General features: G+C 38.0%; 8 protein-coding genes across 27 annotated transcripts; 3 read left to right on the top strand and 5 right to left on the bottom strand.

The window, feature by feature from the left end:
- Positions 1-634: 634 nt before the first annotated feature.
- si:ch211-161c3.5 (uncharacterized protein C3orf18 homolog) lies at positions 635-6,301 on the bottom strand. 3 transcript variants are annotated; one of them, XM_042406606.1, is made up of 6 exons: positions 5,944-6,301; positions 4,528-4,928; positions 4,291-4,316; positions 3,949-4,078; positions 3,379-3,413; positions 2,177-2,235 (listed from the first exon to the last, which is right to left on the bottom strand). In XM_042406606.1, exons 2-5 carry the CDS (start codon positions 4,786-4,788, stop codon positions 3,408-3,410), a joined length of 423 nt encoding a protein of 140 aa, XP_042262540.1. In that variant the 5' UTR covers positions 4,789-4,928; positions 5,944-6,301; the 3' UTR covers positions 2,177-2,235; positions 3,379-3,407. The 3 variants fall into 3 exon arrangements, with proteins under 3 accessions (XP_042262538.1, XP_042262539.1, XP_042262540.1); XM_042406604.1 differs by lacking the exon at positions 3,379-3,413 and having other exon boundaries at positions 635-2,235; XM_042406605.1 differs by having other exon boundaries at positions 2,143-3,413.
- Positions 6,302-6,647: 346 nt separating this feature from the next.
- On the bottom strand, positions 6,648-23,614 carry LOC121894244 (calglandulin-like). 2 transcript variants are annotated; one of them, XM_042406711.1, is made up of 6 exons: positions 23,571-23,614; positions 13,826-13,875; positions 9,944-10,118; positions 7,765-7,909; positions 7,476-7,576; positions 6,648-6,877 (listed from the first exon to the last, which is right to left on the bottom strand). In XM_042406711.1, exons 1-6 carry the CDS (start codon positions 23,575-23,577, stop codon positions 6,834-6,836), a joined length of 522 nt encoding a protein of 173 aa, XP_042262645.1. In that variant the 5' UTR covers positions 23,578-23,614; the 3' UTR covers positions 6,648-6,833. The 2 variants fall into 2 exon arrangements, with proteins under 2 accessions (XP_042262645.1, XP_042262646.1); XM_042406712.1 differs by lacking the exons at positions 13,826-13,875; positions 23,571-23,614 and adding an exon at positions 10,280-11,041.
- Positions 14,750-27,492, top strand: gnb1b (guanine nucleotide binding protein (G protein), beta polypeptide 1b). Of its 7 annotated transcripts, none has more exons than XM_042406707.1 (12): positions 14,750-14,921; positions 18,541-18,646; positions 20,273-20,381; positions 20,478-20,516; positions 21,352-21,458; positions 21,773-21,836; positions 23,111-23,273; positions 23,896-23,962; positions 24,085-24,286; positions 24,412-24,628; positions 24,825-24,940; positions 25,761-27,492. In XM_042406707.1, the coding sequence occupies exons 3-11, from the start codon at positions 20,325-20,327 to the stop codon at positions 24,929-24,931; spliced, it is 1,023 nt and encodes a 340-aa protein (XP_042262641.1). In that variant the 5' UTR covers positions 14,750-14,921; positions 18,541-18,646; positions 20,273-20,324; the 3' UTR covers positions 24,932-24,940; positions 25,761-27,492. The 7 variants fall into 7 exon arrangements, with proteins under 7 accessions (XP_042262641.1, XP_042262639.1, XP_042262644.1 ...); XM_042406708.1 differs by lacking the exon at positions 14,750-14,921 and adding an exon at positions 15,965-17,799; XM_042406705.1 differs by lacking the exon at positions 18,541-18,646 and having other exon boundaries at positions 14,751-14,921.
- A 1,491-nt stretch (positions 27,493-28,983) lies between these two features.
- tardbpb (TAR DNA binding protein b) lies at positions 28,984-34,114 on the top strand. Of its 6 annotated transcripts, none has more exons than XR_006095506.1 (6): positions 28,984-29,796; positions 31,026-31,189; positions 31,296-31,445; positions 31,540-31,710; positions 31,797-32,862; positions 33,512-34,114. XR_006095506.1 is itself a non-coding variant. In XM_042406699.1 (6 exons), the coding sequence occupies exons 1-5, from the start codon at positions 29,556-29,558 to the stop codon at positions 32,286-32,288; spliced, it is 1,218 nt and encodes a 405-aa protein (XP_042262633.1). In that variant the 5' UTR covers positions 28,984-29,555; the 3' UTR covers positions 32,289-32,304; positions 32,723-33,450. The 6 variants fall into 6 exon arrangements, 5 of the variants coding, with proteins under 5 accessions (XP_042262633.1, XP_042262634.1, XP_042262632.1 ...); XM_042406699.1 differs by lacking the exon at positions 33,512-34,114 and having other exon boundaries at positions 31,797-32,304; positions 32,723-33,450; XM_042406700.1 differs by lacking the exon at positions 33,512-34,114 and having other exon boundaries at positions 31,543-31,710; positions 31,797-33,450.
- Positions 34,115-34,206: 92 nt separating this feature from the next.
- On the bottom strand, positions 34,207-38,127 carry cenps (centromere protein S). Its single transcript, XM_042406718.1, has 5 exons — positions 37,934-38,127; positions 37,576-37,699; positions 34,839-34,872; positions 34,606-34,672; positions 34,207-34,395 (listed from the first exon to the last, which is right to left on the bottom strand). The coding sequence occupies exons 1-5, from the start codon at positions 37,961-37,963 to the stop codon at positions 34,282-34,284; spliced, it is 369 nt and encodes a 122-aa protein (XP_042262652.1). The 5' UTR covers positions 37,964-38,127; the 3' UTR covers positions 34,207-34,281.
- On the top strand, positions 37,706-41,775 carry LOC121894245. Of its 3 annotated transcripts, none has more exons than XM_042406715.1 (7): positions 37,706-37,884; positions 40,074-40,170; positions 40,320-40,382; positions 40,474-40,553; positions 40,685-40,815; positions 40,902-40,968; positions 41,067-41,775. In XM_042406715.1, exons 2-7 carry the CDS (start codon positions 40,097-40,099, stop codon positions 41,132-41,134), a joined length of 483 nt encoding a protein of 160 aa, XP_042262649.1. In that variant the 5' UTR covers positions 37,706-37,884; positions 40,074-40,096; the 3' UTR covers positions 41,135-41,775. The 3 variants fall into 3 exon arrangements, with proteins under 3 accessions (XP_042262649.1, XP_042262650.1, XP_042262648.1); XM_042406716.1 differs by lacking the exon at positions 37,706-37,884 and adding an exon at positions 39,182-39,346 and having other exon boundaries at positions 40,135-40,170; XM_042406714.1 differs by lacking the exon at positions 37,706-37,884 and adding an exon at positions 39,182-39,346.
- On the bottom strand, positions 38,077-40,084 carry rbp7b (retinol binding protein 7b, cellular). The gene is made up of 4 exons (XM_042406717.1): positions 39,527-40,084; positions 38,996-39,174; positions 38,693-38,794; positions 38,077-38,466 (listed from the first exon to the last, which is right to left on the bottom strand). The coding sequence occupies exons 1-4, from the start codon at positions 39,597-39,599 to the stop codon at positions 38,413-38,415; spliced, it is 408 nt and encodes a 135-aa protein (XP_042262651.1). The 5' UTR covers positions 39,600-40,084; the 3' UTR covers positions 38,077-38,412.
- Positions 41,776-42,278: 503 nt separating the features above from the next.
- h6pd (hexose-6-phosphate dehydrogenase (glucose 1-dehydrogenase)) lies at positions 42,279-53,931 on the bottom strand. Of its 4 annotated transcripts, none has more exons than XM_042406697.1 (5): positions 53,911-53,931; positions 46,364-47,031; positions 46,152-46,269; positions 45,153-45,422; positions 42,279-45,021 (listed from the first exon to the last, which is right to left on the bottom strand). In XM_042406697.1, exons 2-5 carry the CDS (start codon positions 47,003-47,005, stop codon positions 43,679-43,681), a joined length of 2,373 nt encoding a protein of 790 aa, XP_042262631.1. In that variant the 5' UTR covers positions 47,006-47,031; positions 53,911-53,931; the 3' UTR covers positions 42,279-43,678. The 4 variants fall into 4 exon arrangements, with proteins under 4 accessions (XP_042262631.1, XP_042262627.1, XP_042262630.1 ...); XM_042406693.1 differs by lacking the exon at positions 53,911-53,931 and adding an exon at positions 51,922-51,993; XM_042406696.1 differs by lacking the exon at positions 53,911-53,931 and adding an exon at positions 51,642-51,914.
- Between the last annotated feature and the right edge of the window lie 2,957 nt (positions 53,932-56,888).

Genomic DNA, 56,888 nt, shown 5'->3' with positions numbered 1-56,888 from the left:
CATCATAACCATATAGAATATTAGTATTTTGGAGATCTTTTCTTTATGGAGATATTTCTCCCATAGTAGACCAAATTAAACATCAGAAGTAAAGAAGCTTCCAGCCCCCAATCTGTTTTTACAAAAACGTTTTTGAGACCTTGTTAGTCAGGATTTTTGCACTTAAAGATCCCCTCCAGACATGTTTTAAGATGTATATGAAATACACTGCTTTGAATAATAATTTGTGTCTGATATGGTTTCCCCCTCCCCAAAAATTTAAATGATCTCATTAAAATCCTTAAAATTACACCCTCTCCTTCTCCCTTATTAAAAATTTCAGAATCTATAATTATGAAAGTATATTTCATTTCAGAGGTTGTTTCACAGTGAAGTAGGAAACATCTTCTGTAATGCCCAAGTCTCACCGTATGTGAACTGGAGGCCTCAAGTTTCCACATCACTCTTGTGTTAGTTGAATATTGGACTATGATTGGCTTCCAAACTAGTTGTGATGTCATTAATCATGGTCGCAGGCCCGCCCCTTAAAACTGAATTTTCAGTGAGCACAGAGGAACTTTCCACTTTCAGCAGATGAAAGTGAAAACAGCCTTCAAGTTTCAAACTCTACACGTACATCATTCTGCACAGTGAAGTTCAAACATCCAACTATAGGAACAAGAAGAAAAACATATTTTTGAGTGGAGGAGGACTTTAAACTGACCAACGACCTCAAGCTTTTATTGCAAATGCTTCAAAGATTCGGTCCCACTGTCATCATCATGCGTGATAGGCATGAAGTTATCCAACATGAACTACACATCACTTATGACTTAAATATATATCACGGATGATATGCTGTGTCTCAATACTTTCATGTATATCAGCATTGTTGACTAAATTGCTGCCAGAAGATCTTAATTCATTCACAGGAAGGTATGTTTTCTTGTTTAACTGCATTGACTTTACGTTTTTTTTTGCCCTCTGGACTACCTCTGAAAACAAACAAGCCTGGGTCACCTCTGAGGAAATGTTTGGTTCGTTGTACCTAACCTCCTCAGACCTGCAGGCGATCTGGATCTGGCCCGTGTAATGTAGAAGGCTTGCAGGGGTCACGTTCCTTAAGAAATCTTGAAATAACTGTCAAACTAGTACTGTTGTAGTCCACTCATCTCATCTCACTACATCCATATCACCATAGTGAATGGTAGTCAGCCTGAAGGGTGCCTCCTAATTTAACTACATCTGAGTCAATGTTTGTTCTTTTACATGAGCTGTGTCTGGATATTTACTCTCTATATGGGGACGACGTTGTTCTGTGATCTTACTGATAGTGATGTAGTTACATGCAGTACTTGATCCATTTTCAACTATTGAAAAGTTGAAGTGTAACTTGAGAATCATCTTTTATGCCTTAACACCATTTTGTAGTTATGTTATTGATGTGTCCTCATCCACTTCATTAATACAACTCACCAACCTGTGATATATATTTTGTTATGATTCTTTACCATGTGATTTGTGTTATTCTGCTTCTTTATCGCTTATCAATAAAATATCACACCTATCAACTCTCTTCTGCAGATTTGTACAACAAAACACCACTTTTTTTTCCAAATTGGTTTAAATAGTTTTAATGTATACAGACAGAAACAATCCTTCATTGCTCAATAAAGAAGAAACAAGATGGAGGGGGAAAGTTCACCTAAGGATGGTAATACATCCAGTGTTCACGCTGGTCGGAGACGTAAGATCACACAAGTAGTATAACACAAATTTACACTTCTCTCTTATCAAACATGAAAGTAGATAATGAAGCTCTCAAGAAACTTCACTGACAAATTATCAGACGTTTAAACAGCAATGACAGAACATGATTTTAAGAAAAGTGCATCACACTGTATTTGTGCGACAAATGATAACAGTGCAAGATCATACATAATGCTTCCCGTTATTTTCCCTTATCATACATGCACCCCAACTCTTTTTTCATAATTTGAAAACCACTGTCATTTCACATACTATGTCGTAATAATGAAAATAATAACCAAAGCTCCAGTTGTTCCCAAAAACAGTCCTTTTTTTTCTCTTTGTGTTCCTTCCTGAGCGACATACTGTATCTTAATGGAGGCAGTGGCCCCCCACAAACTGAAATCAACTAATGGAAGAGCGCTGTTAAGCATTGAGAGCTTTGGCTACATCTGTGAAGACCAGACGACTGGGCCTCTGCGTGGTCCCCTGGGAGGTTGTGAGAGTCTGCGGAGGAGATGAGCAGCAGGACAGAGAAGAGATGAAACTGTTAGTGACATGAAGATCACGTGCCTTGAATTGTAATAACCACAGTAATAACAGCTAGTCGTCCCAGTGTAACATGACTGCATGTGCAACTTTCTGTTTTGTTAATTTCTAGACCATCTAAACAGCTAAATCAATGCTTAATATTTCAGAATTTAGAATATGATTGATTACTTAAACCAGAGAAGATGTGTTAGTACCAGAGGTTAATGTGTACAGCCGTAGAGAACAGTTGAAGGTATGTAGTAAGTTCACAAATGCCAACATATATTGATGGACACACATCGTCCCACAATGCAGTGCAAAAATGGAAATAGGGGTTTGACAAATAAATCTTGACTCAAGCTCTACTTTTGATAGATAGATATTGCCGGAGCTTTCAAACACATCTCAAGGTCTTCATCAACAAATAAGTGGAGTTCTTTCACTTGTAATAAGTATGGTTCACTTGTCATAATGTGTGAGGTGCAGTTGAGAGCTCCGGAAAAAGTAAGAAAGTGGACCTTGAGCTGAATTACTTGAAGTCCCAAAGTCAAGAATGAATTTCCACACTCAATAAAATCGGGATGTTTTCCAGCCACAGCCCAAGTTCATGTTTTGAAACTTTTGGCTGCTGAACATAAAACACATGAATAATGTATAAAACAGCAGTTATTTATTATTTTTCTTTGGCAGTACTTGTCACCATATTCCCTCATATACCCACTGGAGGTTTCTTATGGTGTAATGGTGTGTGTTGTACACACATCATATTGCATTTTATTTTTTTAAACAAAAGGTGGTATTATGCATACTTTTTGTGATCATGTATTATTTATATAAATGGCCCCTAGAATATGCTGTATGATGTGAAAAGATGAAGTTGAAGGAGTACGAAGGAAAGGATGATAAAGATATGACAGTGTAGGTTCAAAGGTGCTTATACTTTGGTAAAGATTGTTTAATATAAAAAAATATGGTTTTTAGTGTCCAAAATCAATTACAAACATCTAATCTACTGCTTTTTTGTTTGAGATATGATAATACTGATGATGTGAAAAAATAAGGATAGTGTGGAAAAAAGAGGTTTAGAACAGTTCAAAAGACACACAGGTGATACTTTACCATGTTTGCCTTTTACCATTATGCCATTGTCAAAACTTAAAAGAAATAAAAGAAAATAAAAGTAAATTATGACAGGAAAAAAAACTTTGCAGATAATAATGGAACAAGATAAACTTTGACAGTGTAGATTATTTAATCAGTAGCCTAAAATAAAGCACCCATATACAGTAATATGACAAAAATAAAGAACTCATCAAAATAACAAAGTAAAAATGGACAGACATATTTAAATCTACAGCAAACACATCAAAATAGCAAGACTAACACAAGCCATGATAACTTTTGCTATGCAAGCAACAGGGGCAACACACTTTTACAATAAATGCTTGTTAATGGTGATGGAAAACATTGTTCAAGCCACTCTCAAAAATTTATATTTCAAGTGTCGAAATGGGAATATGAAAGAATACAGAATATGTTCATCATGACTTTTGTGGTCATCAAACCATGTACTGGAGCCCTTTCATTCCAGATAAGAAAGTTGTCAAAGAGATAAATAGTTTAATAACTGAGGATATAGAAAAAAAAAACCCTTTCTGTACATTTTCTACTGGACAATCTCCGGCCTACCTTGGCATTGGGACCTGTGAGGGTGCCATCCCGACCGTGGTCCAGTAGTTCCTGTTCCAGCAGGTCATCTTGTTCTTCGGCCGGGTCAAAGTTATACATAGGCATGAGCTGGTGCCTCAGCTTCTCCAACCTGCACAACAAGAGATTTAGCAGTGAGGGGAAACTGTTGTGATAAAGGGGGATGATTAATCAGTCAAAGCCCCACGAATACTGTATTTTCTGCTAAACTGAGGAAAATGGCCTGAACAGAAACAATGAAGTAGAGTCCCATCAACAGTATAGTAAAAAAGAGGAATTTACACCTTGTTGTGAGATCACCAAATAAATTCTAAACAAACGTACCGCTTCCGTTTCCGAATATACAGCATCTAGGTTAGAGAAAGACAGATATGGGAAATTATCAATAGAAAGAACTGCTCTAAACTTTAATTTACAAAAAGGTAGAGGGGATATAATGTCTGGGATGTGTTAAGGCAAAACATAAATATATAATATAACAATATAAAATAGGGTGCAGGGAAAATGAATTTCTACTGAATCAAATGCAATTTTAGAGAGAATACTAAAATGATTCCTTACTATTGCCACTGCCAAGCCAATGACAGTGATGATGCCAAAGGGTACGAGCACCATTCCCATTCCCGAGCCCTCCATCATCACCTCTGGAAACGTGGTGGCATTGAAGCTGGTCTCGTTTGTCGTTATAGTAACAGTCATTAATGTTGTCCTCGAGGTGACATTGTCTCTTGCGTCGGTGCCCGTCGGGAGGAAGGGGATTGTGGTGGTTGTGGCAGTTGTGGAGAGAAAACTTGCAGTTGTCTTCGCTGCAGTTACAGCCATGGTCAGGCGTAACTGTATTTTGAATCTTTGTAAAGATGCTGCTATGTGTCTTAGTTTCTAGTGTGTCTCATAGTTGACACAGGTGTCTTCCCTCTGGTCTGGGGTCTGCTGAGGCATTGATCATGTTTTGGCCATGTGATCTTAAGAATAAAATGAAAGAAAGCAAAAATATTACATGATTGATAAAGAGTTATTTTGCTGATTTTTAACCATATGATGTTATAGAACAAAACATTGTAGAGAGTATGATTTTTTTTTTAAAAAAAGGTGAGGGGATTCTTTAACTCCAGCAAAAATGCTTTATTCGTCTTATACTGATGATTTGCTAAAATCTTTTGTTAAAAAAAAAATCAAACATTTCAGTGTTTGCACACCCTCGATTTCATTCAAACCCTGGCTGATCGTGCCAGCGGGGTTGTGGTAGGTGTTTTGGGCAGGATGTGGGTAGAAAAGGCACAGAAGGAAAGTGGCATAACAAACTTGATAAAATAGAGAGGAATACTAACCACTCCAACTGTAACATGCAATGTGAGGAAATGTGTTGGCAGTGTGTTCAAACATCAAAATCAAACTTACACCCCCGCACACACACACACACAGGTTCCATAAATACCCACTGCATCCAAGTCTTGTAGCTCCCACCCACACATAAACTGTACACATCCCATGAGAGTGAAGAGCAATTTATCCTGATGATTTACATATAATAGGAGTTCTAAAACATGAATATAACATGGATTCCTCTCATGTTTGCTTTGAGGTTATATGGTTGACACAGGAGGGCGGTGAAAATAGACATATGATCCATTCCTCTCTCCTTAGTGCATCCTGTCTGCTTGTGCTTTTAATGAGGAACATGTGCAGCTGAAGCAAACAACCAATGAAAACCAAAGGCTGGATTCAGTCAATGCTGTTGTCCAGTTAACAATCCCTGCACTGCACAAAGGTAGAGCATCTAACGTTTTAAAAGGGTCATCTTTGCTTGAATCATTTTATGGACTTATTAGCACTGTGTGTTACTCATACATAACATGTTATTTTTAGTCAAGATGCACTGTATCTCAGCTGTCCTGTGCAAACAGCTGAGCTACTAATCCTGCCAACGTGACCACGTCCTACTGCATGTGTCCTCTCAGATTAGAGATGCATACGTACCTTAACATATAACATGCATGAGTTCAGAGGTGAGCTGCGGCAGGCCGGGGCTAGCTAGAGAGGGGAAAATTTCATTGGAAGAGGCAACATTTCCTCCAATGTCTGCCCCTCCTCCTCCTCCTCCTCCTTCTCCTCCTCCTCTGCTTCTCCCTTTAGCAATGCAGGTACTGCACACGCTGTTTACATTGAAAAAACAGCCATGTTCTCTGAAGATGGACTCCACACACCAAAGTAACCCTATCCAAGCAGGCAGCCTCCAAGAGATCCCCTTCCCGTTCTCCGATTGCCTCCCAGGATTTACTCCCCCCGTCTTGCCCTTTCTTGTATTTCACACAACAGAGGGTGCTCTAGGGATGCTGCAAACAGAGATCAGTGCGGCAAGCTCCCTCCCCCTTCACCCTGCAATTGGTCTAATGGCTTCAAGATGATAGATGCAGTTGGCTCCCTCAGCTGTCCATTTGGCTTTGCAGAGATGAGAATGGGATTTAATGGCTCTGCACACACCAGATGCTGTCAGGCCCATGTGAATGACTGCATCCGGGTGGCAGGGCTGAGGAAATTAACCCTATGATGTCTTTTCTCTAAGTCACAATGACCTGAATTCACTGCTCGTGTGTTTTTTAAACAAACATACAAAGAGAAAAAAAAAATCTCTGGCGAATCACTTTTATGATTTTTCACTTTAATGTGAATGATTTGTACACTTATTCATAAGACACACAGATGTGTGGTTGCACACATTCATTAGTTCAACCAGAAATATGCTGAAAACTAAAATGACGGTTTTCCTGTTTTATAATCATGTATCATTGGATCACATTCACTATTTTCACAATGGCAGCAAAATGTCCACGAGGTTTGAAGGGAGAGCAGTTTCTTTCATTGAGTCTTCAGCTCATTTTGAACAAGTCCCCGGTCATCATGGCCACAAATTCTGAAAGAGTTCAAATAAAAATAATATCACGTTTTTGTCTTTTATCTCATATCTTGATATCTGAGGATTTTTTTTTTTTTTTTTTTTTGTAACAGAACTCTTCAAAACTCTGTAACTGAAATACAATCCTTGTTACAAGGAGCAAAAAAATAAAACCCCAAAACAACAACAACAACAACAACAACAACAAATAAACCAAAGAGAAAAGAAAAACAACAACAACAAAACAACAAAACACAGGTGTTTTCTGGATTTCCAATAAATGTTAATGTGTGACAGGTTAAATGAGTTATGGAGTCATGGAATCTGAAAAGTGACTTTTCAAGCTTTTTTAACTATAATGAATGTTGCATTTATTCTTAAGAAGAATATCAAATTTGTAGAAACATAATGGATTATCTTTATTTATTTATATGGACACTTTTCACAGAAAGAAAACAACCAGAAAGATTAAAAAGTAAGAATTTCTACAAAAAAAAAGTTATGCTGTAATATTAAAATGTACACCATGACATCTGTCTTCCAACAATAAATATATATTTTCAACCAAAGAAAAGTAGTTTTCGAGTGGTTATGGCCTATAATTTAGAACAGATACCTTCATAATCGATGGTTCCATCTCCATCTTTATCTGCCTCCTTCATCATCTGCTCTGCCTCAATCTCATTAAGCGGTTCCCCTGCGTTCATTAGTACATATCTGGAAATGAATATTAAATATAAAGGAAACATTAAAGTGTTACTAGTATAAAAAGTTTTAATGGTGTAAATAATTTATTATATATCAGTTTGTTAATGGTGCAATGGGTCAACATAAAGCTAATAAAGAATTTACTCATTCATAGAGGAAAAGTTTGTTTGACTTTTTCTTGGAAATATTATTCTTACTTGAGTGTGTTCCAGTCAATATATCCTTTGGCCTCTTTATCAAATACTTTAAAAGCAGCTCTGAGCTCAGCATCCTGGTTCTTGGTTCTTTCGTGGTACAGCGCCATTAGACCCAGAAAGCTGTCACAGTTAAATATCCCTTTACCTGAAATGTCACAAAAATAACCAATACAAACAAAACAACATTGTGAGTGTGCAGCACAGTAACTTTTGTTAATCAGATTTGTTGGATAGACAGATACAAACAGTAAATATAGACATACTGTACACAGAGAAGAAAAGTAGTACATTCAAGGGGATGTGATCTTTATATGCAGTGAAATGAAAGATAATCTAGGACAACACATCGCTCTTTAATGATAATTATCTAACAATAATTATCTACAATTATCTGCATCCTACCGTAGTGTATCTCTGAAGTCTTTATTTCCAGAATTGTCCTGGAAAAAGGTTTCTTTTAGACAGACAAATTGTTTAGTGATGTTACAGCATCTTCCATTTTCCATTTTGCAGGAAGGTGCTTTACAAATATGCAAAACAAAAACATTTCAGCTTAATTTTTAAAGCACCTAGATTGTTGTATTTGGGTGAAAACATTTATGTATATACAGCTGAGACCCAGAGATTTTAAAATGTAACTATGTTTTACAGCTAGAACAAACTCAGCATTAATCACAATTTGCTCTAAAGCAAACATTCTCAAATTTCTGCAATATGACTTTGATGCCAAAATAGAATTCATAAAAATGGCAGCATTATATTTGTTCTCTCAGTTCAGAGAGAGAGTATAGAGAAGGTTAATAGGAATAGGAAACAAGAAGGAAAATGGCAAATTATAACATAACAGATGACACAAATAGTTAAAATCTGTCAGCTATGAAACTTGACTTGATGTGAAATGAAGATTTATATCAGAGAAAGTCCATTGAAAAGAAGTCCACCTTAAATCAGCAGAAGGCAGAAAAGCGTGGTGCAGAAGATCAGTACTTTGATGGGAGATACAGTCCTCCATTTCTGTTCTGTTATGACTTTCCTGCATGATTAATAATTGCTATTTAAATATGAATTCACAGTGATGGCAGGAAATTATTATTAGGGCACTAAATATTTGGATTTTGCTAAAATTCAGGAAAAAAAATAGCAAATTTGAATTAGAGAAGAATAAATATCAATAACATCTCTGGTAAACAAATAACTAAATAAAGTAAGTTAAACTGGTCACAGAAACTGTGTCCATCAGTCCAGTTTCAGGATGTTTCATTTCTTTCATGGTAAATTCCAATCATGTCTTTGGATGACTGTTTGTGTGCGTGTTCGTGTACAACCATGAGTGCATCATCATCAGTCTTTTTATAGAATGAAGGCCACTTTACACAAATCACACATAGTGAAACACTGCCACCCAGTGATAAAGGTGGATACCTGCAGTAAACAGAGCAGAATACTGCAGTGTTAGATAATGTTTTTTTTTTTTTTACAGTATAATGAAATTTGGAAGATGTTATTCCCTTAAAAAGTTGCACATGAGTCTGCTTTATGAATCCTAAATCTGACTGGATTTGCACTTAAAACCTGGACTTGATCAGCGGCAAAGACTACTTACAAAGACATTAAGATTAATTTGATTTTATAGACATCTATTTCATCCATCTACCAGCACTTAAGCTAATGGTGATTGCCAACTCTGGCTAATGTGAATGGCCAGGCTATCATTACAGAACCTAAGTCAGCACTTTAATTGCTTACTTGGCTTGGGCTGAACTTGTGACAGATAAAGCTTCTACTTTATCATCACTTCCACATGCAGCCCAGAATACATGCAAAGCATTGCTTAAAAGCATTTTAAAGGTGTTGCTCATGTATGTAAGTAGAACCATTTTACATTATAACACGGTCAAATGCACCATCACCCCTGTGGCTGTATAACAGTCAATACACTGTCAATACCATTCACAAAGGTAGAATTTATAGCAGAACCGTACACTTGATTTTACGGGTATACATACTGAAGTTGTAATTCAAGTTTTATGCTGTTTATAATTGTAATTATATTATCTAAAACTTGATCAACGATAAGAATAACCATTGTTATGATTTTAGTTAAATGATTTTAAGAGAATTTGTTTATTTGCTTCCATAGTGTTGGGTGTTTACAGCTACACAGCAAGCTTATATTCACCATCTTTGTCCACATCTTTGGCCATCTGGCTGAGCTCTCTCTTTGTAGGATTGATTCCCATTAAACTCATCAGCCTCTCCAGCTCCTGCGTCTTCACATCTCCATTCCCGTCTTCGTCGAACATCTCAAAAACTCCTTTATACTCTGTGATCTGCTCTTGTGTTAACTTGCTGACCTGGAAGAAATGAGGGTGGTTGTTCAGGAAGCTGCAGTGTTTGATATTAGAAGTTAGCAGGAATTATTAAAGCTTCTGGAATTACTTTATGTTGAGCTTAATAGTGGTAATTAGATATATTATGTGAGGTTATTTCCTAGGTCAAGTTAAAAGGTACTCACCATTTTTTTCTGGTAATACAAACACGACTGAGGACAAGCACTGTGTGCACTGACAAGAGTTATAAAATGAGAGGATGTCTTAGCCTCATCGTAACTACACTTCTGATGCTCTTTCCCCAGAGTTTAGGGGTGCTTGCTTCAAGACCTTTTATGGCACTTAAAGGATGGACTAACTTAACACCCATGAGGGATATTTGGATACTGATCTCAAGCAAGAAATTTTATACACCATATTGGAAAATAACTAGTTTGGTAAACTTGCAATTAGTTTGAAAAAACACACATTATCATTATCAGTAATGATGCAGAAAGTGCTGAAGATAAGATGTCGAAATATGTAAGCAATAAAATGTATTTTCTGTGACCTCAACATCACATGTTCCACTTTTGGGAACTGCAATTAGCTTTCTGTGAACCATTAGCAGGTGTTTGTGCAGCCCCCAGTGGCTCTTATGAGAGCAGGCAGCCAAATAAGGAGGCACTTATCTACAAGAAGTTATTTCCAACATTGCAATGGGAACATTAAGAATTTCACATTTGTCAGCCGAAGGGAAGAGCTATGAATCTCTGTATGCCACATGGCTCCAATGATCCTGATGATGTGTACTCATCGAGTTTGAATGGAGATATGTAGAAAACCAAAAATAAAAAATTTAACATTTTAACTGGAAGTATTGGGACTTAATATTTACATTAGCTGATTGTTGACAATTACATAAATATATTCAAAAAATTTTAATTAAAATGTCATTTTTTCAATCCCATATTCTATTCTTGCACAATCATGATGGAACCTTACGTACTATTCATATTCTGATCCTTCATAGTATGGGATGGGTAATTTTTGACTCAGCTCAAGTTTCCCTTTATAATAAGTTACTATACCAGATTTTGAACCTCAAATGTATTTGACATCCATATATATCTTATCAGTCATTGATAAATGGGTGATTTATCCTTCATTAATGTTTCAGAGAGCAGAGAGTGTTTTCTTACACTATTTGTTTATAGAGAAAATACTTTAATAATCAAACTATATTATGATCGATTGTTATCTAAAACAGGAGAACAAAACAGCCATAATTATTTCTAGGAATTTTATTGAAAGTGAAGGATGCAGCAACATTATTGAATGGTATTATGGTATAATGGTCATTATAACCATTAAAACCATCAATCAGCACTGTCCATGAACCACATGCCCTCCTTTTCTGTCAGTTGTACACAATCAACTCTGCATTGAGTGTATTAGTCATAAAGCAAAACAACAAACTGGTTCAAATTTCAGATATTTCAAACTAACAAAACTGCAAAAAAAAACAAAACCAAAACCAAAACAACCCATTGCTTTTACAGCCCTTTTTTGTAGTGCAGAAGTTGCATCTCGCTCTCTTTTGTCCCCTTGTGACAATTGATTGTGGTACTGCAGACTGATCAGGGCTAGATTCAGACTACTGTGCTGCTGTGGCTGGTTTGTGGGGAAGGTGGCGTTGCCTTTGCATGACAGAAGTCACAAGGACTTTTCCTCCATTTTCTCTATGTTGTTGTTGTTTTCCTCTTTTACCACTTTCTCTTCCACTCACTGTCTCCAATTTCACATCGGAATAACACATCCAACAAATCACTCCTTCCACTCCACCAAATCAGTGAAATAGGGGCTCGAGTACTTAAGGTCCTATGAAAGCTGCCTTCCACCTCAGAGAGGACTATGTTGGGCAACCACTGTGTTGGTTGTGTGGTAAATGATGGGTTTGATTTGTTACTTTGTATAGGCTTGTTTGAAGGTGCAGATGCCCACCTGGGTGGGAACCCTGGCAAATGTAGCAACATGGTGGGAACACGGGCAGTTCTAGTGACAGTGTCACCGTCCCAATTGAGCTCTGTCCCCACTGTCCCAATAATAGAAATACACAGACATGCCAATTTATAGTTTCACTATTTCCAGATCCCCATATAATTTAACATAACATAATCTTTACCTTGATTTGATCCCCTCTAGTGACTCCTTTCAATAAATACGGGTCAAATTTGACCCAGAAGACCCTCATTGTGCAAATATTTCTACCAAAAATAAATAATTTTGAAATATTTCCATGTTTGTATATTCTGTGCCACATCAGGAAAAGTCATAAAACTTCAGGCTTAAAGAATGTCATTAGTGGTGTTTTTACTGATTTCAATTGTCAAAATGGGTCAAATTTATCCCAAACAGTATATAAGGATTAAGGCCATTGTTTGACTGAACCTCAACTGAAGTCAACCTCATCAAGTCAGTTACAAAACATAGTTCCTTTTAGATACAGTAACGTTTGGATCAACCTTGTGAAAGAAAGAATGAATAAATTATTATGCTGGTCAGTTTCACTGGCTGAAATTATCAGAATACATTAATTAGGTTCTTCTGGACCTACAAAACTCAGTGGAAAAGACACTTAACATGATGTATGAAAAGGTTTAATGTGTTTTTCAGTGATGGTGGTGGTACATTTGTCTGCAATTTACATACAGCTGCATTGAGAATTTGTGTCTACAAAGCAATATTGTTTATGACCACGCAACGCAATGCAGGAAAATGTTTTTCTTCCTGCTTCTGCATCTTTACAACCCAATTGATTTGCATGTCGTGGTTGAATGGTAATATCAAAATTCTGTTGACAAGCCATGATAAAGATAGTGTGATTATCAGACTCCACTGCCTTTTCATTTCACTTCATGTGGATGGCCTTCATTTTACCGACACTGTGAAGAACATAGATCAACGTTGTAGAAGAGGGTGGTCAAAAAATTGACAGAACTTTAAAAAGTAGCCAAATTACAGTTGAAATTGGCCAGAATCTATTCTTGGACTTGTATAAAACCAATTAAGGAAACTCAAGGAAATGAAGTTTGGAGTAAATTCACTATAAACCAATACATGCATCCAGAGATACTTCATTTAAAGGCTGGATAAATGACTCAAAATTATTAATGTCTTATGCCTTCTAATACTCTGTGCCTTGTTATTAATTTAACCTTGAGAATTGTTAGTTAACTACTGTTTAAATGGTCAAAAATACATTTTCAATCTCAATTTTATACCTTCACAAGTAAGAACATGCCAAAACAATGTTTGAATGAAAGCTTTAGTGATGTAAGATAATATTGAATGGTGAGGATATGGATGTAAGAAAGGGGATGAAATTAGGATTAGGAGGAAGTTATCAAGTACACTGGTCTGGGATAGATGAGCAGGAGGCCAGGAAGACAGAGACTGGGGGGATATGTCTCAGGTGTTGTGTCACTCAAGCCCCAGACAGTATCTAAACAACAGAGAGATGGTAAAGATGTGCACAGGACTGAGAGAAAGAGGGGAGATGGAAGAGATGCCAGGAGGGATGAGGGGACGAATAGGTGTGGGGAAGAACAGGGATGAATGAAGGAGTGGAAGTTTAATCAATGTAGGTAAGGGATGGGAGAATTGTTCGGGAAAACTGTGACAAACAGGAGAGGATGAGTTAACCAGGCAAAGGTGGGCTTGACACAGATTAGAGGTGTGGTTGAAGTTACCTTTTGTTCTTGAGCATGGAGGCCCATTCTTGACCTTGGAGAGTTTTCTTCTTTTGATCAACACAAATTCAGATTTAGTGGAAAATGTATCAGTCCCTTTTCACATCACTCACCTGTAAGCATTTATTTTTTTTAGTTCCAACCATGTGGATATTGCCTGCATTAGCATCTTTATTTGTTTGAGGTACAGACTGTGACAACATATTTTCACTTTAAGGATAATTGCGTTTGTCTATCCAGCAAACTATATGCTAAATAATAGTTAGTGTGTAGCACATAGATAATTATTTTTGTGCATTTCAGGTAAAGGGATGTTTAACTGTGACAGTTTACCAGCATTGTGTCACAGAAGAACCAATAACTAAATGCAGACGTCTCTCTTTATATTTACACTTTGGAGCATTTAAAAGAAGAGGTTGGAGCAATAATTTTAATCACATCAGAAGACAACCAGGTGTAAAATATTGTGCACATTTGTAACAACCATCTTTCTCTCTGTGCCTCTTTATGTTTGTCTTTTAACATCTTTGAACCATGGAAATAAGTGCTTTCACTTTAACATGTTATCCCTTGGATTTTTGTTTTTTGTCTGATAATCCATTAATAAAACAAATCAATCACTATTTCCTAGTCAGCCAGGGCCAGAAAAATGTTGTTGACAATGTTATTATTAGATGGAGCTCTGCTGAAATCACCACTTCCTACTTTAGAAGCTGAGTCGCGGCCTGACTGACGACTCAGCCTTTCAGTTAGGCTGGGGTTGCATTTAAACAGACCGAAAAACATGTTCTCCAGACTTTCAATCCACTCTTATATATATAATGCATTTGTAGCAAATGTGAAGTGCTAAACATTGCTCAAAGTGATTGATAGCAGAGGCAGCAGCCGCAGCAGCAGGAGCATCTCCAGCTGTAGATAAAAAGACACCAATCGACGGTTGTCTTCCCATCGCTGCTGCAGCGTGGGGTTTCCCAGCGCCGACTGCAGGGTTACCGCGCCCATCTCGTCGTTCGATGGCCGGGCGAGAGTGTTACTACGGAAAGGGCAGATGTTAAGCTTGGCAAAAGGGAGACAGTAGGCCGTCTTGTTGAATGAGGTATAGTGACTTTATAGATTAGCCTTTTAGTCTGCCTGGGCAGTGTCTTCAGTACAAGGCTGGTGGGTGTGATCCCCCCCCCACCTCCTCCTCCTCCTCCTCCTCCTCCTCCTCTTCCTCCCCTCCCCTCCCCTCTCCGGTTGGTTGACTGAGCTCCGTAGCTTGTAGCCTGCGTTCGGGAAGGGCTGCTCCTCGGAAAACTAACGCTAGCTGGCTAGCTAGTTAGTGAGCTAGCGCTGTGGTGCTCGTTGATGCGTGGATCGGAGGTATACGCCGTCTTGTTGTTTTCCAGTCAATGCCAAAACGCAAAAACAAACGCAAATTAAACCAGGTAAGGTGAAATAAAGCGACGATTATGCTGCTTTCACATCTTTTCACAGTCACCGTTAATACCATTAGCTGATGAATTGTTGGCGGAATTGAACTGCCCGGGGGTGGGGTAGCGATAGCTGCTGTTAGCTAACGTTAAGTTGGCTATTTTTTTTTTTTTAAATCATAAGCAAAGATTAATAGCTACAAGAGTGTCCGCAACGGCGGATAAGCAGATTTGCCACAAAACTTATATCCGCGGGACTGACTCATGTATTCAGTCAGTTGAGTTAACTACTGCTAATGTTACGAAAGCTTGTGGCTGCCGTTGAAGTAACGTTAATGTTGGCCGGTGAGGCTGGATGTCAGTGACGGCCCAGCGGAGGTGTTTCTCGGCCTAAAAACACGGCACTTGGGAGTGCTGGGCAGTTAATAGCCAGAAGGTAATTGGACAACTGTGGTGATAATGTTTCAAAGCTCATTTCAAGCTTCATAGCATTTGGTTTGCCTTGTAACGTTACTCGCTGTGTTAGATTTAAAGATGTTGCTGTCAGTTGATGATGACAGACTGGGTTGGGCTGGAACAATAAACGTCCCGTAAACAAATTAACCGCAAATATTGGTTATTGGCGGTAGCAGACCAGTCAGCATCACCAGTTAACTTGAAAATTCCCTACTGTGTATATATAACAGCTACACTTTATTAAGGTGAGTGGTAGCCGCGTTAACACCCTTTTTTACAAACCGAACTAATAAGTTAGCATATTACTGCCTCTGCAACGAAACGGCCGCGCCGGTGCACCGCCTTTGGTTGGTAACGTTAAGATACTGTCCACAGTTAGCTAACCGACAGTTCGGCGATGGATCGTACATTTTCTTCTACTTTGTGAAAAATAACCAGCATCTGTATTTGCATTTGTTGCTCACTGAAGTCAAACAGGCCATCGCCGCCCGACCTTGCAGTTTTTACAGGCTCGGGTCCACTGCTGGATTAGAGATCCAAATAAATATACCGGTACGCCGTAATTAAATCAACCGGGCACTGTCTGTTTTAACGAGATTGTTAGTATGCGAGTAAGTGGATTTCTGGAGGCCGAGCAAGCAGCGAGTTTCTCGGTTTACCCCACTCTGTTGGCTTAAAAGCTAAATACATAGCACTCCATGTAATTGCGGAAGAGCAGCTGAGTGTACCCTGAAGTGGCTGTGGTTACGTTATTTTGCATTAGATGCTATTAGCTATTTGTTTAATCTGTTATGAAATTCAGCGGGTCTGAGGTCGGATCGTTTTCGCTTGTCTACCGGACATTTCTTAAATCATAAGTGTAATCGTTACAAATAAAGTGACTGAGTACATTGCTTTCTGGAGTATTAGCTCTGCCCTGCCTGCAGGCCTACACTTAAAAGCCTGCTAGCAAGCTAACTAGCGGACAGAAGTCTGCAAGATGGCGTTTAGCTGCATCTTCTCAGATTTCCATCAGTGCAAGTCATATTGTCATTACATTGTGCAGCGGACAGTAAATGTAGGAATTTGATTAGATTAGTCCGATACTAATTGTTTAATACTTACTGCAACATCAGGGGGCAAATTTTATCATGTAAAATGTGTAGAGTCTCTGTAGACCAGCCTTCTAAACAAATTAGAGAAACAAACTGAGTGAAACAGCTATCCGGCAGCCATTCGAATACAATGCAAACTATGCTACTGTTGTAGGCAAATCACAGAACTGCACTAAGTCAACTATCAGTACACTGCACACAGAGCAAGGTAAACCTGAGCATACAAATCACTTAGGAAACGTATGTAATGTATGTATTGCGATGTAGTCTTAAATATTTATGCCATACAGTAGCTCAGTCATTTCTGTTATTGTTACTTTTAATTGTCCCAATTGTATGAAAAAAAATATTTTCCGAAAATGCAATTTAATCCCAGTTTATTAAAGCAAGAGTGGTATTAATTGTACCACTCCAATTAATACATACTGGACACATGGAAAAGATGGACTGTATTAGACTTTTGATATCAGTGGCAATGTGTAAATCCAGGCACTTGCTATAATCATGTTGTGTGTAAAAGAATTAAGATTAAACTCATCCTTTTATGATTGGGAAAACATATTTCTAATGCCTGGGTTGGCTTTGCCAGCTGTTTATGTTAGTGGACATGGATAGGATTAGAGCCTCGTTGACTGAGGATTTTAGCTTTTAGGATTATAGAGTTGCTCAGTGATATTGCTGGTTATGGTCTTTTTCTATGATCCAGCTTAAGACTGTGAAACATTGCATTATCATCTTTTAACAGTACAGATCGACTGTCGTGTTCTTTTAAGAACAGATGTATAGCTACCTATTGCAGAGAGAGATACATTTGTAAACTTTAACTAGAAATTTAGGAGACACGTTTGACTTCAGAGAGTAGCAGGCACAGACTGCCCTTAAGGGACCTGAGAACAGCTAGCGAGCTACAACTCCAGGCTGTTTGCCACTGCTCATTGTTTATCAAGCAGTCAGCTGACCCTGATCAGGCGCTTGGAAAGGAGAAGTGATGAGGCAGAGGAACTCCTTAACTGTAAGCATCCATAGAGGTCAATAGGAAATAATATTTCTTAATGTGGAATATTTAAAACTCAGATGTGTAATATTACTCCTGGCTATCTTATTTCCTGATTTAATGCTGCCGTTTTAGACTTTCCTATAAAAACAGTCAAATGACAAGAAATTGCATCTTGTATTCATTTGATTTTGAACAGTTTGTGAATTTTGCCGTTTATCATTGAAGAGCGTTTTCACATGAACCTTTCAGTTTTAACTCAAAAGCCTTTATTTTCATCAATCATAACCGCAACTAAAAGTAAAGTATTGACTTATTATAAGTAGCATCATTTTGTTGTATATGAGTCAATTAATCATTATTGAAACATTATGTGCAAAAAATTGCACATAACTGCCTAAACCCAAATGAAAAGACATTTTATACATCAATGTTTAATACATTTATTATGTTAAACGTAAAGAGAAAATGCACAAGACACTAATCATACGTTATTGTGGGCATTGGTAAACCTTCTTATCTGAAAATATAATTCAGCACAACTGATATAACTTGATTTTCATTGTCTCGTGCAAAAACAATTTACATCAGTTTGAGAAAAGTAAAGAATATAGTTTTAAAATAGCAACTATATTTTCCGAGGTTTTCAAGGTGAGAACAGCATTTTGCTGTCCCTTGATGATACCGCATAATAATTGCATTCCATGACACGTTTATTATAAGATTAATGAGTGTAAGAGGATAACCTGTGTTAAAAAGGTCGGCCAATCAGAGGGCCTAAAGGATACCGTAGTCAGGTACAGAAGATTTTCACTCTTGTCCTGAAACCTCCAGTGACATAGGCCTACTGACTGAAATACACCAGGTAAGGTGACTAAGAAGGCAAGGTTGGTTAAAGTGAATTAATTTCTATCTGTAATCTGTGTTAAATTTTCATTGAATTTTAGTTTTCTTTAGTGTAATTTTTTCGTATCGTGATGTTGAACTGTTACACGCGTAATGCGAATTTCTGTCATAGCAGGCTTTTATGAAGATAAAAGGGCCCATTAGTTACTGATAGATGGCAGCTTGCATAGATTGTAGTTTTTATAAGTGATGCAAGTGACTGTGTACTTAAACCATGTATTTTCTTGGTTGTAATTTTCCAGTGTCATGTTACATATCCTTAGACAGTTGCCTTTTGAAAGGAAGTTTGTCCTTTTTTTTGTTAAAGTTGATTCAACAGCGTTTTTACTGTAACTTAAACAATCCTAACTGATGTTGCATTTGGTCAAAATTGCATGCATACTATTTTTTTGGTTTGTTAACCAGTTTTCTGGGTGTTGTCAGAAATGGCGTTGTGTCTGATTCAGTATCATAGAAAAAAAAAAACTTGAGTATCATTTGAAACATTCACATTTGAACGTTATTATTACTAGAAATGTGTTTTGTAATGTACTTCCGTTCAACACGCTTGAATAATTAATTAGTTGGATCTGAGCACAGGGTTATCCATTTTCCAGGATAACTAGAGTTGGTAAGGGATCAGTGACCATGTTCACAAACTAAACCCAACTACTGACCTTATTCAAAATAAGACACTATATTGATTATTAGATGTTGATTATAGGTTGCTTGCGGTCATGTTGCCACCATGTTGTCACTTTGCAAAAACTGCTTTTTATTGCCAAAAATGATCAGACTTAGACTGCGCATATGTCATCAAGCAGTCGGATGCGTCACAGTATGCTGCAAAGTTGCTTGCTTTTACCATTTTTTTCTTCTGTTTTGTTTTCGTCAATTCAAAAATGCTGAATATACGGAGTATTGTTTTATAGAGTAATTGTCTAAATCAGTCTTTACAGTCCTCGCAAATGAAGCCAGTGTCTTGCTGAGGAGGAACTGTCCCGTCGTCGTCTTATCTGCTGTGATTTTTCTGGCTTCCCTAAAATGACTGTCTCGAAATGACTTTGAAAGAATATATCAGTTTGCTTTGATTAACGAGGTCGGGTGTAGTTCAAGGTATGTTTATTATATTTGGAGCATGCCGCTCGATCACGACTTTGAGTTTTTAAAAAGTGTTTTATTAGATGAACTTTTGAGAGTGCCTCAAGGCTTTGTATTAATATAAGTGGCTTATTGATCACTTGGCTAAAATTCTGAGTATCCCAGGGATTGAGGTCAACAGGATAATGACTGCTTTTCGGATCATTGGAAAGTCATGCCTTAACAGGATTTGTCTGGCAATCTAAATTGTGTGTCAGGATTATGTTAGTGACATTGAGGTGGGAAACTAAGGTTGAACCATGAACTGTACATATTATATATCGTATGTAAACAGTTAAGTCATTTGAAACGTCAGTGTAATCACTGACAATGAGATGGCTGAAAAGGCTCCAGCAACTCCCGGTTGTATGCGAGTTGGGTTCTTTGCTTAAAAAAAATATGACCTTGAAATTATAATTAAGATTTGTGTGAATGATTAAAGTGCTTCTCTCTATTCTTTTTTTAGATCAACAAGTGCCCCGGTAGCTGGAGAAAAGTAATTAAAAAAGCGGAATAAAATGAGTGAACTGGACCAGTTACGCCAAGAGGCAGAGCAGCTCAAAAATCAGATCAGAGTGAGTTTCTTTAAACACTTTCCCATATGCCATACCATCAATTATCATTAAAAATGGAGAATTTTTGCCCTAATGATTTGACTTTTCTTCTTTCAGGATGCCAGGAAAGCATGTGCAGATGCCACACTATCACAGGTAACATTTAACAAAGCAATCTTAGGTTGAAAAAGGTTTGGTCTAAATTCTGGGTTAATTTTGGCACTTAATTTTGATTCAGTTTTAGTCCTGGTCTGTTCTTGAAAATGTATATTAGTTTTATTAAAATTAGAAAAGACACACGTGTTGTACACATTTAGATTTCATCAGTGACAGTTTAGTCTTATTTTTGTGATGCATTTTTATTCATTTTTTTTAATCTGCCAAGCATTTTGAGGCTACAGCTATCGCAATCTTTGTTGTGTATAGTTACCATGGTTACAAGTATTGTTCTCATCTGTTGCAAGGTTAGTGGAAAAGGCACCGTTCACACACACTGTCCGTGTCACTTTGCTCTGCAGTAATTCAACAGACTGACTCTCCTCAGTGAATCCAGTTGTCACTTCCAGATTTTGTCCATTTGAACAGAAGCGCTTGCTCTGTTGTTCCTGTTGACCTAGCTTACCACAGCTAAATGTGCTCTCAGTCGCAGAACAGCTGATCATTCAGAAGCTGGATTCACTCACTTTCACTATTCACTAAAGTAGTGTTCACGCTTTGAACAACTAGGAGGAAGATTTAGACGTTCGACCGCCGACATTTATGCTGTAATTTACTCATTCCCTCTGATGGTAACACCAGAGATAGCCGACTGAAAGTAACATTACATCAGGCTTACCTTTTATAAATGTCGGCGGGCTGGCCGCATGTTTTTGTTCTCATTTTAGTTTTAGTCTTTTTTTTGTTGGGTGACGAAAAAATATTCTTCATAGTTTTTGTTGACAAGATTCCTATTGACAGTCAGAAATGAACCAGAATATATAATGTTTTGCAGATCACAGCTAATATTGACCCCGTTGGACGAATCCAGATGCGTACAAGACGAACGCTGCGGGGTCATCTGGCTAAAATCTATGCCATGCATTGGGGAACAGATTCCAGGTAAACATAATGGCAGAATTTATGACTTATGGTGTGTAGGGATGTTTTGTTTACATTGTTTCATTCTGTTTGTGCTTTATGTCAAATGTTAGATGCTGCCTAAACATAGCAGTCGTTTATACTGATGCGGTTAATACTCCATTACTTGAAAACAGCTGTTTGACACATTCAGTTTTTCAGCAGTTTGGCAGACATCTTTATCCTCTTGTCCTTATTCCTTTTTTTTTTTGTTTAAGATTCTAGCTACAAATAGATTTTGTCCAATGATTTGGATGTTGTAGGGGTATAATATATTGCTGCTCTCATTTTTGTAGGCTCTTGGTCAGTGCCTCTCAAGATGGCAAACTCATTATTTGGGACAGTTATACCACAAATAAGGTAAGTCATGTTTTTCGAGGGGGATTAATGTAGTAGTGGTTGAATCTGCACTGTTAACAATCATCTTGTTGAGATAGATCAAAGCTTACAACTTGTATAGTAGATTAGACATGCAGTGAAGGCGCGTCACTGTTGTCCTCTACATGCAAATAAATGAAAAACGGCTGCATTTTCAAAACTTGCTGGCAATGTAGATACAAATTAATGATATGGACCTGGTCTCTGACACTCTGCTTTAATGACATTGTATGTCTTTGTTCAGCTTTTTCATATTGTTCCTGTATGCAACTATTTTTGTGGATCTCATTAGATTACACTAGAATTAGGAGGCGGGAAACTTAACTCCTCCCAGGTTTCATTCATTTGGAACAAATTAAAAATCGGTTGCAGTTCAGCTGAGAATAAAAGGTATATGTGGCAATTGTGCTCACTTTGCACACCCACAGACAGGAAATTTTAAAATACTCAGAAGTTCTAGTATATTGAAGCAGCTTTTTTTAATGGCACGGAAAAAATGTACATTGAACTTGATACGAGGGGATATCGGGGGGAATTAAAAGATTAAAGGGTCGTCCTTCCATTGTATCTGTACACCTGCTGAGAGGATTGCAGGCTAGATTGAGGTCAGAATTGTATATCGGATACATTAATGCCTCACAAAGAGAAACACTGCCAGTTTCAGCATTCGTTAAATTAGGCTACCACATTTAGCTGTCTGTGAGTGTCGCTAAGTAGCAGCTCATTGATCGAAATGTATGATCAGGTTTCCGTCACAATGGAAAAGATGCGGGCGTGATCATACAGAATACTGTCTAATGCCCAAAAAGTACAAGTTTTGTGTTTGTGTTCTCCTCTCATTTTACTTGCTCTTGATTCTTGGGATGTTAATGCTCCACTCGGTGACCTGGTGTGGATATCACTTAAGTCGTTTTAGCTTTGGGGCATAACGGCAGTGGGCTTCAAAATAAGAAATCTTACATTAGAATTAGTTAGACCTTGAAATGTATATATCAGACACTAGTACCTTCAGGTATGACAGCGGTCATGGATATTGTACAATCCTTAGTTAGAGTGGCATCCTGGTTTTAGAGAATCTCCATACTGCTTAAATGGAGTCATTTTACATTTTTACTAATGACTTTTTCAAAAAAGGCTGCTCTTAAACATTTTTTTTTTGTTACCAGATTAGTAAAACTGGCGACTCTAACTTCTAATTTTCTTAATTTTCTTTGTCAAAATTTGTATTTTTGTGTGTGTTTTCCCCTTTGTTATAGGTTCATGCCATTCCACTTCGATCTTCCTGGGTCATGACTTGCGCATATGCACCTTCAGGAAATTATGTGGCCTGTGGTGGTTTAGACAACATCTGCTCCATTTACAACCTGAAAACACGCGAGGGGAATGTACGTGTGAGCCGTGAGCTCGCTGGACATACAGGTATATGATTTACTCTCTTGCTTTTTTTTTTTTTAATCATCTGTCACATAATTTCTTAAGCAAATTACAAAGGACTGGTTTATATCATCACTTTGTAGTCAGCTGAAATATCTACAGCTATTATAAGATTGTAAGGTGTACTCAACATTCTGATGCTACACTGTTTGCTGCATGTAAAACCATTTTAAGAGAATTAGCAGATCATTGGTGAAACATAATTTTAAAAACGTATTCATAAACATATTTTTGCAACATTTATAGGAAAATTTGAACAGTTAGTTGAAATGCAGTTTTTACCTTTCATCTAATTTTCCATTTCTGATAATGAAGAGACTGGGAGCCTAGAGATGGAAAACAAATAGATAAAGCCGCTCAGAAACATGTACCTAGAAAATACAGAACTACTGCTGGCAGTACAGCCGCTTATCTGAGCAAAAACCAGTTAATACCAGTGTCTCTAATTCCCAAAATTAAGATGTTTATGAATCTAGAAGCTTACTTTTTTTACTGTTACTAATGCTGATTACACATATTTGTACAAATATGGGAGTGCACTACTAATTATATATCGTGACATGCAGTAACATATCGATAACTCACCTATTGATTCTTTCAATATCAGGATACCTGTCCTGTTGTCGCTTTCTTGATGACAACCAGATTGTTACAAGCTCTGGCGATACCACTTGGTGAGTAAAAGGATCGCCTACATGGAGATTCATTACTGAGTTATTATCAAATTAGCATATTTGTGCAAAAGGTAGGAAGTTGGAGAAAGGGCTTATCTTAATCCTGTATTTTGTTTTTATAGTGCACTTTGGGACATTGAGACTGGCCAGCAGACAACCACATTTGCTGGACATACAGGTGATGTCATGAGCCTGTCACTGGCCCCTGACGCGCGGTTATTCGTCTCTGGTGCTTGCGATGCCTCCGCTAAACTCTGGGATGTTCGAGAGGGCATGTGCAGACAGACATTTACTGGCCATGAGTCTGACATCAATGCCATCTGTGTAAGTTACTCAAAAAAAACCAAACAAACATTAAAACAGTATTTCAGCTATTTTTTTGTTGAAATCGCACTTTGTGTATTCCTTCATTGTACATTAATGATTGATTTCTCTTCTATAATTTTCAGTTCTTCCCTAACGGCAACGCCTTTGCCACGGGCTCTGATGATGCCACCTGCAGGCTGTTTGACCTGCGTGCTGATCAGGAATTAATGATCTACTCTCATGACAATATCATATGTGGCATCACCTCTGTTGCATTCTCGAAGAGTGGCCGTCTTCTTCTGGCGGGATATGATGACTTCAACTGTAACGTGTGGGACACACTAAAAGCTGACCGTGCTGGTTAGTAGTTGAAGCATGCAGTCGAATAACTAAACCCTTTTCCTTCATGTTACAAAAATAATCTTGGGTGAATAATAAGATGTAAGATGGCTACATATACTGAACACAAATAGATATTAATGTTCAATATCATTAACCTGTTTACTTGCTTGTTTTTAGCCCTGTAGACTAAATTACAACTGTGCTACTCTTCTAGGTGTGTTGGCTGGACATGACAACCGTGTTAGCTGCCTGGGTGTTACTGATGATGGCATGGCAGTTGCAACAGGATCCTGGGACAGTTTTCTGAAGATCTGGAATTGAAGCCTGAAGGTTACATTTCTTTTTAATTGTTTCACATTTTCTTACATCCGCACCAAAGGCTGTTCCTAGCAAAACCCGTAGTTGCACTTTTGCTGTAGCCTCATCTTTTTCTTGGCTGGAGTGGTCACCAGTGTGCTCTTGCACTACTTGTGTCCGCTTGTAGCTTCGAGAGTTGTGTGTCCAATTAAATGTCTTTCTGTTTGTTAGTCTTTCGCTGTGCTGCTAGCTTGAATGGATCTTTGCTTTTTCTTTTGACCTGTGAAATCAACATTCTCCTCTCTACATTTTCAGTAGACAAACATCAGGAGGGTAGCTGTATCTAGTATTTGTTAAGCTGTTTTTTTTGTTTTGTTTTTTTTAAGATTTTGGAGATGGTGCATTTATTATTGGTCAATTGGTGCACCTCAGTCATTTTCAACCTCTTACAATTGACAGTTATCCCACAGAGGAAAAAAAACATTCCACAACTTCACTCAGATTAAAGTACTTCTTTAAAACATGAAACAGAACAGCTTTTGCTGGCATAAAATGTAGAAACTGTATGTTTTGTTATACTTTTACACTGAATTCCCTAGAGAGAACTGGAGTATATGATTTGGTGAAGAAAAAATAAACGTAAACTCACTTTGCAGCCTAGTTGTAGATATACATTGAACAGTAGCCCCCTCCCTACATTCTTAAGTCAATCTGTGTGATTACGTAGCTTTTTGTTCAGTCTGACTTTTCCAATTACAGTCTTAAATTTACACTTGACAAGAGGTTAAATCAGCAAAATGTTAGATCAGGATAGGTTCGTTAAATTCTAAATTTAAGTCTCTTTGTTTCCCAGATGTTCTTTTAACTCCAAAGTTGACTGGAAGACCATTACAACTTCAGAATGTTCACAGCATCTTCTTCAACACTGTTTAAACTGACTTGGACACCACAAAAACGAAGGGAAACCAATGCCTTTCCTACACAAAGAAGAGCACAATTGTTTATCACCTAGTTAAGAAAGGATCTCCTGTGGTATCAAATCAGAAACTTGTGCATTCCTTCTTGGACCATTTTATGTTACCTTGAAAGAAAAAAACAACACTATCATCCCATGCAAATGTGTGCGTCTTGAAAGCAAATGTTGGAGTGTAATTGTACAAATTATTTAACTTTTTTTTTTTTTTTTTTTTTTTTTTTTTTTTTAAAGAATTCTATTCTGATGGTTTGTTATTCTTGATGGCTTTCTTTTTTGTCATATTTCTTTAGTGGTTTTAGATATGTTTGAATTACAGCTTTGTCTTTCTAATCCGGTTAAATCATATAAAACAGATGAGAGAAAACATGCAGAAGTAAAAAAAAGCTTGGATCATATTACACGAGCAGCTTTCAAAATGTCCATGATGTATTTATATACTAGCTGTTTTTGTTTCATCACAGCCTTTGCACATGAAGAAGCTTTGCCTCTCAACTAATACTATGTTAACTAACCAAGCACATGCTATAAGTTATGAATGCTCATTCCAGTACAAAAGGAGTTATTACGAGTAACTTAACCAGTTAACCCCCTTAATTCTTGTACATGCCTTTTGGGTGGGAAGGGGTGGGGTAGCAAGGTAGGTGCTGAGATAATTGGGGCATGGCTGGATTTTATTATATGGATGGGGGGGATTGTGTTTAGTATCCACTTTGAGTGAAACACCTCACCTGACTAAATAGACACTTCCTTTGCTTGGGACTGCAGTTGCAACTCTGTGAATGAAATGTACAAATCAATGTCTGAAAATAATGGTCTGATGTTTTAAGTTAAGACATTTAATTTTGTCTGCCATGAGTTAATTTAGATGTGCATGCTGTAGACTTGCTTTCAATGGTGCAAAAAATCCTAGATTTTTTTTTTTTTTTTTTTTTTGGTTTCTGAAAAGGAGAGTAACCTATTGATTGAACTTAATAGAAGCCAATTTTTTTTGGCTGAAACTCTGCATACATCATGTACTAATACTGGTAACGCTATGCACCAGAGTGAGCAAGAATGGAGAAAGACTTAATATTGACTGCATACTTAGTGTAAATTATGCTTACCAGTTCTATTGATGCCAATTTTTGTAATAATTATAACAATCATTGTGAGAATTCTATCCTTGACAAGTCCTTTTCTCTCCTTCAAATCTTCACACTCAATGGAACAAAAACATCCTCACAAACTGTCCATACTAAAACTTTTGTACATTTTTTTTTCTTGGTCTTAAATTGAAAATCAGAGCATCTGAATGACAACATTTCACTGTATACAGAAGCACTTTTGTTAACGTTGTGACATATTTTCACTTTTCTTTTTTCTGCGATGATGTACAATAAATGTGATGTATTCGTGTGTGGCCACAAGTGAAAATGCAATTCAACTGAGATGGATTCCCTTTTCTCTTTCCATTAATATTATAGAGCTCTGCACCCTTATGTACCTTTTCACTTTTTGTATTTCATTTCAGTCTGTTGGTGTTCCACGGTGAGCTGGATGCAAGATAGATACTGTACTAAATTGTACTGTTATTGATTGGAAAATGTAATAAAAAGCTGTTTGAGATCGCTCTTGTTGTTGAGTTGAATCCAAAATGTTTTTTTGAATGTATGATTGGCTGATGTAGCCCAAACTTAACCTCTTGATCTTTTTGATGTGCCGTCTTTGTAGTCAATAGATAGTACCAGTTTATTCCAAGCATATTGTATAAATTGACTTATAGATTCTGAGAAGGCCAAATAGTTGTGGCCGGGCTTTCTCAATTTCTCATAAAACACTTTGTCAGCTCATTTAATTTTGTTCAGGCCTAACTCATCCATACTAGTAACTCCAGTTTTGTAGATGATTTGTTTGGTAGTGTTGGTTTCTACTCAGGCCTAAACAACTCACATATTTTACTACCATATATTTTTACAACAAAGTTTATGATTGTCAGAAAAGCTGCACTTTAAAGTATTTGCAGATAACATCTGTCTATTTTTAATTTAGATTTCCATTAAGGTACAGCTCAGCCATTAAATATTTTCAGGATGCCTTAACAGTTAATCGTTCATGGCATTGGAACATTAACCAATGTTTAACCAATATAGATGACCGGATAACGTTTTTAGACCGTTAAATTGATAAAATCCCCAAATCAACCACTTAACCGATTTCTAACAGGACGTTACTGCAAACCGTCCTGAAGTCCTGTAACCCATAACGTAACCCTTGAACAAATACTTCTGCCACTTCTGCACATTACTGGGAATCCTGTGACAATAGCAAAATGTTGTCTGATGGTAACTCTTACATATCAAGTTGTCTTCTTTTCAGATAAAACTAACTGACCAAAACGGCTGACTCAGCAGCACAGCAATGACTGTTTACATAAACATATTTTCCTGGCAGGCAGCTTGTTCTCAAACACCGCGGCCGTTGAGTCGATATAATGGTGATCATAATACGATATAGGTAAATGTAGAAGATTATAAATTGTTATCCGAGACATTTCACTTCATGGAATGCAGTCCAAAAATTTTTACGTGTTATTTGTTTATTTTAAAGTTAATATAGCTGAGCTGGACCGCCATCTTGCCATCTCTTTCTAACCGTGGATCCAACGGTGTTGTTTTTTCCCCACCCGCATTCTGGAGAGACCCGCCCCTACTCTGCCTCTGATTGGCTGTGATCTTTCAAGCATAACAAGCTCACTCCTCATAACTAAATTTAACCAATCAAAGCAAGGAAGGCAACGAGTACTAGCCAATCAGAGGAAGAATAGGGCGGGTCTTCGATTAAGGCGGGTGGGGGGAAAAAGGCGATCCAATGTAGAATAGCAACGAACGGAAGCCGCTGGTTGGGCCTCCTATATTCCGTTACGGGAGGGGGGCAGTAAAATTAAATAATTTAGCAACAATTCTATTTCTCAGACAGTTTTACACGTTGTATAAAATTAAGCGCATACTGTATTAAAAATATCGTTTTTTAAAATGTTAGGCTTCCAAATGACTTGTTACTGCCTATTTTAACGACAAACACTTTTAAGGGTTAACCGCCATAAAATGAACCCGCCCAATCTAATGACGTATTTCCTCCTTCGCTTAGATAATGCCATTTTCGAAGGCCTTACATGGTGGCTTCAGTTTTTCGCCTCGTGTGAAGAAATATTCCTCTAAGCTGTATTTCTTAGTTTGCATTTTGAGGTCAGACAAGCCTTTTTTTGTTGACTCCGTCTGACCTCTTTGGTGAGCGTATGCGTTTTTGAAGGAATCGTTTTTTTGTCGGATTAGTTAGTGGGGAACCATACGCAGTTTTCTTTAAGAGGCACATTTGCTCGGTCGTCGTCCGGTGTTGACGACACAGATCTCCCCGTCTGGTCCCAACGAACAAAGGAACAGTGAGGCCGATGCACTCTCGTTAGCGAAATCGCAGCTAAGTATTGTTTATGGACTAATTTAAATGTAAACGCACCGTAAAGGCATTTTTTTGATATTTAATTTTATTTAAGGCGTACTTGCCTGAAAATTTAACTAACCTATTAGCCCGACTCATTCAGTCCTGTTAGCAACATCAGCTAAGGTTAGCTGCACTACAACTGCTAACATTAGCACTGTTTAGATTCGAGCGAGAAGTTTTCTTTTTTTGTGGAAAATGGCCGAAGTGTACATTCGAGTGGCAGAGGAGGAAAATGAGGAGCCCATGGAGATCCCGTCGGAGGATGACGGCACTGTCCTGCTCTCAACGGTGGCAGCTCAGTTTCCAGGGGCGTGCGGCCTGCGGTTCAGGAGCCCCGTGTCTCAGTGCATGCGGGGAGTGCGTCTAGTGGAAGGGGTCCTACACGCTCCAGAGAACGGATGGGGGAACGTCGTGTATGTGGTGAACTATCCAAAAGGTACGCAAAGACACTTTAAAAAAAAAAAAAACACTATTCCAATACTTTTATGATAGGACAACCAGAGGTAACGTTATTTATAATTCATGATGTAGCTTAGCTTCAGCACGCTGAAAATAGACGAGAATGACATGACGCGTAGTTTACCCACGCCCACAAATGAGTGCTTTGAGGCGCTAAAGCCATTCACAAAATTAGCTCTTTTGTTTACACTTAGTTGCCTGTTTTTATTTCTATAAACCTAACTAAATCTAATGCAGCAACCCTGCATCAAATTAAAGCTCTATCAATATTTTCATAAAACTGTCATAGAGGTATTGATTGAACTTGAGGCTCATTCTGGAGGATGTAAATTGTGGTGCTACTGAATCATATTGTGTTATAATGAAGTGTTTCTAATATATAATCCATCTCACTTAGCTTAACTCATTAGAGCTGAAATAATCAATTTGATGTGCGACAATCACTAGTAATTTTGATAAGCAATTAAGCAAACATTCATTGGTTCCAGCTTCTCAATTGTAAGTATTTGAAGCATGTCATTGTCAAATATGATGAATAACTAAATAAGTTTGGGGTTTGGACTGTTAAGTCAGACAAATCAATATTTCAGTATGGCAACCTGGGCTTTTTGAAATTGTGATGGGCACTTCCCAATATTTTCTGGCAGATTAAGTAATAATGAAAATGATAATTAATTGCATTTTTACACCTCAATGTAATGCAATCCAACTCAACAGCACTACAGAATTTGGACTTCAAAAATGACCAAAGTTGAATCAACATCTCTAAAACAGTTCAAACAAAAGTGTAACATTAAACTTTTAGTTTATTTTTATTATTTTTATTTTTCAGTGTATTTTGAAACTGTTAAATAAGTCTGCATTAGTTTTAGCCAGATGTACCTAAACTGGCAACTGAGTGTAGCTGCTAAACAACTGTATGATCATCAAAATTCAGTGAATTATTTAAGATGAGTGTTAATACCCACCTTTGACTAAGTTCCCTGGAGAAGTGGCCACAATACACTTACTGCAAAAATAATTTATTTGAGGAACAACAGAAACATTAGAAAAATATTGATATTTTGCTGACAGTGTAAATGGAAGTTTGTTCTTGGAATATGTAGTCTGCTGTTCTTGGCCAGTTTTTCTAAACAAAAAGTCATATCTGATGGCTGTTTGTCTGGTTAAAATACAATTAATTTCTCTGTGTTGATCACACTTTAGACAACAAAAGGAAGATGGAAGAAATTGATGCCTCCTCTGCTGTGAAAATGAAGAGAGGGGATATGAAGACATCTGATCTGATCGTATTGGGTCTTCCTTGGAAAACAACTGAGCAGGACCTGAAAGACTACTTTAGCACTTTTGGAGAAGTCATCATGGTTCAGGTATAACATTCATAATATTTAATAAATTACATATTGCATATTTACATTGGGTTGTGTGTGTGTTGACGAATGACCTTCAACGTTGGATTTTTTTTTCTTCCTTCAGGTTAAACGAGATGCCAAGACTGGAAACTCTAAAGGATTCGGCTTTGTGAGGTTCACAGAGTATGAGGCTCAAGAAAAAGTAATCTCCCAGCGCCATATGATTGACGGGAGATGGTGCGACTGCAAGCTCCCTAACTCGAAGGTGAATATGGTAATGTCCATGCATAAACCCACACACCATGTGAATGAACACAGTGTTAACGGTGTTTTTAACACCATATAACCTCTTGGTTTTTTTTTCACAGCAGGGTCCGGATGAGCCTCTGAGGAGCCGGAAAGTGTTTGTAGGCCGTTGCACAGAGGACATGACCACAGACGACCTACGACAGTTCTTTATGCAGTATGGAGAAGTCACAGATGTCTTCATCCCCAAACCATTCCGTGCTTTTGCCTTTGTCACATTTGCAGATGATCAGGTATAGTATGGAACATGTAGAAATTGGCTTCCTGTTTGAGCAGTACTCGTGCTCAGCTGATCTGATTCATGTCTTCTTCCTCACAGGTTGCCCAGGGTCTCTGTGGAGAGGACCTTATTGTCAAAGGCGTCAGCGTTCACATCTCAAATGCTGAACCCAAACATGGCAATAGGCAGTTTGATCGTACAGCGCGGTTTGGGAATGGTTTTGGAGCTCAAGCATTTGGTAGCAGCCGTAGTGGGTTAGGAAGCAGCACTAACAGTAGTCTGGCAAATTTTGGTTCCTTTAGTCTGAACCCTGCTATGATGGCTGCTGCTCAAGCTGCTCTGCAAAGTAGTTGGGGGATGATGGGCATGCTGGCTAGCCAGCAGCAGACATCCACCTCAGGCAGCACCTCCAGCGGAACAAGCTCTAGTAGAGACCAGAGTCAGTCTTTCAGTACAGGCAACAGCAACTACGGCACCAGCTCAGCCAGTCTTGGCTGGGGAACAGGGTCAAACTCTACAACCAGCGGTAGTGGGTTTAGTTCAGGTTTTGGGTCCAGTATGGAGTCAAAGTCATCTGGGTGGGGTATGTAAGTTAAGTGTTTGTATGGTAAGTATTGTGAGAAAGATGAGTCTTTTCAAAATTTATTTCTGGTGTTAATGCGTATCTGAAAACTTAACACTTTTGTGGAAGATGTTTTGTACATTTGGAAAAAAATGCTAAAGATTTAATTTAGAAAGTGTTGAAGTGAATTGTTTACCAGGATGTCTGACTAAAGTGCTATTTTTGATGTCTCATTTGTTTGTATCCATTTCAACTGGATTCTCTAATGCATGTATTGTGAAATGTGATATAATCATTTTGAAACTGCATGAATGTTTGTGGTTCACCATTATCCGGCTTTGTCATCTACTTTAAAAGGCAATCTTGCATTGGGAAGAATCTGGTTGAAACCTAAATGTTTTAAGTGCAACTTTATTTGCAGTCAAGTTCTGTGGAAAAGCCTTCATTGAAATCTCTTCTGCAGTTCACCTCTCTTCCATTTTCCTGTGAGGAAGCTCCTCTTTGGCAGCATTCTTGGGGTGATATCGGTATCATTCTCCCTCTTCCCACCTGTAAATGCTATGCCATCAAAGAACGGCTTCACTCCGCATGTTCTAAGAGACGGTGGGTGTTTTCACTTTTATCCACTTTTAAAAAATGGAGAGAACTGCGCAACTGACATTTTAAGAACTGATGAGTGCGATTGAGGATGGCTTGTGGCGAAGAGTGAAGCGATGAGTGAGCGAACGGAGAGACGCGTGAAACGGACTGGTTGTGCGGTGAAAGAGCCCAATTTGACTGCTTTCTGAGTGTGTGAGTGGAAGCTGCAGATGCTACGAGCGCCTCCTCTAACATGGACATTCTTTAATTAGTACTTCAAGATTTTTTTTTAATCTTTGCAAGTTTTTCCTTACTCTTAAGTATGTCGATCAAATGCAGAAATATCAAAATGTAGTGGAATGTTGTGATTATTTGTATTGCTTATATTATCTGATTTGAATGCTGTATGGTGTGTGCTTTCATGTTATTGAACTGATCTGTAAGTATGTACTTGATGTGGATGACACCTGCTGAAGACTCTGGGGGACGCGAGTGCTAGTGTGAGAACGTGGAGTGGTGTGTCCAATGGTTCCCAGTAGCTCTTTGATGTTTGTGAGGTGTTTTAAAAACATGTCAAATTAAGGGAGTTCTAATAAAGTTCATTTGAATAGATGCTTAGTTGATATTACTTGAGTCAATTTAAAAAACAATCTAATTCGATTCACATATCTAGGGACCTTGGGCTCTGCTGGTCGAGGTCTCCGTTTGAACCCTGACTGAAGTCTGTTCTGAAGGACGAAGACGGAAGTTCCAACACTTTCAGTGTGTGGCCTTCTCAGACATGACATGGGGTAGTACCTGTCTTTTTGCTGCTTGTGATGGCTTGTCAGAGTGAATTATCCCTTTTTGATTCTTCACACCTGCTTATAAGGTTAAAGGGAAGTTCTTGTTTTGATTTTTAATGTCAGTGGACAAACTCTGCAATGTGGCATCACCTTTTTCAAACTGTCCCCAATTTGGCTAAAGTAATAAGGAAACTGCCACATTGCTGAGTCTTGGAATAGTTGAAAGGTATTTTTTTAGGTAATCTTGTGTTATGAGTAGTTTTCCTGACAGTCAACCTGAGGTTTACCCATGTGTAAAACACACTTAGATAATTAAACTATTATTAACGCATTTAGTAGATCAGTCTTAACCAATCCAAGATTTTGAAGTTGGCTTCAAAGTTCTTCATAACTTTTGTTGCCAAATGCACTATAATTTGACATTGCATCAGCAGGTCCAAGGACAGATAAGGTTAGAAAGTTATCCCAGTACATAATACACTGTAATATGACATAAAGCAAGATCTCATGCTGTAGACTTTAAATGCATAATTACCATGAAATAATGACTGTGGCACTTTTGAAGACACTTAACTCATTGTCATGTGTTAATCAGCCTTCATGTTTATTTGAATGTTGGGTACAAGTGAGACACTAGAGGCCTGCCTGTGTCTTGTCCTTATTCTCTGCTCTCCTCCTCAGTGTCTCTGCTCTTCCTCTTCCCAGTATTCTTCTTTTTCAAATCCCTCTGCTCCTGGTTGATTTCTTCACTCTTCTTTTGTATGTAGATGGACTGAAATAAATAAAGGGAAATTAAACATTACTTTTTCTGTCTGATGTAGAATATATGCCGCTACACAGATAAAGTATACTGCATTACTGGAAATGAAATGATAATGTTTTTGATATTTTTGACTTAGTGGCTCATAAGTGGCTGGAGATGGCATTCATAATTAGCTGATGCATAATGTCTTTCTGATGCTACACAGTGAAAATAACTCACCAATGCAGTACTGCGGCGGGCTGCAAGCTTTACATCTTCAGCAGACACCGTGCTTCTTTTAGCATGCCTGAAATCAAACTCGACATTGTAAATCAGATGTAATTTGATACAGTAAATACTAGCTCTACTAGTCTGGATAAAGACAGAGAAAGATCTCACCAGGTATTTCAGCTAAATTAAAAGAACAGTGGTGATTCACTTGTTAATATGGTAAGAAAAATGAACATTCTTACCTTGCAAAGGCCTCCAAGTCTTTAGCAAATGTATCTGAAAAAAGTGAGAGACAACAGTGTGATGTTGAGTTTATATTGACCTGTTGAAATTATGACATTCAAAACTTATTTCATCTACCTCAGAACGTTAATTATTTTTTTAAAAATTCTTAAAAAATAGGTTACTCATTTCTTAATACTGTGTTCACTTTTTCAAAATACATGGTCAGCACAACAGTCTGAGATTTGTGGATGAGTTTTTACTGCTTCAACACAAAATCAATTCATCTTTTGAAGGACCAGTGTGTAAGATTTAGTGGCATCTAGCGGTGAGTTTGAAGATTGCAACTAATTGAGTACCCCTCCCCTCCAAGTATGTGGCTGCGAAAAACGTAAAAGGCCCCCTCTAGAGCCAGTGTTTGGTTTGTCCGTTCTCAGCTACTGTAGAAGCATGGGGGGCTCTGTGGAAGAGGACCCACTCCCTATGTAGATATAAAGGGCTCATTCATTCTCTTATTTTCAGGTGTATATACACAAATTAAAACATTCTTATGAATTATATTCCATTTCTGCCAAGTCTGTTCTGCTAGATGCCACTAAATTCTACACACTAAACCTTTAAAATCCATAACTTATCAAAAGAAAAGGTGCTATATGTACATCCAAAAAAGAAAAAAAAAAGTACAACACCAGCTGATTTAGCCAAGTACAAAAGAGCAAATCTTTGGTCTATATGTAGGGGAAAAAAACCTCCAGTCAGACACAAAGAAGTGGCTGACAGAGGAGGAAGAGTGGCCAGGAGATGGAGATGGATGTGTGGCCAAGGATACCTGGACATATCTGCAGAAGATTGCCAGGGATGGATCAAACATGCAAACACACTACATGGGAGGACTTATGGTGTGAATGACAACTTGTGGTCAGATGCAGAAGCATCTAACATTTGTCATCTATATATTAGTAGCTATCTCCTACATGAATGTATAATGTATATGCACATTTACTGTATTATATTACTGGAGTTATACTCAAGTGTCATTTTCTAATCACTTCATGCAAAAAGGGAAAACAAAGCACATTGCAGAGTTTCTGACGGACTTCTGTAACATCACTGAATGGCAGCACATCCATCAAGTACAGAGTTGCCAGACTTGTTTTGTTATGAAACCTTGGCTTACGCAAAAGAATCAACAGGTCACTGTGTTATGAGTGACAAAGTACTCTTACTAAGTGTTTTGGGAGCATTTTTTTCCATTATTAGATACAGATAGTAGAAAGCTGACGGGAAATGAGGGGGGAGACTTGCAACAGCGCTCCCTGGCTGGACTCTTAACAGGACATTGTGTTTACATGGTCGGCATATTTTTGGGGGACAAAATATGTTAAGAGTTATGGTAGAATGGGTTGATGCTGAGACAAATATGAATTTCTGGGCGCAAGTTTAAATGTTGTGTGCCAAGTTGCATGCTGATAAGGAGAACTAATGAATGAATTTTAAAGAAAATTATTAATTAATGCATGTAACCACTAGTTAAAAAACAATTTAATGTTAAAAGCTTAACTATGGCCTCCAAAGTTATATTGAATCAATGGTACCTGTGTTGTATATTATACTACAGAGGAGGCTGGGGCAGCTGGTTGTAAAAAATAAATACAGTCATGCTTTGTAATGTGGGTGAAACTGTGCTAGTACATGTTAGACACTTACATTCAGTTACCAGTTCATTAGGTGAACCAAGCTAAAGCGAATGCAGTCTAATACAACAACCTAATGACATTTATGAGGGTAAAACTAAATTTTAACACCTTTCAACATTAAACAGTACAACTGAATAGTTTCACAAACTACTGTACACCCTGCAAAATGAGCATAAAAGTTAAAGGACAGGTCCACAATTTTTCAAGTCTGTCTTAAACAATAGTCAGGTGCCCAAATGAACATTCAAACAGGTTTTTCTTACCATAATCATTCCTCCTACTCGACCTTGGAAGATCCCTTCACAAACTTTCAATGTAAGTGATGGGGGCCAAAATCCACAAGCCTCCTTCTGTGCAAAACTGTATTTAAAAGTTTATCTGAAGCTAATATGAAGCTTGAGGCATCCAAATGAGTCAAATCAAGTAGATATATTTCAATATTACAGTCTTTTTAGTGCCAAAGTCCCTCTTTTTGTTACTATACTTCCACCACAACTCAACAGAGAAACACTGTCCAAGGAAACACGAAGAGGGAATTTGATGCTAAGGCAGATATCCTCTTGATATGACTAACTCAGACTGCTGAAGCCTCATATAAGCTTCAGATAAACCTTTAAATGCATTTTGACACAAAATGACTGTGTGGACACACTGTAAATTTTGGCCCCCATCACTTACATTGAAAACACATTTGAAGGGGATCTTTTAATAGCCAGTATCAACAAGAGGAATGATCACAGCTAGGAAAACCTCTTTCAGTGCTCATATGGGCCCCTGACTGTTGTTTTAAGACAGACTTGAAAAATTGTGAAGCTATTCTTTAAACGTACCATCCCTCTAAAACAGCCTCAACCAAAGCTGAACATTATAGCCTTCATTGCAGCAGGTTAAGTGTACCTAATGAATGAACTGGCACCTGAGCGTCTATAGATTTATCAAACCCCTAGACTCTCTTGGAATTGGACAGATGACACTAAATGATTTTACTGAACACATCCAAATTATATATATATACATATTTATTTTAAGGTTTTAATCATAAAGCTTTGTTGTCACCCACCACATTGTCTGAATGTTGTTTCAGCTATTGCCGCTATCACTTGTCGACTGAACTCTCTCTGGCGATCCTCTCCGATTTTCTGACACAGTCGACCCACGGTATAATGCACTGCTGCCTTTAACCTCTGAAATTCAAACGATTTTATCAGTTAAAACATAAAGTTGTGCTGCAGACATCCCTGTAATGATGCTTAACGTTTGTTTTTTTACATAACTGCTGCTCTGCTGTTGCCTAGTTACAAACGTTAAACCAGAGCTAACTGACATGTAGCTAACTTAAGCTAACGGTACATTAACGGTAACATTAACGGTAAAAATATAAAATAAAAATATAGGTTAGCGTTAAATACTGTTACTACCTGATGGTTTTCGTCTTTGTCAACTGACATTTTTCTTCTGTTGAAACTTTTCACCAAACAGCTGAACAAACAGGATTATCACGGCGGCAGCAAGTGACAAAGTTGGTAAAAAAAAAAAAAAAAATCCTCACACAATCACGACATGACAAAAACCGTATTCAGTTTATTTCAATTTGTTTGAAATTCGTCAACCACAGAAGGAAAACTCGCGGCATAAATTTACAAGCAAACCAACAACTCTGTAGTGCTTTTCATTTTTTTCCGGAGTAAAAGTTTTACAGCACCATCCTGTGGTCCGGAGGAGGTAAATTAAACTACTATAACCCAAGTACATGAATCCAAACACACATTTTATTCAAATTATACGCTCCTAATACAGTACAACAGCTGCATTATGTGGCTTATGGCTCGTTTCATGGAAATGCAATAACTGTTAAATGCTCTCTGCAGTCTGAAATTGTTTTAACAGACATGAACAATTACAGAGTCCTTTTATAAACTTGCTTGCAGACTTGGTCCTCACAAGTGAGTTCCTGGAAAGAGAAAACATGTTTCCACTGTGCATTAGTGTCAAGCTGTAAAAGCGAGAGTAACATTGAATGAACTGGGTTGTATTAGTTTTATGGAGCAATAGATTCTTGTGTGCACTTGTTCATTAAATAACATATGCTTTTTAAATATGGATGTAAAAAAAATAAGATATTGTATGAATCCACAAAATACTGTATACAGATTTCTGAATTTCACAAAGTGTAGTACCAGATGGAGCTCGTCTCCCTCGATCCAGTGAGTCCACCCTCTGTTCTTCTTCTCTCCTTTCTGAACGCACACCAGCTTGTCATTTTGCCAGTTGACCACAGTCTGATAGAGAACAGAAATTAAATTAAATTAATAATAAAAAAAAACATTTAAATATGACCCGTACTACCACAGAAAACAGTCTGAAGTGTGACTATGTATCAAAGTCTTAATTTTATCTTCTTATAGGCACTGGTGTTGATCACAGAAACATTTTACTCAGGTTAAATTTGTGACTACAAACAGCTTGTTAAAACTTGTCACCTGGCATGACCGGTTGTCCATTCCTTGAGTCACCTCGTGGTACTCTTCCCCGATTTTGAACGAACATTCGTAATTTTTGAAGCTAGTGAGTGTTCTGATTGTGAAACAGTCTCCTTCTTGCTTAATCACTTTCTGGGGCTTCAACATCGCTGCAATCTTGCGGGTTGCAAAATCAATGCCTGAACGTCAAAAGGAGAGTAAATTGTTAGAACAAAGTTTCACAGCTTTTTTCATTCATAAGAACGTTAACTTGCTCCACACTCTTTTCTTTTTACCACACTCATCATGCTGTGATCAGAAAATACAAACCTGAACATTTTGTGTCACTGAAACACACACTGATACCTTACAGTAAGTATACTTCCATTTGTTTTTAATGACGCTAAGGAAACTAAAATATTCACAGCAGCTACTCAGATGACTGTACACAAGGATTTTTCTCATATCCTGTACTTTAAGATTTACAAAAAAAAAACACTCGAATTAAATTCTAGCAAGTATTGTTGCAAATCATTTCTTCAAAGAACTTACCAAGCACGACCATGTATTTCTCAAAATTGACATTGCTGACGATGTCCCAGGTCCCGCTGTAGTCGACAGGCATCTTGGATGTTTGTGTGGATCTCTGGACATGACTCTCAGGAGCGTACGAATTTAAAGCTCTCGGGTGGGATGTTTCATTGTGTGTCAATATAGGGTAGGGGTGACATGTTGCCTGCTGAAGCTATTTTGGACACATACAAAGGAGGTGGAAGGAGCACTGGAGGGCGGAACAGGACTTTTTACACATAATATGAGGCAACTGTCCAGTTCCTGTTATGTAGAAAGTGTCTTTAAATCACACATTTATCATACTGCATATTTATACCACTCTGGGTTTGCTGAAGCCTGCTGTGGGCAAAAACATAATCTTCAAACTGAGATTTATGTGCAGAATTTGAGCTTTTAGAAAATACAATATGGAGCAGAGGTCTCTGTTCTTGTGCTGTGTGAAACACAATCCTTCTTCCTGCTCACCTTTGGAGCTGTTGGCAGTTCTTCAGTAGGACACATTCATTCACCAGGAATTGTGTTACAGTGCATATATCCGCCTGAACATCCATGTTTTTCTACACGCTTATCATCATGGCGTATCACAGCAGCAGATGGATATCAAGGCATCAGAGGTTAAAATTGTAAGTTGCTGTTTTGGTTGTTTTTGCAATATATCATAAAAACAAATCCCATTTCTGTTTTGATACAAAAAATACACCAATATTGATTCAAACATTGTCATTACAAGGTGTTTTTTATTATTCATATTTTCTTAATGTTTCATTTGCAGTCAAATAGTGAACGCAGTGTTCGCAACCCTTGTTCTGGTCCCCCAGTTCTACGTCATGGGAAGGTAGCTAGTGCACAGGTGATGATCGAGCCATAAAAATACATTTATGTAAGCGGGGATGTGGCATTGAAATGGTGTCTGTTTTGTTTTTAAGGCCAAAATCCTCAAGATACTGCAGGCAGCCTCTTCTGAACAACCTGTCAGCCTCCATAGCCTTGTCCTTCATAGCTTCAGGTGAACCTCGCCAGATCAGAACTTAAGTGTTTCACATATTATCAATAAGGCACAAGATTGCACAGACAGGATGACTCAAACCTCTGAAACATTAAAGTTTTTTTTCTCTCTCTGTTCAACTCTCTTTATAGGTTTTGCAGTGATATTCACATTGATAGACCCAGTTCCTCAGGGCTTGTGGGCGTCCTGTCATGTGTTTGGACTGATGTCATTTGGACATGGAGTGTGTACTGCCATCCTGACTCTGACAGCGGCAGCATGTGTAAGAAAAAGACTGTAATGAGTAATAAAATTGAGTTCTATTGAGAAACTGAAGCATTAAAATATCATATATATGTGTATCTGCAGGCCAAAACCACACCCGAGCTGTACTACATGTCCCTTATTCTAACAGTTGCTTCCATTTTCAGTACAGGTAAAGTACATTTCTTATAAATATACAAATGCTGCACGGTGCCATTCATACACTGAATCTTCAGTTCAAAGGAATAACACCTGCTTGTGTCTGTTCAGGTTTTTTCATGGTCAGAGGAGGACTCTGGTTGACTAACAGGCTGCCTGTGACCGAGCAGAAACAATGAGCGATAAAACAGTCCAGCTGTCCCACGTTGACATCCGATACCCCACATATTAAGATTTCATGTGGTTTCCATGCCACCAGTGGCTGGTAACTTTAAACCATGGGAACAAAAAAAAGGGAAAGTAACTCAATCCTTCTCACGTTTTAATGCTCTCTTCAGCAAAGCAGATGTTTTTTTTTTATTTTGTTGATGGATTGTTTACATTTGTTTCATTTGACAATTGGTCAGAAATATGTACTTCACATCAAATCAGTGTGTAATTATACAAATAAAAATGCAGCTGTGAAATCTGTATGCAGTACTGAAAGTAGTGTTCAGCTCACATTGTAAAAGTAAAGCTACATTGAGGAGATTACAGTAGGAAAATTAAAAGGAAATGTTTTACAATTGAAGCTAGAATGTAGCATTAAAAAGTACAGATGACGTATTGAAAAATAGGTTTCATTTCCACAAAGCAGATCACTGTTTCATACAGCCAGAATTCATTTTGCACTTCAGATATTTATTCACCAGAAATCCATATGTAAAAATTTAATTTGTCAAGCTTTAAAACAACTGGAATATTATTAACTTGTGGAAACACTTTAAAATGCAATCATGTGTAGAAGATAATAATAATAATAAAGTCCAGATGAAACGTTCAACAGTATCTAACTTCCTTCTTGTGACATATTTCTGAGTGAAACAGGATAGACAGCCGGGATGTAACGTTGGGAGGAATTTGATTTGAATGTTAAAAAGTGTGCGTGTCATAATGAATCTCGGCTCTGTGCTGCTAAAAGTTGAAGATTCATTGATGGGTGGATGTCATGATATTATTGGTTGAAATTGGTTGGTTCAAGCCTACATAAGCACACATCATATTTTGTTTTACAGGAAGAAAACATAATTGTATTTTGATATAAGCATACAAAGAAATTGATTTTTTCGTATTTCTTGGCATATATTGTGGACAATATAACCGGGGATATGATCTAAAAGGGGTAAAAAAGCGTTTTTAATTTCATCTCGACTTTAATGTGGTCACATAATGTGGTGCTCTGCATACAGTATATTTTGTATTTGTACTGTTCATCAGAGCTGCTTTTTCAGTGTCTGTCCCAACATATCCTTTACAGACAGATGACAGAGGTGACTGCTGAAATTCAGTAGCAATGCACTTTAATTTGAAGAGGGTCTTTCACCACAAGTTCATAAATTTGATATACTTAATCAACCTCAAACTGTAATAAAGCTACATTTATTTGGAATCATTCTTTAACAAAGAAAAAAAAAATCACTGTAAGGTCACAGATATTGAATATTCATGATGGAATGTGTACAGATCAGGAATGTGAAGCAGCAAATATTTCACATTACTTGAAAGATATTTATTACAAATGTATGTTGTCTTTTACTTGCATATGAACAAAATATATAATTGCTTTTATGGAACCAGTTTCATTTTCAGCCCTTATGTCAAAGGATAAGTTTGGTGATTTTCCATATTTCTTTATTGTCTCATGTGTAAAGCCAAACCAACAATGGATTGAACCTACTTAGACGTATTGTGTGTGTATCCAAAGTCTGGTATATCTTATTCCTCTGTGCCATAGACCTCCATTGATGTCCAAAAACTACTAAAAACACATTAATGAGCCAAGAAAATCACCATCCATATCCTTTAAGTAAATGATGGAATTTTAGGTGGGTCACTGCTACTCCACAATAAAAACATACAATCAAGTAAAAGTAGACTACACAGTATGTATCTCTGCAAATTCACCTGAGATTTTATATAATTCACACATAGAAACAAACCTGGGTTGTAATAAGTAAATTAATCTTTGTGTTTGTTGGAATTGGTTTAGGCACCAGATGTTTAAAACATCAGATATTCATATAGTGCTCGATACCCTGCACTTTGTAAACTGCAGACATGTACACTTCATATATTTGTATAGATTTTCACTCATTTCATACTTAATTAGGCTTAGATAAACCACACACACGGAAAAAGATTTTTCCAATGATGTTTTACCATTAGATATATATTAAAAAGGACCCCACCAGTTCTTTTAACATATCAACTACAGATTGCAAACACTTGACATTACTGCCACCAGTTTCAAAGCTATTGTTTTGACTGATTTCCTTCCTTCCAGGCAGCCAGCCATTGGATTTAGTCAATTTCAGCATGTTCCTTATGCTATAATAATCAATTTACAAAGAGTGGAAACTTGTGAGGTAGCTAACCCATCACATAAAACATTGCAGTGAGCTGCCGATTCTTTAAGTTTAGTTGTCGTCACATTCAATTGCAGTTGCAAAAGAGACAACTTTCTTGTTGGTGCACTGAACTTCACATAATCAAGGTTTAATTTCTGCAAGTACTGGAATATAGGCAGTGATGTTATGTATTTTATCATTTGTAGTTAATAAGCTTAAACATGTAAAACCACTAGTCCTTCAAGTGCTGACTTATACATTCTTTTCCACCAACCAGCTGTCCAATTAAAGCAGCTCCAAAGACATTTGTCTGATTGAAAGTTAGGAATATAATCCCTATCCTATAAGTGCATCATAGTCAATGTACCAAACAAGCCTGCCATTAGCAGGCTTCACCCCAGTGACTGGCCATTTGTTTGGGTTGTCCTTCGTTCGGCTCAGCTGGGTGATCAGCTCATGTTTGCCTTTGCCCATCACTAAAAGAGCAACCCGGTGGGCTCGGTTAATGGCACTGAATGTGAGGCTCATACGCTGGTGAGGTTTGACAGGGCTTTCAGTGAGGGCCACTAGCCTCTCCTCAAGGCCATCCATTTTAATACCAGGGAAGAGAGAGGCTGTGTGGCCATCATAGCCGACTCCCAACAGAACAAAGTGGAACCTGGAGCCATTGACCAGCTTGCTAACTTCCTTCTCGTACAGCAGTGCTGCTCCATCCTCCTCCACACATAACCGCTGGTTGAGCTGCACTGGCATGGGGTGGATGTTGTAATAGGGTATCCGCACATGCTGCAGTAGATGATCGTGCAAGCTGTGGAAGTTAGACTCCATTTCAGTGAGTGGCACGCAGCGCTCATCCACCATCCACACATGGGTGTTCCTCCATGGGAAGGAGAAGTGGTGCAGGACCAGCCTGTGGAACAGAGCGAGGGGTGTGGACCCACCAGAGAAGGCGAGATGGAAAACACCACCCTCACGCACAGCTGCCTCCGCGGCTTCCTGTATGTCTGCAGCCAGCCTCTCAACCAGCTCCTCAGCCCAGGCAGACACCATGTCTGCACTACGATATTTACCTTGCATCACTTGGAAACCATTTGCTGACGTGCCACCCATCTGATCGGGGCTGATTATCACTACCTCGCTGTTGTAGCTTATGTCGTTCCCTTTCAGACGGATGTCCAGCAGGTCCTCGTTGTCGGCACCTCCGGGGTAGATGCGAGGAAATGAGCTGACTAGGGAACTGAGCAGTGGTGTCCATAAGCCCCAGGAAGCCAGGAGGTTTTCAGTACTAATGAAACTATTTTTGCGTCCAGCAAAAATATGAGAAATAAGTTCTGCATAAGCTTCCCTCTGCACTGTTGGAGTTTGCACATAGTAGTCCGAAATAGGCAAACCTAGTATATTGACATCTTTATGCTCTGTCTGTTCCTTCCACTCATCCATTAGAGCTGGCTTGAATAAATTCTTACTTACAAGAATTGCTGGATATTGAAGGCTGCCATGCCCAAAGTAAAAAACTATCTGTTTGGGCTTGCAGTGAATGCTGTTGTGGTTCTGAAGACAAAAGATATCATTCTTGAAAAGAATACGTGCGTATCCCACTCGTTCATCTAACATCTTCCCTGAGATCAAAAGAATTGGGACACCATCATACCGGGCCTCATCGATGTGTGCCAACACAGCTGAAATACACAAAAAGGACCATTTATTAGCATAACTATATATGTATTGTATCGCAACTTTTCTACCACTCAGCTGATAAGACTACATTAAGTAGATAAAATAAGACCAAAAAAAAGCATTCAATACTCACCTGCAAATGTTGGTGTGACACTGACATGATCTTTTGTCTTATTCAGCTCCTGTTGAACTTCCGTTTTGTACGCTTGATACTGGCCTATCACAGCTTGATTCTTTCCTAAAGGTAGCAGGGAACTGAAGATCTGCAGCTTGTTCTGGGTAACTTCTTCACTGCTGCTTAGATTCAGGGGAAGCGTCATGGTCAACAGTGTCATGACCTCGGTCAAGTGGTTCTGTATCACATCTCTGATCACCCCATACTGGTCGTAGAAGGGAATACGACCTTTGAGGGCAAAACGACAGAAGGGGACATCAACACTCGACTGAATCTTAAGAATTCTGCTACTTTTTCATATTTTATAAGTTATTAAAGGGGAAGTACTATGCACATTTCCTGGTCTATATTTATATTCTAGGGCTCTACTGGAATATCTTTGCATGACTTACAATTTGAAAAACTCCTTATGCATCTTATACTGGCCCTTTATCCAGCCCTTCAGTTTAGCCTCTGTCTGAAACAGGCCATTTTAGCTCCTGTCTCTTTAAGGCTCCCCTCCCAATGAGTCCACTATGTTCTGATTGGCCAGTTCCCAGAAGCTACCCCTTTGCTACCCCTCAAAGACTCCTTTTATCATTCTTTACTTGAAATATAAACTTCTTAAAATATCCATACATTTGAGCCGAAATCTGCGATTGGACAATGTGAACAACCCGTGGAAAAACCTTAGCAACAATATTAGCAACAAAGACTGAGAAACAGTCGGCCATTTATGTGCGTACTCGAACAATATGATGTCATGACGAAGAAGAAGTTGAGGTAACTTTGTAAACTGAGCTTTAAGGGCAGACTTTTGACTTGAAGGTGGAATTTTTACATATGTTCACCTCATGTTTTGGAACTTTGACTATCTTTAATATAGACATCTGATTTATAGCAGTATATAAATGACAGAAAATCACAAAAAGCATGTTATGTCCCATGCCAAGAATGTTGATGCAATTTTTAAATCACCTTTAACGTCCAGGGTCTCTTTCAAAACAATCTCCACTCTCTCGATGTGGTTCTTGTTCCAGATGGGATCCAGAGACTTCTTGTTCTCTATTCTGAATGGAAGTATCTTTGAAACCACCTAATCACAAAATCAGAAAAACATACCATAAAATTTCATGTTCTCATGTTATGAGTCATGAGTGCAAGGCAGATAGTGTGTAGGATTTCCTTACCTGCTTCCCCAAGTAGTGGTCAATTCTGTACATTTCTTCTTCCTTCAAAGAGTTACCAAGCTGAGATGCGAGTACCTGAGCACTCCTGAAGTCATGTCCAAAAGGTTTCTCCAGCACCACCCTCAGCCACGCCCCACTGGTCGGCCTGCAACTGTTATTGATCTTCTCAGCAATATCTGCATAGGCAAATGCTGGCACTGAGAGGTAGAAGAGCCTCCCTGCCTCTGTCATTCCCTCTTCCTGAAGTTGTTTGTCAATGTGCTTGGCTAGCTCCTGGTAGTCCTCAGGGGTCTTCAGCTGCCGATACTGAGCGAGCCGCAGGAACTGGTCTTTCAGCACAGCACACCGCTCCTCAGATACGTGCTTCAAACAGAACACTGCCTTCAGGATCTCAAAGAGGACTGGTGTGCCCTGGTCATCAGGTGACAGTCCTCCGCCGAAGAAGGAAAAGGTGTTTCCGCTACTGACCTGGTTAACGTACAGCTCAAAGAAGCCCTGCCACAGGTACTTCTTTGCCAAGTCACCCGTGCCTCCCACTATCACCACCGAAACATGGCCGGGTCTCTGTGCCTCCACTTTCTCCTCGCCATGTCCTCCCTGGGCACACAGCGTGACCAGAAGCAGTAACACAGTCACCAACATGCTGTGTTCCTAAACCGTCCAAACCCCTGTAAGAAAACAGCAATGAGAGACATCATATGTATGTAGGAAATTACCACTGAATATATGATTGAGACCAACATGAAAAATAAAACTAAAAAATGTTTGTAGGACTGCAACTAACAATTAATCTACCAAGTAGTTTTGTCTGATTTTTAGTCCAGAACAAAGATATTCAGTTTATCAATACATATGACAAAGCATAAAAACTTGATAATCTTCAACTAATCTTTTCAGCTCTTAATGTTTGTGATAAAGGAAAAATTAAAACATGAAAGTTCTTCTGTCCCCAGAACTAAATGCAATTATATGAAAATAGTTGTTTGCACTAAGCCTTGTAGATGCCACATAGCTGAAAATCTGGACCTGAGAAATGAACAAACTTTTGATGAATGAGTACCAGTGGCACATTTTAGTCTCCAACAATTCAAACAATGAACACATGCAATGGATACTGCTGTAATTTTAAGACAAAATCCCAATTTTCTTCAGATACAAATCACACTAGTTAACATAACTAGGGATTAAACCTAAAAGTCAAATTTAAACAAATGACAAACACAAATGAATAATGTGAACATCAAATGCACTTAAACCTACCAAAATCTCCAACAATAAAAAGAAATAAATTACTTAGCAAAGCCTCTGCCTCCAGCTTTTTTTTAAGTCACTTGAGAGCTGGTGCTGTGATGTTGTTTTACTGTCATGAGTGTAGTGATCAGTGGATACTAGCTGAGCAGCGGTGTAGACTTTGCACTTTGCTTAAGGCCATTAAGCTTACAATAGTTCTGCTGTTGACAGTAGTCTGGGAAAGTCCAACCAACTTGCCGATGATTTTGCAAGGACCTAAAATCATTTATTTAGCAAGACAAGTAAAGCAAGTAAAAATCAATGAACAGGATGAGTCATTAAGTTTTCCCTGCAGTTTACGTATTGTCACTGCAACCTTTAGGAAAAGAGATCTTTCTTTAGCCTATAAAACATTTTCATTTTAACATGGAGCAACTACTAGTCTGAGGACCAAGGTAACTTTGAAGCAATAAAATACCTGAACATGTTTCACGCTTTGTACGTCATTTAAAGAAAGAAAATCTGTTATGTATCTAGCAAGCAACCAGTGCAGAGAGGCCAGTAGGGGAGCAGGAAAAGTGGACACTGCCCAAAACTTGTAAAGCTCATTCTAATTAATCAGGGTTGATTTTGAAGATTTGCAGCCTAAACTATATAGAAAATCTGGTCATAATATACTTAAGAAAAAATATAGTATATACACAAAAGTCTGGAAAAGCACTGAGGTCATTTTAAATGAGTCATAGCTTAAACTACATTTTGAAATGATAATGTCTGAAAAAAAACAGGTCAAAACTGCTAAAAGTAAAAATAAAACTCCTATCTAGTCAAGTCAATAATTAATCAACATTGTTACATTACTTGACACCTGCCAAACAAATAACACAATATGTAAAATTATGAGATTTCAGCACCACTCCACACATAACCAATGCAGCTGTCAACTTTAAATACTCCAATAGTGTTTTAAGGGGAAGATGATGCTTTTTGCAGGCACACAAACTGCTTAATATACAAAACAAAGTAAGACAGAGGAAAAAGGTACTTGATAAACTTAACACAAAAACAAAAGCGCAAATGGGATTCCATGTCACGTCATCAAAGTCTCAATGTATCTTCGACAACTTCATCATTGTCTTCACAGAATGTGAATTCTGAATGTGAGGAATCTAAGTTTGTGTCAGTCAAGGTGCAGCTGTGTAACACTGTACAGATGTCTACAGTATATATCATAGGCCTGGATGTTACAAAACTGATTCATGATAGAGAAATTTTCATTTTCCCTTCTCTTTCAGTAGAAAATTGCACATGATGAACAGAACACCCACCATATAAAGCTCATTTTCTGTGTGTAACATCTGGAATCCCCACACTCTGTAAACATGTTTACACAGTGGCAACGCAAACAGCAAAGGCCACTTGATCAATGCTTCAACAACGGCTGACTTTCAGGTCTCATTTACCTCATTATAGGTCACTGCAGTCAAAAAAGTAGACTTTTAGAGTTAGTCTTATCATTTTTTATGTGAAAATGTCCGAGATGAACTGACAATTCTGTACACGAGGCACTTACACAAATGTTTCCAATCTATTTTACCTGTGTCATAATTTGTTACCGATTTATTTTCTTATGCTGCTCTTTTGAAACGGCATGCTGCTTGCATTCTACAAATCTTTTCCTTTGCTGTCTTCTTGGTTAGTACTTTTTCTGCCAATTTCACCACAGAAATCAGTAAAGTAGCATATCATCAAGACACTAACTTCATTCAGGTTTTGACTTCATTCCTGTGCAGCGCTTCCCAAGAATTTAAAAGTTCACTCCGACACATGATTCCTCCTCAGTCACAAGCTACTTTCAATTTCAGTCAGCATAGAAAATCTTCCCTCACACCACACATTTGCCATGTGTCATGAGCAAAAAGCACTTCAACCAGAAGACACTGCCCAAATGTAAAATGAGGACTTTTGTTCATGAGTGGAGAAGGCGCTGCAGCGATATGACTGTATCCTGTTTGCGTCTTTGTGTCCAGATTTGTCACAGCAAGGTGGTCAGCAGTAAATAACACAAGCGTTCTGACAGAACTGCAGAGCCTTTTTTATTTACTATCATAACAATCATGAGCCTTCTCAGCTGCTCCATTTTGCAGCTAATAACCAAGTCATTAGCCTTCATGTCAGAGTGCATGCTCTTCTTTCAGTTATGGCTCCTATCCTATATCATCACAACAGCAGCGACATGCGCATTTTGAAAACTGTAAAGCGCTTGGTAAAAACTGGACTGGCAGAGATTATGTCCAATGTTCATTTGTTTTGTTTTTTTTAGGCAATAATCATGAAAATCTGTGGCGTTTGGAACATTTATTAGCAGTGTGACTGAAACAATGTCATCTAACTGGAGTCAACTTCGGAAAGATTTTCAGTGTGATCATCATGAATAGACATCCAACAGACATTTTATTTTCACATACTGTAGAGAAAGAATAAGATTGGAAGGACTTAATAAAACAACCAAAGATGGTTGGTTGACTTAAATAGCTAAAATGACAGTCCCTGGCATTAGCACCTTGTCTACTTATGCAAATACTGCTCTTGGTTCAGCAGCAATAGTCCGATATACTGAAGAAGTGGATGAGAGTAAATGCAAATGTAACCAACGGTCAAACTGATGGCAATGAATGACTCCAGTTTATGCTTTACATTTTGTGCTGATGATTTTCTCAAATAATAAACCAAATAAAAAAAAAAAAACAGGAAAGTCATTAGACAAACTTTGGCATTTTCAGACATTACTGGCATTGCAGTACATTTTTAACCCAGTTCACAAGGTGCAACTTTATTTCTTGGTGAATTGAAGGTTTAATATGGTTGATTTATTTGTTTTATATTTACAAATAACTCATTCATATTTTCTGACACACAAAACAAGCAAGGTGATCAGGGATAAAATTGCACCTTATGAAAAGGGTCAAGTACACAAAAAATATTTAAAATATCATTTTAAATACTATTTTGCTATGCTGAACTGCTGCAGTTTTAAACTTTGACTTTTATTGATTCACCACCAAACAGTTTATATGTGCCAGTTTTGTTCCATTTCTAATAGTCTGTGAAAATGAACCCAATATAAAAAACTCTAATAACACAAATTTGTGCAGGTCAGTGCTTGTTGTTGGCCTTGGACTCTAATAAACACCACTGCTCCAGTTATGAAAACACAACACACACACACACACACACACGTTGTAACTTTTGGGGACATTACATAGACTTACATTAATTTCTTGGAGACTTAACTCTAACCCTAACCTTAACCACTGACCCAAAAATCAGCTTTTTCCCAATGGGGGACAAAGCTTTAGTCTCCAATTTGACAAGCCATCCCCAATGTTGCTTTTGATTTGACAAGCTTACATTATTAATTTCTAGTTGACATTGTGGGTGTATGTGATGTGCTATTGTGTGTAACTTTGCATTTTGTATTATGTGTCCTGTGTGTTTTTTTTTTTTGTTTTTTTTTTTGCTTTGTACTGTTTGTTATTGTGCTGTTCTATGTTTCAATTGTGACCTGCCTAAGGGACTACAGATGAAAAGTAGCTATAAGCTAACTCTGGTACAGTACATCAAATGGTAACATTACACACACACACACACACACACACACACACACACACACACACACACACACACACACACACACACACACACACACACACACACACACACACACACACTTCCTGGTTCAAACAAGTCCTGTTCTCTGTTTACAGATCCTGCTGCACACGTGTCGTGCTAAATTCTGCGCCCCCTTCAAAATGTGTTCCTTCCTGCTACTGTAGTCGCCTCGATTTCACGCCAGCACGGAAACAAAAACATCACATAAACAGTGAAATGTAGGAGGTGGTAGGGGGAGGTGGGATTTACTTCCCTGTCGCAGGCTTTGCAAACACGAAGTTAGCAACAAAGTATGAACTACAATCAATAACCAACCGCTGCTGCCTCATAACGTACATTAAAGATTTTCTTATTGATCTACTTTAGCAAAGCCAACCTGCTGGTATTTACTTGTCATTTCCACGTAGTCGTTCACTTGTGCGATGAGACACAACACACACCGACAGATGAATGATGGAAAACACGTTGAACTCTATCACGATTCCACCTGCTAGCTGTCAAACTTAACTACAAACACACACATAAAGCTCTACAATCCTCCTGTTAAATATGCAGCTATACTATCGCCCGAAACAAATTCGAAGACTATAAACTACGAAGATGCCTATGTGAAGACAGCAGACAAACTATGTAAGAAAAGTTAATTGGATGCAAACCTGTCCGGTGGTGACATGAGAGACTCGCTGCAGCGTTAGGACGAGCTTCCTACATGAGTCACGTGACACGGTCCAGCCGCTGATGGAGGTGATGAAGGTGTTTTGTTTTTTTTCCCTCCTCCTCACAACTCAGATCTGTCTGGTTTTGAATGACTTAATTTAAAAATTGGAGTGGTATTTGGTCAGAAATGAAAAAAAGATGCTTTAATAGCTTTTGAAACGCCAGGATACCAGCAGGGGTATCAGCGTTGTGGAGTCCTTATCCTTCAATGGTGAAGAGTAACTAAATACATTTACACAAATACTCTACTTAAGTACAATTTTGAGGTACTTGTACTCTCCATTATTATCATTTTATGCTACTTTGCACTTCTACTCCACTACATTTCAGAGGGAAATATTGTATTTTCTACCCCAATACATTTATACATTTACAGTTACTAGTTACTTCTCAGATTACTGTAAAATTTTACGTAAAAAAAACATATTTTAATATTCTAACCGTTGTCTGCTCTTTAAAAAATGTACACATTTTGAGCCACATTAGTGTGTGAAAGGTGCTATATAAATAAACTGTATTATTATTATTATTAAAAACATGATACATTTGTATAATATGATGCAGTACTATTACGACTAATCAGAGTATCTAAAATTGTCTCCACATTGATGAACTACAGCGTTAAAATGTACTTACATGTAGATGACAGTATTTCTACTTTTACTTAAGGCAAGGATCTGAATACTTCTTCCACCACTGCTATCCTTGTTCACTGGACTGTCACAGATCTAAAATATATATGTTGGTTTTGAATATAAGGGAATACATGACCATACAAGGGGAAAAATATGTAGAGACATTTTTTTCTTTGTAGTGGTGAGTGATACCACATAATCTGGGTTTGATATTCCTACGACAGATGTTATGTTGTAAAGTAACCCTAATGTATACCGTCCCAAATAAGATACAGATGTGGAAAACGTGACACATTTGAGGAGATTTTTTTCATTATAGTGATTTAACACCAAATTGTAAAAATACAAATATATTGTAGAATCACCATCTTTTTACATTATTTTCCAGAAAAACTTGCCACTTTTGTCATTATGGAATTTAACATTAAAATTTAACTTCAGTGTATTTCCTGCTAAGACAATCTAGTAAAAATACAGCCACGTGGAATCACCATCATTTGACTTCATTTTTTAAAAGACCTGTCTATCACTTTTGTGGCATTACAAGTATTTTTACAAATGCAACACATGTAAAAATACATTTGTGTTGTATAATCACTGGCATTTGTAACAGAAAGCCTTGCATTTCTTTTTTTCATGTTAATGAAATGTAAAATTAAATTCTAGGTGTGTTTTTACAAACAAAACCTTGTAGAAATACAGGTATGTTGTAGAATAATGAGTGTTGACCTTAATTTTTAAAGGAAATATCGTTTTGGGGGAATTATAGAGTTTTGTTGTAAATTGATGGCAGAAAATCTAAAAACAACCATTAACTGTAAATATACTGTATATACACTCAACAGTATTCTTCATAAATGTAAAATTCGTGTAAAATTATGTGAAATTTTATCCGACATTGTTTGCAAATTTACTTTTTAATAGTGTGGATTATGCGTCTGATTGAACTGCTGAGTGATAGATTGATCTTTTGTAAACACTATCTTGGCGTAAAGTCATGGCCTGAGATAGTCTGTACAAAGTCTGGTCTCTCTCTAATTCCTTTATACTTGATTCTCAGAACTTGAAGGCTTGCTTTTCGGGTAATTTCAGAGGAAATAAAGAAGCACATGCACTTCCTTGAACAAAAAAGCCACATGCAAGTTCCTTCTGACTACTGCTGTCAACATTATGGGTCAGACAATTTAATTATTTAATATAAAAATGTGCCCAAGCAAAAACTTCCTACTCACTAAACAATACGTAAACAGAACAGATGAGCTCACTGCTCTATATTGTTGATGAATAACTCACAATCTTTTATCCGAGGCTTGGATCAACTGTAGTTTGTGTCCCTGGCTGTTGTCTGTCACTTGGGGGCAGCTGTAGACTGCAGTGTTTTGTCCAAACAAGAGGGACCCCTGTTGGTCTCCGTTTAGTATAGCCGCTTTCTACTTCAGTCTCACACTTTTCAAATCCTGAAGCTCCTTTTGCCATCATCAGTCAAATGCCATCACCTCAAAATGCTTCATCTAAAATTAAAAAATAAGCAGCAGCCTTCAGCCTGCTGCATGTATGCAATTTTAAAAATAGAAATGAAAAATCTGCATAATACAAACTGCTGACTTCAAGTGGATAAACATTGGCGCCTGTTTGCTCTGCATTGTTCAGCTGTGTCATGTCATCACCCTCTGAATCCTGCAGGCCTACCTCAAACAAAGCAGGTGCCCTTTTGGCCAAATAATGATCTGATTGTTGTGGACCACACTGCCAGTCACCCCTTCTGGTCCTCCCTTTTCCTTTTCTGAACAGTTGTGGTCGTTACAGGACAGACCTTGACTCAGCAGCTCCACGCTCCCAACTAACATAAAGTCTGTTAGCAGCTGAGATTAGACAATTTAACCTCTAAGAAATATACTTAAAATTTCAGGATTATAAATGGTGAATTCTGTTCTTGGAAGTTTTTGTATTGTTTGGGTGTTTATGTTTCTTCTTGAGCAAAGAAAAGGACAAATACGAGCGCTTAGTGGCCAAACTTTTTATAGTCGATGAAACAGTCTCACCACAAAGTCTATTAGTAGCTTTTTTTTTTTTTTTTTTTGGAGCTTTCAAACTTTTCTCATGCTCTTTCCAAGGTCGAGAATGAACTTTCAATCTAAACTTTTAAAGTAACATGGATAAAAAGTCCTTAAAATGCTCAGAAATATGAAAACTACAATTTAACTCATACTGAGGAGGATATGTGCAATATGATCGAAAGCTCCAGAACAGCTACAAAGCGGACTTGATGGTGATATTCTGTCAACTGCTGTTTACAAGGTCAAGAATAAACTTTCAGTCTCAACAAGTTGTTATAGTTTAATCCCAAATTCTAACAAGGGCTGCACACACACACACACACACACATTTGTACCATCCACACCACTACCTTACAAACAGCTGTAATGCCTGTGTGTGATCACACTATAGAGCCCTCCCAAGTTGGCCAGCCACTGTGAAATGCAAACAGTAAACAGGATGGAGCATCCTGTGTGTGTGTGTGTGTGTGTGTGTGTGTTTCACAGACTGTATGTGTGTGGGGGGGGGGGGGGGGGGGGGGGGGGGGATTGGCTGCTAAAGAGAGAATGAGCCCATGCAGAGCGTGCTAGCCCAGCTGTCACTGCTATAACTACAGACTTGAGAGACCATAGGATGCAAGCTGGAGGGCAACTGTGTGTGTTTTAGTGTTTGTGTGTGTGTGTGTGTGTGTGTGTGTGTGTTGTTGCCCCTACACCCTCAGGCTTTCTGCTCAGCCTCTGGCTTCCTTCCTCCCCTTTGTTAAGCCTTGTGAGGCAGACTTCGTCAAGCTGAGCACACAAACGAATGCATATGAATGTGTGCTGTCATCTTTATTAGGCCCCTTTACCAACACCCATTACATTTAACTGGAGGAGATTTCACTTTCAGTCGTGCCCCCCATTCTACTTGCCAGACGAGGAGGATTATAGTGACCTCGGTCTGGAATAAATCTGAATACACAACCTGTTACATACTAATAAGAGAACATAATATGGAGCGATGAACAAAGGCTCATTTTTAAATGACTCTTTGTTCCTCCGAGTCATGTTATGGTTAGTTATATGATATGTAACTTTAAAGGAAAAGGTAATTTGTGGCGGTTTTACATTTCAAAGATCAGACAATGTTGTCAACTATCTTTCTTTGGATCCTTTTTAAAAGTATCTTTCTTTTTACCTTCAGCTGCTCCGTGGAGCATGAGGTCAGTGCCAATGCAGGCGGTGATGACTGATCGGGGCGAAGCCACTAATAGGCTTCACCCATGTATGTATGAGTAATGCATGTGTTTTTAACCGCATTCTCACATTTCTTCTCTTCATAATAACTTGCCAGAGCATGTTCTCTCTTTTGTTTCTGAACGCTACGCTGCACGCAGCACAGACCCACATAGACAACACAAACCCACCCCGAAATTCCAGTAAAGAGGTGATGTTTTCAGAGGTGGCATGTGGGACTTTTTAGACTGAAACAACTTAGTTGACCTAGGACACAGAGAAAAAAAATGCAGCAAAGAAGAGACAACAGAGCACGTTATACCTTGGTGAAGAATAGAGAAACTTCCTTAACGTCCATCCCTTATTTGTGAGAAGGGACATAAAAGAATGGTGGTTTGAAACTGGTTATGTACTGAGATACATGCAGAGATTAGTGAAATCATAGTTTCTGCTGTAGTTTATTTGTGCAGGGCTTATCAGTACATTGTATAATATTGTGTCATTCAAGTCTGAAGTGAACAATTCATCGTATGTTTACCTCACAGTCTCTGGAACAATGCTGTGGTTGTTGAGAGGTATCTCATCACATCTGGTTGTTTTGTAAAGCATTCCTCATGCTTTGTGCAATTTTTTTTTTTTGGTCATCAGAAAAGTTGAGGGATCTCTGTGGGCTGAAAATTCCTACCTTGTAGATTCATAAAACCCTTTTAAACCCCATAGGATTATCTCGAAAACACAATGTCACCCACAGTCTGATTCCAGAGCTCTGAATCAAGACCCACACATTTTTTTCAGTTATTCAAAGTCAGTCTGCAGAAAACACTCCATTATCCTATTGCACGCAAACCTTCAAAATACTGTGATTTCTATCACAATAAATGTTAGAGTACATTGCTACTTCCAACTCTGTGGCACACCTTATTTTTGCTTTGTGGAAAATGTATCAAATTGTGATACATGCAATGTTCATAAACTGAGACAAGAAGAGACATTTTTTTAACAATAAGCATAAATATGTGG

The sequence above is a fragment of the Thunnus maccoyii genome, chromosome 3 (genome assembly GCF_910596095.1).
Source record: "Thunnus maccoyii chromosome 3, fThuMac1.1, whole genome shotgun sequence".
NCBI lineage: Eukaryota > Metazoa > Chordata > Actinopteri > Scombriformes > Scombridae > Thunnus > Thunnus maccoyii.
Note: the sequence above shows the minus strand (reverse complement) of the source record. Positions and strands in the feature narration are given on the sequence as shown.

Bases quoted from the DNA above. Each gene is read 5' to 3' on its own strand.
- si:ch211-161c3.5 (XM_042406604.1), bottom strand. From the start codon at position 4,788: ATGGCTGTAACTGCAGCGAAGACAACTGCAAGTTTTCTCTCCACAACT. The intron at 4,317-4,527 runs GTAAGGAATCAT...TCTCTAACCTAG, and splicing joins TTGGCTTGGCAGTGGCAATA to ATGCTGTATATTCGGAAACG. The intron at 2,236-3,948 runs GTAGGCCGGAGA...TCTCCTCCGCAG, and splicing joins TCACAGGTCCCAATGCCAAG to ACTCTCACAACCTCCCAGGG.
- gnb1b (XM_042406707.1), top strand. From the start codon at position 20,325: ATGAGTGAACTGGACCAGTTACGCCAAGAGGCAGAGCAGCTCAAAAAT. The intron at 20,382-20,477 runs GTGAGTTTCTTT...TTCTTCTTTCAG, and splicing joins AGCTCAAAAATCAGATCAGA to GATGCCAGGAAAGCATGTGC. The intron at 21,837-23,110 runs GTAAGTCATGTT...CCTTTGTTATAG, and splicing joins ACAGTTATACCACAAATAAG to GTTCATGCCATTCCACTTCG.
- LOC121894244 (XM_042406711.1), bottom strand. The intron at 7,910-9,943 runs GTGAATATAAGC...GTGACATTTCAG, and splicing joins CAAAGATGTGGACAAAGATG to GTAAAGGGATATTTAACTGT. The intron at 7,577-7,764 runs GTAAGAATAATA...ATTCATTTCCAG, and splicing joins ATTGACTGGAACACACTCAA to ATATGTACTAATGAACGCAG.
- tardbpb (XM_042406699.1), top strand. From the start codon at position 29,556: ATGGCCGAAGTGTACATTCGAGTGGCAGAGGAGGAAAATGAGGAGCCC. The intron at 29,797-31,025 runs GTACGCAAAGAC...ATCACACTTTAG, and splicing joins TGTGGTGAACTATCCAAAAG to ACAACAAAAGGAAGATGGAA. The intron at 31,711-31,796 runs GTATAGTATGGA...TCTTCCTCACAG, and splicing joins TCACATTTGCAGATGATCAG to GTTGCCCAGGGTCTCTGTGG.
- cenps (XM_042406718.1), bottom strand. From the start codon at position 37,963: ATGTCAGTTGACAAAGACGAAAACCATCAG. The intron at 37,700-37,933 runs GTAGTAACAGTA...TTTGAATTTCAG, and splicing joins ACAAAGACGAAAACCATCAG to AGGTTAAAGGCAGCAGTGCA. The intron at 34,873-37,575 runs GTGGGTGACAAC...CACTTTTTTCAG, and splicing joins AACAACATTCAGACAATGTG to ATACATTTGCTAAAGACTTG.
- rbp7b (XM_042406717.1), bottom strand. From the start codon at position 39,599: ATGCCTGTCGACTACAGCGGGACCTGGGACATCGTCAGCAATGTCAAT. The intron at 39,175-39,526 runs GTAAGTTCTTTG...TTTGACGTTCAG, and splicing joins GAAATACATGGTCGTGCTTG to GCATTGATTTTGCAACCCGC. The intron at 38,467-38,692 runs GTACTACACTTT...TTCTCTTTCCAG, and splicing joins AGGGAGACGAGCTCCATCTG to GAACTCACTTGTGAGGACCA.
- LOC121894245 (XM_042406715.1), top strand. From the start codon at position 40,097: ATGTTTTTCTACACGCTTATCATCATGGCGTATCACAGCAGCAGATGG. The intron at 40,383-40,473 runs GTAGCTAGTGCA...TTTGTTTTTAAG, and splicing joins CAGTTCTACGTCATGGGAAG to GCCAAAATCCTCAAGATACT. The intron at 40,554-40,684 runs GTGAACCTCGCC...CTCTCTTTATAG, and splicing joins CTTGTCCTTCATAGCTTCAG to GTTTTGCAGTGATATTCACA.
- h6pd (XM_042406697.1), bottom strand. From the start codon at position 47,005: ATGTTGGTGACTGTGTTACTGCTTCTGGTCACGCTGTGTGCCCAGGGA. The intron at 45,423-46,151 runs GTGATTTAAAAA...TTGCCCTCAAAG, and splicing joins AGAGACCCTGGACGTTAAAG to GTCGTATTCCCTTCTACGAC. The intron at 45,022-45,152 runs GTGAGTATTGAA...TGTGTATTTCAG, and splicing joins TGTCACACCAACATTTGCAG to CTGTGTTGGCACACATCGAT.